The following is a 72,089-nucleotide window of genomic DNA, read 5'->3' on the forward strand; positions in this document are numbered from 1 at the left end:
AGCAGTTTTAATGATGCACTCGCAAGAAATAAGAGTTGAAGCAAAAGAGAGCATCAAAAAGCAAATTCAAAACACATTTAAGTCTAACACACTTCCTATGCATAGGAATCTTGTAAATAAACAAATTCAAGAAGCATAATGCAACAAGCATAGAAAGATAAAACAAGTGCAGCTTCAAGATTTTAAGCATATAGAGAGGTGTTTTAGTACCATGAAAATTTCTACCACCATATTTTCCTCTCTCATAATAATTTTCAGTAGCTTCATGAATAAACTCAACAATATAACTATCACATGCAGCATACTTTTCATGATTCATAAACACATAATTTTTATCAAGTTCAAGAATAGTGGGATTAAAACTTTCAAACCCTCTTTTATCAACAATATAACATGATGATTGATCAATCTCAAAAGATATGGGACTCATAGATAAAGTCAAGAACTCTCCAATCCCATTTTCATTAGTAGTACAATTAATATTATCAAGTAACATAGGACCATCATCAAGAGCTTTATCATAAACATTTGCTACGCAAACCTCTTTTGTACCATGCATTTCGACATCAGACACAAACAAAGCATTATCATAAGATTTATCAAAGTAGCATGGGTTATCATAAATAACAGTAGCATAATTATTCTCACAAGTATTACTCATAGGTACTATTTCAAGAGAATCCACAGGAACATAACATTCAACCTCTTTCGGTAAGCATGGAGGACAATCAAATAGTGTAAGAGATAAAGAGTTACTCTCATTAGAAGGTTGGCATGGGTAGCTAATCCATTCTTCCTCCTTTTGTTCATCACTCTCCTCTTATTTTTCATCCAATGAGCTTTCAGGTTCATCAATTTCCTCCTCTTTTTCATCCAATGAGCTTTCAGGTTCATTAACTTCTTGTTCCACAGGTTCCTGCAAATTGTGAGTACATTATTGTGCATTAATGAGTCTCTCTTTATAATCAACGATATAAGGATTATCAGTGTAACTTTCATTGCAAAAATTAAGGATAGAAGAGACATAATCTTTAAGGTCCTTACAAACAACACAAGTTTCATAATTTTTAACCATGAAGGATTCTATTTCAGAAGCTCCCATAAATAAGACAAATTGTTCTACTTCTTCGAACCCAAAATGAATATAGCTATTCCGATTATAGTTCTTAATTAAAAATTCCTCACTAAAGCCACATTGAAATTTAAGATGTTTAGTGTCCTGTTGAGAGCAACAGTTTATATCATGGCGTTTAAGCAAGATTTTAGCAATTGTATTCAATTTTTCTATCACAGCAGTCATTACTTTACCAGTTCTTGATTCTCTATAATTATTATAATATTCTATAAGCTCCAAGTAGGTTATGGGTTCTCCCATAACAGCAGTTTTTAATTTTTAGGTTTTTCAAATTTTTATGGATTTTTGGGTATATGAGAAAAGTAAAACAAGACAAAAAGAAACTAAGCAAAAGTAAACTAGGCAAAATAATACTAGACAGAAATAAACTAAGCACAAATAAACTAGACAAAAGTAAACTAAGCAAAACAAAATAAAAGAAAATAAAAACAGAGAGAGAGGTAGAGTGTACTCTCCAGGTGAACTTATGAGTAGAGCTATGCCTCCCCGACAACGGCGCCGAAAAACGAGTCTTGATAACCCACAAGTATAGGGGATCGCGGCAGTCTTCGAGGGAAGTAAAACCCAATTTATTGATTCGACACAAGGGGAGGTAAAGAATACTTATAAGCCTTAACAACTGAGTTGTCAATTCAGCTGCACCTAGAAAAGCGCTAGTAACAGGGGTGATGTGAAAGCAGCAGTAATATGAGAGCAATAGTAATAGTAACACAGCAGCGGTAATAGTAACACAGAGGCAATGGCACCAGAAAATAGTTGATACTACTTCCAATGACATATAGAATGATTATATGATGATGAGAGATGGACCGGGGTTCCCAGCGATCTACACTAGTGGTAACTCTCCAATAACAAGTAACAAGTGTTGGGTGAACAAATTACAGTTGGGCAATTGATAGGATTCAAAGCATTAAGACAGAACATCAATTCATTAATCATGTAGGCATGTTTTCCATATATAGTCGTACGTGCTCGCAATGAGAAACTTGCACAACATCTTTTGTCCTACCAGCAGGTGGCAGCACGGGCCTCAAGGGAATCTCATTGGATATTAAGGTACTCCTTTTAATAGAGTACCGAGCAAAGCATTAACACTTGGTGAAAACATGTGATCCTCACATCACCGCCATCCCTCCGGTTGTCCCAATTCTGTCACTTCGGGGCCATTGGTTCCGGACAGCGACATGTGCATACAACTTGTAGATACAATCTAAGCAATAATATAGAGCTTAAATCTAAGATCATGCCACTCGGGCCCTAGTGACAAGCATTAAGCATAACAAGATTCAGCAACAATAACTTCACAAACTTTATAGATAGACTAATCATAATGTATCATCCATCGGATCCCAACAAACACAACACCGATTACATCGAGATGGATCTCAATCATGTAAGGCAGCTCATGAGATCATTGTATTGAAGTACATGGGATAGAGAGTACCAACTAGCTACTGCTAGAACCCGTAGTCCATGGGGGAACTACTCACGGAGCATGATGGAGGCGATGGCGTCGATGGAGATGGCTTCCGGGGGCACTTTCCCGTCCCGGCGAGGTGCCGGAACGGAGACTTCGTCCCCCGAGTGGAGTTTCGCGATGGCGGCGGCGCCCGGAGTCTTTCCGGAGTTTCGTCAATTGGTATCGAGTTTTTAGGTCGAAAGGGCTTATATAGGCGAAGAGGCGGCGCAGGAGGGACGACAGGGTGGCCCCACACCAGGCCGGCGCGGCCAGGGTGTAGCCCGCGCGGCCCACATGTGTGGTGGCCCCTGGCTCTCCTCCGACTCCCCTTCGGTGTTCTGGAGCCTTCCGGGAAAAATAAGATCTTTGGCGTTGATTTCGTCCAATTCCGAGAATATTGCCCGGACAGCCTTTCTGGAACCAAAAACAACAGAAAACAGGAACTGGCACTGTGGCATCTTGTTAATAGGTTAGTTCCAGAAAATGCATGAAATCATCATAAAGTGTAAGCAAAACATGTAAGTATTGTCATAAAACAAGCATGGAACACCAGAAATTATGGATACGTTGGAGACGTATCACTCCCCTGCACCTGCTCATGCTCGCCATTGGCTAAGGAGAGCCCTGCACATCTCAGCAGAGGACATGCCCAATGATGCCAGGACGCGCCAGAGCGTGCACAGACATGCCCCTGGACACGTCAGTGCACGACGTCGCCCCGTCGACTGCGTCCCCCCTTGACCTATGCCTCTGCCCCGAGCATCGCCACGACGCCGGCAACACGCCAGACATGACCACTACCTCTCCCGTGCCCTGTCGTCGTCGTCCTCGTCATCGACGTCCGCCCTGGTACAACACGGCCGCGTGACGATGACGACCTCTCTCGTCCATCTTTTTCTGTGCAATCAAGCGCATCGTGATCGCCGTGACGTAGAGAAGAGAGCGGCGTCCTCGCCCATGCCTTGGAGCCACTGTACCGCCATCATCATGGTCGACCTGCCCGTGCGCCTCGGGACCTCGTCGTCGCTATAAATAGAGTGCTCCCCCGTGTTCAAACCTCACACCATTCGCTTCCTCTCCTCCCACCGACCCTCCTCGAGCATTCCCCAGTCCCAATTTGACACACCGTGCCCCAATTCATCGCCAGAGTGCCGCGGAGCCGCCACCGACGAATACGAAGCTAGGATCCATCCCAGGAGACGCCGCCGGTACCAGGAGCTTCGCCATCGTTGACAACCTCGCTGCACCGTACCACCTCGCCGACGATCGCCGGACCTCCGGTAAGCCGCCGACCCCCTAGGCACGCCGCGGCCAGGGTTGGATCTCGTCGGAGACAAAGATGACTATCCGCCGTTCGATCGCGTTCTAATCCCGCAGCTCTGTTTGAATCATACCGTTTCGGTGATGATTAGTCGCTGACGAGTGGGTCCCCTTGTCAATTCGCCCGCGCGTGCGAGACACGCAGCTGGGCCGGCCCGTTTTCCTTTTCTCTTTGGCCCATCTCGTTTTCCCGCCTAAGCCCAAGGATTTGAATTCCGTTTTTCAGTTTAAATCAAATTTAGATACTGGTACTTTGCTAGAATTTGAATAAAAAAATCCACAAATCCAAATGGAGTGAATCCAATTTTGTGTGAAAGTAGATGGAATGATCTACCCAACCCCACTATTCTCAAACCCTAGTTCATTATAGATCACTTGCAAAACAATTGGCAAGACAGTAACTTTTCCAAATTCAAACAGTTTTATAAAATCAACCATAATGAATTTTGAGGTGATTCCAATTCTCATAATTCACATTTCAAACCCTCTAATAGATGATGCAAAAATATTACATAGTTGTTTCATATGATCATGGGCTAGATTCAAATAATGGCTATATAGGCATTTCTAGCTCATTTATATTATTTCAAATTTAGTATTTGAAATAGGTGTAGCATATTATTTAAATCATCTTCCCAAGTAATGTGATGTGAGGTGCATGACCCTAGTTACATGGCCTCATAGTTGCTTATTTGAGGATATTAAATCTTAGTAATGTTAATGAGAGAAAATTATTTTCCTAACCCTAATTAAGTGAAAACCCTAGTGTTATGTTGAGTGATGATTGTGATGATGCTAGATCATCTTGAGTGAGCCATTAAGGCTAAATAGTCCCCATGAGTATTGGTTGGTGATCGTTACCTTGTATCCGTTTGTAGACGCTAGTACCGAAGGCTACGAGGAGGAGGTCTTCTACGAAGAAGAGGAACACTTTGACCAGTACACCAACCAAGGAAAGCTACCCTAATGCAAGCTCTACTTTGCCAAGTTACTAGTGCAAGATACCATGGCACTAGTATTGGTGTTTAATGTCTTATTCATCCAAGCCCAAGTTTTTACCTTGCTTTACTTTTACTTTGATTTACCAAAGTTTACTTGTTGTATTTAAATTGTGTCTAAGTGGTAGAGTATCACAAGAACTTCACACTTAGCTTAGAGAGCAAAAAGGTAGTTAGCACCCCTCATGATTAGTTGCTAGTGCTAAACTAAAATTGACTACTCTAGATGGGAACTTGTGAATCAAATGACTTTGAAAACCTTGGAATGATGAGTCATTCTATTGAAAGTGTTGAAGGTGAATATGAATTTTGAAAGACATGGTGAATTTTATAAAAACTGATGGTTGGGTTCGGATGCGATACCATTCCAATTTTAGAGTACCCCCACAATACATGATTATGGGTAAGGCTTTAGCTAGTAATTTATGTATCTTAATTAGTATGGGTTCCCTATGAACAAGCGTCATAGAGGTTATGCTGAGTCTGCCTCTGTTGAAAGTGAAATGACGTGAAAAGAGTCGAATGTCCTACCCAAGCCCTGTGAAGTTCCTAGGATGGCAGTTTGACATCCCTAGGAGGCCAAGCTCATAGGGGAGGTGCCTATACTAGAGTATGTAAGTGAAAGGTTAATGGTTGATGATCTGCATACTGAGTTATGATGATTCAGGGCTATCCCTGGCGGATGTAATCAAAAGTTGTGGCACAAGAGTACGACCTCTGCAGAGTGTTAAACTATTCGAATAGCCGCGTCCGCGGTCACGGACAGTTGGATGGACATACTGTTCCGTTGTCAGATGTTTTCTAAAAACGAATGGTGACTTGAAGTATGACTTTGACTTGAATCACAACAGAGTTGTGGGAATGACACTAATGTTCCCACTTGAGTAAGTCTAGGTAAATAAAGAGTTTTGACTAGTAAGTGCTTATGAAATAAAGCTGGCTTTGTGGAAATGAACCTAGAGCTTAGAACCATTCTTAGAGTTGTTAGTACTTATGTTAGTATAGTTTGCGAGTACTTTAAAGTACTCATGACTGTGTCCCTGGCTATTCAAATGGCCAGACTATGAAGAGAAGAACCAGTACCAGGATGGTGGACAGCAGGATGTCTACGATAACTAGGACTACCTCATGACGTCAAGCGTTGCCTGTGGAGCAGATGGACCCCTACTACGTATCTTCCACTGTTGTGTTATGTATTTGATCTTTATATCAAGTGTTGTATTAAGACTGGATCATGTGATCCTTTGATGTAAGACAATTATGATTTGTAATGAATGATGTGCTGTGATATGAACTTATTATGTCTCGCAAAAACAATCTTCCCGGGATTGCGATGTACGGCATAATAGACATCTGGAATTAAAAATCCGGGTGTTGGCAATAGCTCAGAACCAAGGCCTTAGGGGTCCCCTCACTTGCCAGCTGGGAGGCGGGTCTACTTTCTGTTGAGGCGGTGCCTACGCTTCTCGATGAGTTGTTATGTCTAGCGTGCATGCTTCTCTCTTTAATCATATGCTACAAGAAGGTGGACAAATATATTGTTTGTGCAAAGGGTTATATAGTACTAGATGATACCCCGCACGTTGTTGCGGGATTGTTATCTGCTATAAAAGAAAAGAAAATCTGACTTTAATGGAGTTTAAAAATCTTAAAATCCAGTTGTGATGATGTAAGGACGGAAAAAACACCAAGGTAGAGATGAAAATGTGCGTTTAATATTTCGGTCCAAGAGGCATGAATTGACTAAATATTCAACTTAATATAGCGTCAAAAGGGAAATTAGTCGAGAAATGCATATCTATAGCTAGTTAGACAACACCATCATTGTGATGGGAGTATTAGCATCGTCGTATTTTTGTTAACATAAATATTTAAAGGATACGAAGTGGAGAGTGTACGGACAACTTCGTGTATTCAGAACTGTCTCTGGGATTTAGTCATCAAGCATGAAAGGGAGTCAAATAATTGACAATTCACTGAAATCCCCAATCTGGATTCCTACATATTGATCGTTATTCCTGCATGTTATTTATTATTAAAAGATATTATTTCTGAATGAAGTACAAAGATATAAAAGGAAGAGAATGGTTGTTACCTGAATAGGATGTTGACATATAGAACAGTTGTTCTTTTCATTCATGGAAACACAGTAGGAATATTAAAATTACCAAAGGCTGCTTCGGCAACATATATATAGCCATATAGGAATATATACATGTTTAAATTTCTAACAACAGGGAACGAAAGGGAACTCCAAATCAGAGGCATACGAACCACTGCAGATAATAGTACCTCCAGAACGGGCGGAGATAGAGCGGAGACAGAAAATTCGCCAATTACTCAGGTGGAGCAGATTCCCTACGTCCCGTAGGGCCGTAGCAATGAGCAGGATGCATGGTACAGAATTTTATGCAGTGGATCTTCGAAGATTGACCAGTTCAGCTTGTTGAAGTAAAAGTGGAAACCGATTGTAGAATGTGACATCAATATATGATACTTCCATACACAGTGAGAGATACCTGTCATCAATAGAAAAGAAAGGAAAACTTAAATCGAGTCAAGTTGAATGTCATATGATAGATGTGGCAGGATAATTTCAAACAAAATATCTTTTGAAACGCAAGTATTTTGGGAGCAAGGGGGCTTGTGGAGGCTTGAAGCAACAGACGATGGAGATCTAATTTAAGAGGCGCTGGAGGCAGATGGGGCATCGGAAGATGAAAAGATCGAATTTAAGTGGATTGGACGTGCACATCAAGAGGATTAAATGTAAGGTAAGTGGGAAGCCGCGCGGATGATGTTCTTGCCATGCGAGTGTCTCCTCCGATTTGGTGATTATGAAAATATATAAAAATCTTAACTAAATTGTAGGACCTGCTGATGTGGCAAAATGGTGAGGTGGATAGGCTGCATGTTTAGAGAAATAAGTTAGTGGGGATGAACTACTTAGTTATATAGGATTTCACCATCCACATGTTGGTGCACTAGTTGCGGTTGCGTATTTAGAACTCCGCAATGTTTGAGATATCAAGAGTTTTACTTGTTGAACTTAATTATACCAAACATTCATCGTAGCTAATCTACATCGTTCATATATAAGCCATAATACAACCTTGTTTTGTAATTTTAATTAGTGAGGCAACTTAATTATAGTATTTGTGCAATATCATTGTTAATTTCACAGACCTTGAAAGGATAAACATAAAATACTTATGAATGCTAATGTTTTTATTTCATGCAAGTTGCATTAATTCAAACATATACAAATCATAATTTGTACGATTAATCCCCCCCCCCTCTCTTTCCACTACCGGGACCAACCGTTGTTAATTTTTTTGGTACTGGAATATGTAAATATGGTGTGTGTTTATTTATGAAGTAATATTTAGAATGTGATGACTATTAAGCTAGCACAACATAACATGTTAATCTCAAAGTGGAAAAGCGCACACAAAGACAGAACATGTGGAATTTCAAGAGGTGGATCTGAATAATTGATTAGAGTACTTTTACAGTATATAACCTCCAACTATCCATGTATCACTTTTAAGTTCCTTGCTTGCAGTAGAGGTTGATCAATACAAATTAAATTTCCGCAACTGCTGCACATGAAAAAAAGGAAACATTAAATTACGTGTACATTTTTGGTCTATCATTTCTCCATTAATGATGGTAATTACGTCTATATCTATAAGTGGCGGAGAGTGCAAAATATGGGGGGTCCTCCCAAAAAAATTGCGTCAAGGAAAGAATTTATTAAGAAAACTCTTTGTGGGTTTATACTAGGGATAAATTCGGAGTAAGAACTATGGATCCGAGAAAATTAGGCCCTCATATCGAAGAAGCCTTGCCTGAGCAAGAATTGTAATTATTCAACATAATTAACAAGCCTTCCCTGAGCAAGAATTGTGATTCTTCGACAAATTAACTGATCTTCTTTTTGGAAAATTCCATATATTAAGGCCCCGTATATTCGGAAGGACAATAATAAGGACATAAGTAGTTCTGAAGGACATTTTTAGCAGTTGTGAAGTTCATTTGTATTTGAGAAATATTTACTTTATACTCGAGAAAATAGCCCGTAAAACTTCAACAATGTTTGCATGCATCATCTAAAAATATTTAAGAAGCTAGAGAATAGCGTAAATAATTTCTTATTGGTTTCCACGTCATACTTCCCCACAACATTTTTTTCTGGAAAGAAATTTGATTCCAATGCAACTGAATGTTTAGAACTATCAGAAAGTAAATGTAACTGTTGAGCCTTTTTACGTAGAGAAAATGTGTTTCCTTCCACCAGAGAATTCTTCCACTAAAATTAAGGACCCAAGTGATTCATATAAAAATGCACTGTCAGGAGGAATCGCGATCCTACATGATTTCATTTATAGCAAAGTGGATCTCTTTGATTCAAAAAGGATTTTCCTTGAAAATTAGAGAAGACTGGAATTCTTAGAAATTTCCCTAAGTTGGTGGTTTCATTCATAGGACTGAATTCTATAGATTTTTTTTTCTAAGGATTGCTTTGCGTTTTATCTCCTAGGTAGTATTGCATCCATTCTGTCGTCTTTAAAAGAATCCCTTTTTTTTTTTTCCTTTGATACACCCAAACAGACCAAAATCTTGTGGACTCAAATGAGCATGACATTGTATATTCAATTTTCCAGTCCTTATTTTTCAAAATCCTGCCAATCAAATATGCCATAGTCAGAATTACCCTGAAATTCAATGGGGCTTACAAAATCGGACAGATGGAGCACGATTTATTGGGTCATGAGTATTAAATTTTTTCTCACAAAAAAATGACGTGAAATATTTACATACAACTAACGAGAGACCATCACTAAGACTGGTCCTATATCATGTGGCATATCCCGTAGAAAACTGAGGTTGTAGTCTTGTAGACTTGTAGTACTAATTAATTAAGTACCGGAGAAACTGATCATGTGTATGTCATTTTTGTGGAACATCTTACACAGTCGACAACTAGTTCTACACACACACGGCTTGCAGCGCCACTACAGGAATGGCGACATACGCCGACGGCCGTGGCGTACGCCGACGGCCAAATGTCGGGGCCGTCGGCGTATGGCCCGGCACGGCCAGCCAGCCCGTCGACTCTCGGCGTATCGTTGCCGTCGGCGTAGCGAAGTCTACGCCGAGGGCAGCCCTCGGCATATATTTGGCCCTAGGCGTAGACAGGGCTACGCCGACGGCCACCCTCGGCGTAGGCCATTTTTTAAATTTGTCTAATTTCTAAAAATCATAACTAATTCATATGATGTCAGAAAAATGCGTATGAGATATCAAAATGTTCAGAAAAACATCTTCTCTCCGTTTATGTCAAAATCATGCATATTTGAATCATATACAGTACCATTTTAATATAAAAACAATTCAATCACTTTCTTATATGTCCTTAGGTTCCCGTTTTAGCCAGATGGCAATTTAAACGAAGTCAGAAAATCTCGCGGAGCCTCATGGCATCATTTTATGTGTCCTAGTAACCACTCCAAAAGATGGAATTGGGATACAGCAATTATTTTAGAAACCCTTCACGAACAGGACTATCAAGTCCGGAGGTTTATGGCTTTTAGGACAAATGAGTAGGAAACGGCCCGTGACACCGCATAGTTTGTCGGAACGAGGCCATATTTGGCACGTGCGTGGTCCCTGGGATGGGAAGCAAGGCTCCGGGAGCGGATTTCCGATCCGACCCATGGGCGATGGTTTTTTCATTTTCGGGGTGCCAAAACGGGTTTTTTTGTGAAGTAACTACATGAGGCGCATTTTAGTATTGCGGGAGACCTCCGCGTAGTGGTAGGACACCGCCTTCGCACCACATATCACATGCCATATGTGCACGCTAGCAATCTAGGAATCCATGCGGCTTCCTACGGTGTCCCACCGAATCCGCTGGAAACTGATCGGATTTAAACTAGGGCTACACTTTTCGTCGCTCAATAAATTCCGGGAAAAATGTTATTAGTTCTATGACACATCACTTTATGTGCGAACTTTTTTCCGTTTAGCGCGATGGGAAACGGGTGCACCAGCGCGCCCGGTACGGCCATACCGCATCTCCGTGGGGGCCGTTTTGGCCAAATGGAAATTTAAACAAAGTCAGAAAATCCCGCGGAGCCGCATGGCGTCATTTTATGTGTCCTAGTAACCACTCCAAAAGTCGGAATTAGGATACGGAAATTATTTTGGAAAACCCTTCACAAACAGGGCTATCACGTCCGGAGTTCTATGGCTTTTAGGGCAAATGAGTAGGAAACGGCCAGTGACACCGCATAGTTTGTCGGAACGAGGCCATATTTGGCACGTGCGTGGTCCCTGATATGGGAAGCAAGGCCCCGGGAGCGGATTTCCAATCCGACGTGGGGGCGATGGTTTTTTTCATTTTCAGGGTGCCAAAACGGGTTTATTTGTGAAGTAACTACATGGGGCGCATTTTAGTATTGCGCGAGACCTCCGCGTAGTGGTAGGACACCACCTTCTCACCACATATCATATGTCATATGTGCGCGCTAGCTATCTGGGAATCCATGCGGCTTCCTGCGGTGTCCCACCGAATCCGCTGGAAAGTGACCGGATTTGAACTAGGGTTACACTTTTCGTCGCTCAATAAATTCCGGGGAAAATGTTTTTAGGTCTATGGCACATCACTTTATGTGCGAAATTTTTTCCGTTTAGCGCGATGGTAAACGGGTGCACCAGCGCGCCCGGTACGGCCATACCGCATCTTCGTGGGGGCCGTTTTGGCCAAATGGCAATTTAAACGAAGTCCGAAAATCCCGCGCAGCCGCATGGCGTCATTTTATGTGTCCTAGTAACCACTCCAAAAGTCGGAATTAGGATACGGCAATTATTTTGGAAAATCCTTCACAAACAGGGCTATCACGTCCGAAATTCTATGGCTTTTAGGGCAAATGAGTAGGAAACGGCCCGTGACACCGCATAGTTTGTCGGAACGAGGCCATATTTTGCACGTGCGTGGTCCCTGGGATGGGAAGCAAGGCCCCGGGAGCGGATTTCCAATCCGACCCATGGGCGATGGTTTTTTCATTTTTGGGGTGCCAAAACGGGTTTTTTTTTGTGAAGCAGCGCATTTTAGTATTGTGCGAGACCTCCGCGTAGTGGTAGGACACCGCCTCGCACCACATATCACATGTTATATGTACGCGCTAGCTATCTGGGAATCCCTGCGGCTTCCTACGGTGTCCCGCCGAATCCGCTAGAAACTGACCGGATTTGAACTAGGGGTACACTTTCCGCCACTCAATAAATTCCGCAAAAATGTTTTTAGGTCTATAACACATCACTTTATGTGCTAATTTTTGTCTGTTTAGCGTGTTGGCGAACGGTGCACCAGCGCGCCCGATACAGCCATTTCGCATCTCCCGAGGGAGCCGTTTTGGCCACATGGCAAATTGGGCGTCATATTTGGATTCCTCTAATTTTTAGGTTCAAATGATGATATGGATGTTATATTTAGATTCCTCTCATTTTTCTGATCGATTTAGACATATTATTTGTGGAATTTCGATTTTCCGATTTAAAGATATTGATTATTCCATATTAAATATTAAATAGAAAAAGGACCAAAAAATAAAATCATTTTATTGTTATTTGAATTCAATATTATTATTACTTATATATTCATTGTTGTATACTTAAGTAATTGTTTGGGATTCAAAAATAAAGAGGTGTGCATCTCGGTTCAAGGGTTAATAGGGTTGATATGCTATTATTATCAGCAAGAGGTGTCAATTCTTTAATGGAAGCTCATCCGAATGGAACCAAGAAGTTAAGCGTGATGAGCCTGGAGTAGTGTGAGGATGGGTGACCGACTGAGAAGTTTAACCATGATTGTAATTTGACCTAAGATTAAGTGTACTTAGAGTTAAATATGTATTGGGTGAAAGATAAACAAGTAAAAAAAGAAAAAAATAAAAAGAAAAGAAAAAAATGGTGTAAAAGAAATTAAAATTTTAAAAAATTTAAAAGTCTATGCCTAGGGTTCTGCCGTCGGCATATAGAAAAAAATATTTTTTTTTCGAATTTTTTTTTCAAATTTTTTTGGAAAAAGGAAATTTGAATTTTTTAAAAATCTATGCCGAGGGTTTTGCCGTCGGCTACGCCGACAGCGATAGTGGTTTTGCCGAGGGAGTTATACGCCCCGTATATTCGGAAGGACAATAATAAGGACATAAGTAGTTCTGAAGGACATTTTTAGCAGTTGTGAAGTTCATTTGTATTTGAGAAATATTTACTTTATACTCGAGAAAATAGCCCGTAAAACTTCAACAATGTTTGCATGCATCATCTAAAAATATTTAAGAAGCTAGAGAATAGCGTAAATAATTTCTTATTGGTTTCCACGTCATACTTCCCCACAGCATTTTTTTACGGAAAGAAATTTGATTCCAATGCAACTGAATGTTTAGAACTATTAGAAAGTAAATGTAACTGTTGAGCCTTTTTACGTAGAGAAAATGTGTTTCCTTCCACCAGAGAATTTTCTCCCACTAAAATTAAGGACCCAAGTGATTCATATAAAAATGCAGTGTCAGGAGGAATCGCGATCCTACATGATTTCATTTATAGCAAAGTGGATCTCTTTGATTCAAAAAGGATTTTCCTTGAAAATTAGAGAGGACTGGAATTCTTAGAAATTTCCCTAAGTTGGTGGTTTCATTCGTAGGACTGAATTCTATAGATTTTTTTTTCTAAGTATTGCTTTGCGTTTTATCTCCTAGGTAGTATTGCATCCATTCTGTCCTCTTTAAAAGAATCCTTTTTTTTTTCCTTTGATACACCCAAACAGACCAAAAGCTTGTGGACTCAAATGAGCATGACATTGTAATATTCAATTTTCCAGTCCTTGTTTTTCAAAATCCTGCCAATCAAATAGGCCATAGTCAGAGTTACCCTGAAATTCAATGGGGCTTAAAAAATCGGACAGATGGAGCACGATTTATTGGGTCATGAGTATTAAATTTTTTCTCACAAAAAAATGACGTGAAATATTTACATACAACTAACGAGAGACCATCACTAAGACTGGTCCTATATCATGTGGCATATCCCGTAGAAAACTGAGGTTGTAGTCTTGTAGACTTGTAGTACTAATTAATTAAGTACCGGAGAAACTGATCATGTGTATGTCATTTTTGTGGAACATCTTACACAGTCGACAACTAGTTCTACACACACACGGCTTGCAGCGCGCGCAGATGGTCATGTATGTAGAATTATCGGATGTAGCTCATTGGTTTCATCTTCATCACGCGCATGAGAGTTAATCCGGTCCTCAAACAGCATGCATATGCTGACGCAGGGAACCTTAACCATCTGTACCCCCTGCCAGGCTGCCACGTAAGGTTATCGATCCATTGACGTGGCCTGAGCTGATAATTTACATACGGTGAGCTTTCTGGTGCAGCTTCCATATATGCATTCTTATCTCCGAGTCAAGTTACACTGAGATAAAAGCATATATATCTAACAAGAATCTTCGGTCGATATGTCCACCACAATACATGGACTAACCAGCAAGCGGTGCCCGAATGGCGTTCCGCAATACCAGATTCACACCAAAAAGTGGTACAGGTTTGAGTAAAATTAACAAAGGGTTAGTACAAACTCCCATCCCGCATCCCTCCCCGCAAGCCACCCTACTAACCAGCTAGTAAGTAGTAATAATTAGTGGTACAAGGCAATATTCATTTCATATAAAATATGCTCGTTGCATAAATTATTTCATTTCTACGAGACACCGGAGCGTTAAGCCTGAGGTTTGATTCTGGGCTGAGGTATCGCTTCTCTTTTAACCATCCACCCACTTGTTACATGAAATATTTACCACAGATCCATGCCGACAAGCATATGTGTAAAGCTACAAGATATTTGAGGTAAGGTAGCTAGACTGATAACGACTACTACTACCATTTTTTGCATGAATATGCATTGATCAGATCGTGGGGAAATATATACTCCTCGCCACGTAACGCGGTCGGCTAGTTACATGCACGCACAAATCAGCAGTCGATCGAGATATATCTATTCTGCAAGGATCTAGTGATATTTTCAAAGTGCAAGAGTTTTTTTTTTAGTTTGCTTTGTGTTTGAGAATATAAATAATGCGATACACACGTCGACGATACATTATGCTACTTAGTTGTTCCAAATGTATTCTTTTGAACGAATCCAAGCAAAATTTGAGTGGCCCGTATGCTTATTTAAGAGGAAGGGAAGCAAAGAATAATTTTGGTTACCTAATGTCCAATTATTATCTGTGATGATCCAAAGTGGCCGAAAGGCTCCATGTCGAGGGGGCCATTACCAATTGCTTCGATCCCTTCCTTACATTGCTTTCTTAGCAGAATCCGATTAACTTTGATCATTCGTTTGATTGGAAAGTCAGTTTGTTAATTATTCCAAATAGCTTTTTTGCTTGCTGAATTTCTACCACCCTAGATATGTGCTTAATTAGCTGCGTAGCTAGGTAGGAGCTAGTTTGACAATAAGTAGAGGCGGGCATGCATTAACCACTAAATTAATCACCGCGCGTAGTGATATAGGCAAATTAAGTTTCAAACATGTGAAGCACACCATCGATGAACTGTAGCAATTGCGACTAGCGTGAAACAAACGGCCGCGGAAAGGTAGTCGGGAGAGAAAAGTCTCTGTGTGTATAGATATACTTTACGATATGATGTGCACCTGTAGATTTCTAATCATAAGCTTTTGGTTAAAAGACAGTCTAATAGTCATGTGCATTTCGAGCCAGTAGCTAGTTGGTGGAAAAGCCACGCGAATTGAGAATAACAATATCTGGTCAAAAAACATATTGGAAAAAATAGACCAACCAATTCAAACAAGCATAGTTTTGGGGTATACTCTACACATACTCTATGCCCTTGTTTTTGTTTTTAGAATATGTATATGTATATTAACTTGCGGTGTAGAAATAAGACATGATATGATGGGCCCATATTTATAAATCAGAATCCGCTTTTTATTTTTAGAAAATGAGAGTATCAGCATGTGCGTCAATTGATGCACTAAACACATTTATTACAAGTTCCAACCCAGAACCTTATAATTTGAAATATACGGATAAAATCTCAGTTAAAAATATCAAAAATACTTGACACACGCAGCACAAATTCTGTCCCTAGATTGTCATATACATAGTATGGAGAACCCAAACCTACGAGAAAATAGAAAGTGTTCGGGCTAGTGTGGAGGGTGAAGAAAAATGTCCCTAGACCCTAACCCTAAACCCTAAACCCTAACCCTAGCCCTAAAACCCTAACCCTAAACCCTAACCCTAACCCTAACCCTAACGGTGGGTGACCTCCCAGAGCTGTGTTGGATCATACCACATTGCTAATTGACTCTGGCGACCCAACTCGTCTTGGCAACGAAGCACACTTCTTGTTCAAACTATCCTTCTTATATCTGGAAGGGGGGGGGGGGGTTCTATGTAATGGTGGATGTTGAGTGTTGAATAGGATTCGATGACTACTGGAGCCATTATCGTCAAAAGGTGGTAAATAAGATCCGCCATCTAAGACGAAAAATTCCATGGATGGGGTCATCATTTGAGTGGCATTTATAAAAGGAAATAAAAGCTTGTGAACATTATCAATGAAGGCTGGACATAGAAGTCGAGCAGGCCCCTCATAGTGCAACCGAGCGGGATGCCAAGAAACAGGCTGATGGGCATGTTACTACGCTTATAGGAGATGAATAGACTAAGTGGTATCAACAACCTAAGGTTAAGCTTGTACAAGAGGAGAGTAGTAATGCGACATACTTCCATCCCGTAGAAATGAGCAGCACCAGCAGAAGAAAATCCAGTTAGAGCAAGAGGAGGTTAGGCGATTTTAAATGCTTACATTGCAGACTAGTCTAATGAAGTTCTTGCGGGCATCGATCCAAAAATCTTTATCTAATGGTGCAAGAGGATATGTAGGATATATCATATTTATTTCAGGAGATAAAGGGCACGCGTGTTGCCAACTTCACATCAAAGAGATTCTAGAGGCCATTTATTAGATGGGGCACAACAAATCTTTGGGGCCAAATGGGTTTTTGGAGTGGTTTCATTAAAAATAAATCGGAAATTATATAAAAGAACTTGATGCCATTGTTTGTTAAAATGAACTTTGGTGGCATTACTCTTTTACCCAAAAATTGGGATGCAATATGGATACAAAAGTACAATATATAACACTCTATTTTCCTAATCCTGGTGGGTTTTATGATTTTCACTCAGTGGGTACAACTAATTCATTGGGATTCCGTGAGACAGATTCTATAAGGGGTGGCCGTTTTACATGAAACTATACATGAAATTGATAGGAACAAATATGTTGGGGTTATTTTTAAAATTATCTTTGGAAAGGCCTAAGATAATGTGAAATGTTAGTTATTAAAATAATAAGCAGTAAAAACAAAATGATTTTCACAATGGTGGCAAGAATGAACCGTGCAATGTGTAAATGAAGAGCATATTTGGTCATTAATTTCAAAATTTGAAGGGTTTAGGACAAGCACTGCTAGGCCAAAAGAGCTTGGACCAGTTGGTGGTCTCATACTTAATTTTTCGTTGTATTTCTGAGGCACTATGACTCTGTGAGAACTAAAGATCTTATTTCTTCTAAGACTTAGATCTTCTTCTTTGGCAATGCTAAGGCTAACAATCCTTTCTTTTAAAACATGAGACGTCTATATATTTTCTGCACGAAAAAGATTTCATTTGCACATATTAATATAATATAAGTTTCAATGAACAAGACATATAAATTTAGTCAAAAGTCAACATCCTCTAACATTTACGATACTAATTCAATATTAGTATATTCATAATAAAATTTATTTTTATAATATATTTATTTCATGTTGTAGATGTTTATATTTTCTTATTTATATTTGATTAAACTTCCTAGTAAAATTTGAATCTTAACTAAATTTATAAGCCTTAATAAACGGAGCAGAGGTACTACCTCCGATCAGAATTAGTTGAGGGCGGTTGTTACCAGGACGTTGTGTACTTCATAGTTCATACATGAGTCCGCCTCGATTGATAACGAACGGAGGGAGTAGTATTCTCCCATCTACATGCACGCATGTGTAATTGGCACAATGTAGACAGAGGTAGTAGTAGACAGAGACCCCGCTCCTGTCGCCACCCTGAGGCGACCGGCGCGTCCTCCCTCCCCAGCCAACTCCCACCGCCTCCCCATCCTCCCCTACCGCCGCCGCCGGCGCGAGCCGATGGGCAAAGCCTGCGCGGTGCCGGCGGCGGTGGAGTTCCTCTTCTCCGCGTGCTTGGTGGCCCGACGGGGTGGCCCCGTCCTTGCAGCGTTGAAGCGCGGCGGCGCCGGCTCCGGTCGAGGTCGCGAGCGGCCGAGCACGCGATCGCGGTGGCGCCTCTTCACCCTCGTCGCGCCTGGGGCCGTCCTCGTCCCGCGCGTCAGGCGGGCCCGTCGGGGCGGGTCACAGCTTCACGGTAGGGGGGCGCTGCGGCATCGGTTTCCAGCTGACGCTGTGTGGGCTCTGCCCGGCAGCAGCATGGCTGCTGGCGGCGATGGTGCTGCTCTGGCCGCCGCCGGCCATGGGCTTGAGCGCTAGGTTTCCGAACAGATCTGGGTTTATGGGCCCAGATCTGGGTCTGGCAGGGCCCGGCTGGACTTCCCTCCTGCCATGACGGGCGATGAGGCCCTCGGATGTGGGGGTGGCCACATTCGTGGATCTGGCATCATCGAAGCCTATCTGTGGCAGTGTCATCCTAGGTCTTGCGGAGGGCTCTTGACACTCGGACGCTGCACTGGGCGACGTCCTGGCCGGCTTTTTCTGGGATAGGGTTCCTAAGCCGGCGCGTGCTCGCTAGGGTAGGCAGCATGTTCTGTACTACATCTGCTCTTGCAGTTGTGGTCTCTCCCTCCGATCTACTTGGGTTGCGCTACCGCATGTGTTGGCGTGCTGGGGATGGTGCGTCCGTCGTGGTGCCGCCGATCCAACGTCGTGCGACGTTTGGTTCCGGGTCTGGCCGGGCTTGGCCTATCAGCTTTTGTGCCCTTCTTGTGGGTGAATCTAGTTGGGGCTAGGTTTTAGTGTGGCTTGGGTTGGAGGTGCGGTAGCGAGTTCTGTTCTGTCTGCTCTGCGTCCTCGCGACGACGTCCAAATTTTGACCCGGTGGGATCTAGGCGAAAGCTACGCATGGCCTTACCATTGCTGGTGACGGCGTCACCTATCAGGTGTCTTTCCCTTGTTGAAGGCATCCCGATGTTGATCCCCCGTTTCAAGTTGATGGATTTCATCCCTCCGCCTCAACCCGCTAATCTTGGTGGCCCCGCTTTGGGCAAGTTTCTCTTGTAGTGCAGTGTCTTGTGGATCACCCTTTGATCTCTCGTTGGTGTCCCAGCCCTCTCACCTCGTCGGCCTGGCTGCTTATACACGGCTTTGACTCGGTAGCTGATTTCTCGCCTAGTGCCTTGGGGGGCTTTGCTAGGTTGGCGTCTGGTCGTAGTCTTTGCCGATGTGCTTATCCCAATGCAACTGGAAGGTCGTGTGTTTCTGGTCTGGACCTAACCCGAGCTTGGGGGTGGTGGGTTCGGGGTCTGGGTGAAAGCTTTGCAGGACCTCGGTATCTGCCGACGACGATGACGCATTCAGGCGCCATGTACCTTCTTGGAGGCGTCGCCGCAAGACCCCCTCTCCTTTGGATCCTCAAGTTCTGCTAGGCTGCTGGTCCGTCGTCGAGTCTCCCTTGAGATGTTGTGTTGATGCGTAGGAGGTTTGTTGGCGTGGGCTAGGACGTGCTCGCTCCGGTGCAACAGAAGACAAGGCTCGATCCCTCAACCTGGCGTTTGGTGGCGTTCTCTGTGTTGTCTTTTGTTATCAGTTTTCGGTTTGCGTTTCGAGTGTGTGTTGTAACTGTTGGTGTAACTCCTGGCTAGTTGATGACTTCGTTAATTCAAAGCCTGGCTCATTTTAAGCCTTCCGTCTAATTGGCACAATGTATGTACGTACCTAAATGCATGTCCATGCATTTAGGTTCTAAAAAAATGCCCATGCCTTTAAGAGGATCCAATGAGCTCAGCACCACATATATAGAGCAATATATTATTTGTCTAGTCACGTAGCTGTATGTGTTCGGTCGTAATACGTGTGAAGAAATTGCATAAAAGCAACGCGACTTTACATATCGTCTCGTGGCCGGCATGCATCTCCTTATCACAATTCGACACACGAAATGGGTGATGGACTAGTAGTTAATCTAATCCTCCACGAACGAAGTAGAGACCAACCGAATCGTCGGTTCATATTACACCTTTTAATTTCCACGCAACGATCAATCGATCGACCAAATATTCGACCAATAATATTATGCATTTAAAAACTAGAGCTTTCATAATCAGAAGCTAGTTGCGGAAAGGAATAGAGAGGGTCTTCTGTAGCAAATATAATAGCAGGAAAAGAGGAGGGGATGAGGACTGTTACGTGGCAAGGCTCGCTTTACATCCAGGTCAAATATTCGATCGCCGTATGATCATCTCGTAGAAAGGAACGGCAACCGGTAATACATCTATACATTGGATCAATAGAACTTCTAAATATTCGTTTTCCATCCAACCATATCTCCACTTTTACACACCAGCGCCACGCCGTGTAAGCATTCCCGTGCAACTCTATCTCCACTTTCACTCACAATGCATGTAATGATGATATCACAGAGTATTTTCTCAATTCTTAAACCGGGAGAACTTTTTTTATTGAAATCACTAACCAATTCACGACCCATTAGTAGTGTTGCATTCGTTGGAATGAAACCTGCAAAGCTATATCACATGTTCACGTATTTCTGTCACTTGGTCGTTGGGTTATAACTGTGTTATAACCACTTAGTACCCAAGTTGTATGAATTGGTTATCATGTTTCTAAATGTCAGAGAACAAACCTGTGGTTAGGTGGTTAGGAGGGCAGTAACACCCCCAGCCCACAAGAGTTTAAATCGTAGGTTTGACACTTCGGTGTCTCATCAAAGACGGAATATTCTTCAGTGGGAGGCGGATGAAGTTTCTTTGACTGGTTCTCTCGGAGGTGCTCATAGGACTATAGGAGTATGGTGTGCGTGCGTGCATCCATAGGGATGAGTGTATGCGCGTTTGTGTGAGCGTTTACGTCTGTACTGTGTTTCAAAAAAAAAATGTTTCGTCCTTTTTTCAACCTTGCAGGATTTGGTACTACTTCTTATTTTAAATGATGTCATCTCATGGTTGCTAGTAAGTAATGTCTATGCAATATTAACGGTGTATGGTTTATTGTTAATTTAGCAACCATGATGGTATAATCTAGAAAACTCTTACAAAACATATCAACATGAGAACTAGATTTAACGTCATCATCGAAACAAACTTAGTGATAAAAATAAATTGCTAAAGCATTTTGAACTTTCTGATTTAGATATTAATATTGAATATCCTAATATGAGGTGGTAGATTTTTGCATGCTTAAACGGTGGACATGGGAAGACTAATTCCGCATGTATGATGGTTAAAATTTCTGATGAAAGAAAGAGAGCTCTTTCCATGACTATGATTAATCAAGTAATTGATATGCAACAACAAGCAATTAACAACGGCAGATCTCCGATCCAACATGCACCGTTGCATCGATTAGTTTAAACAGGCAAACACCATTAAAATTTTAACATCAAAGCCAAACAAAGTTGACCCAAAAAAAGGAAAAAATTAAAGCAATATGCCTCGTGACAGCGACTCCACTAGATTATCACTAACCCGATGGTAAACAGGCCGAGACAAAGTGGACAAGCCTTCAAGAAGGGATGGCCAGATGTGTGTTGGTGATGATGATTCCAACCATAGACCGATCTCAGGATTTTCAACCCCATAGCCAAGCTTCGAGCCACAACCTTCAACAAGGGTACGACATAGGTGTGCATCGACACTGCGTGATCATGGATCATCTGTTTCCAATAGAGTGCACATATTCGTTGTCAAAGCTACCTCTGCAATTGATACTTGACCAATTAATGACACATCTCTGGTTGGTTACCACCTGAGGAGATACTATAAACCAGGACGTCCCATGTCGAGTCGCTTCTACCCATTGTCGAGCGTGACTTAAAGCATTCTCAGGAGACATCGGGTGTAACAGCTGCCAGCAAAAGGTATGACTTTACGCCCCTAGACGAGTCGTTGTGTGTACCACACTTTCTACTGATATGCATGATTTGGCGCCTCCGCAAAAGTCGTTCTGTGTAGCACCTGACGATCCAGATCAAAGCCAATATAGAGGTGGAGATGGCGTTTATACCGCCACCGACCTTGGGAAGTTCACCGGCATGTTGTCCGCACAACCATGGAGGCTCCTGCCGTCAAATAATTATGGCTTCCTCTCCTATTGGAAAACTCCTACACCGCCATCAGTTGACGTCACAATAAGAAAATCGTGACCAGATCTGTCGCCTCTTCACCGGTTTCTAGCAACCGTGCTGCCACGTAGCAGCCGCTGCTAGCAGCCACCACCATCCCGTTGCAAGACACTTCATTTAGGGAGAGAAGTGCCCCATCACTGCACATGTTTTTGCCCGACAACGATCGCCAGTGGAAGCGAGGAGGAGGAGCCGGCGAGGTTGGATCACCCCCTAGTCGCCTCGTGTGCGACCAATAGGTTGTATTTTACTTGTTAAAAATTCTAAAATTGTTTATGTACATTCAACATCCTAAGATTGTGATTTCAGATATCCTTTTTCATATTCATGTATGAAAGCTGAAAACCTCAATCTATGTCCAGAAATGAATATAAAACACAGACACGAACCAAGGATAAACTTTGAGAATCCATATGTGTAACTGTAAATGGATTATATAATTGCTTTATTATGAATCTACTAGTTGAATGCCCGTGCGTTGCTACGGATCATCAAGTTTTATTTCTCGCAAAACATGTTAATATAATGCACCTGAAAACGTACTGCATATACAACCAATAGTCATATAACCTTCAAAAATATTAAGATTTGACTTTGGGTTGAAGTCTAATTCCTTCAAAGCGTCGTATGTTGCTACGAAATGACAAAAATGGTACTCCGTCCGTTCCTAGGCATACGGTGTACAAGTTTTAGCACGGAAATTAAGAAACACATGTGGAGGGAAACTTACAAAAGGTGTTGGCAGGATTGATCATGGACAATTAACATGAGATAATAGAAGAGTTTTTAAAAGATAAGGAAGCACAACTAAATTCCAAAATAATGTCCAGACAGGTTGCACACTGCAATATACCTTATTTTGTAGACTTTTCTAAAAAAAACTATAAACCTTATATCTCGGAACGGAGGGGGTATAAAAATTAACACTGCTCCACCACCGTATGCCACGGACTTCTCCAACTCTGAGTTTTACGCATATAAGCATTAGACAAAGTACTTATCAAATCAACAAATTTATCTCGCTATATCTCATATCTTCGATGGTAACAAATGGTTGTGTCGTCCCAGCTTGAATAGAAAACATGGGCGGACAACTGATGAAATGAAGCCTATATGGAGATTTTTGATGTAGATACAGAACACTAATTATTGTAAACGTAGCTCCTCCATTGATCCTAAACTTCTTTTTGGAGAAACCAGATTCTGCCAAGTTAAAATATTACACCAACATGGTACAACAGAATAACCAAAATAATCCATATCTTTTTTGGGAGAAAGGATATTCTACTAAGTTAAAATGTTTAAGCCAATATGGTACAACCGAACAACCAAAATAGCCCACATCCAACATCTGAGTCAAATTACACGTGGCATGCATTCATTTCATTGATCACTTATTTGTTTTATCAAAACAGATCGGCAAATCTCGAAGAAGAAAAACAATATGCAAGAGAGATATGCATGATCCGCACACTTGCTACCCTTAGTGGGAGCGGTGATGATCAGACGCATTGCCCGTGTGGATCCACATGTGACAACTATGTTGTGCCTCTCCTGTGAGAACGCACACCAGATTCATTCATATACAGATTTATAGTCCAAAAGAACAAGAATCACAAATTGTCTGCTCCCATGATCCCATCAGCTTTACCTTCCACGCTATGCCATGTTACTATTATCAAACTATCGGTAAAATCTTATGTGGCATTGGCCACATTAAGAAGACCCTTTTGTATTGAGCGTCATGATCAGAAGAACGCCTTTTATGTGTCAATTATGGTTTTTGTGCTTCGAAAATCAGTTCATAATAATCAGAAGAAGCCCTCTGATGATGCTAGCAAGTAATGACCATGCTTGAAAAGTAAATTATTGGCAGATGTATTTTAGTCACTAAACAATAAATATAAAATTATTAATTTCTATCGAGTTAATTAATAAATTCCATGCACCAAATTATTGTAATGCCACATCATTACTTACGATTCTTTGAAATTAGGAAACCTTTTCATGGAAACCCATTATATTTTCTATATCATCATTGCTCTTCCATGGCAAGCCTTTTAGATCCAACATTAATTAAATCATCCATGAAAATATGGTGACCTTCAACTATTATGCATCTCAGCATACGCACAAAGGAAAGAAATTGTTAGATGGACAACTCATTATTAACCTACAATATATCAGGCAAACGGAATGAAATTTGCAATATATGCTACTCCCTCCGATCCATAACAAAGTGTCGAAAACTTAGTATAATAGTCTAGTTTTGACCTGCAGGTAATGATAGTTTTCTGTCTTCCTAAACAAAAAATATTAGACAAAGAAGAGTGCATGTTGCTTGGCAGTAACATAAATCTATCTCTGAAATCGTAAATTATATGGTTTAATCTTGTATGATGTAGTCCACACAAAGAAAGACATGATCAGATTCTTTAGAGCTTGATCTTCATACCTAAATAACATTTTATACAACAAACCATAGTAATGCTGGCAATTTATGCATTACTTAGCTGGTAAATCAAATTTTAGAAGCGAGATCCGAGGCAGAACTAAATAGTAATAACATCTTCAAATGTGAATTTTCCGCTAGCATGTCGCTACACCAAAAGACAAATAAAAGTTTTGGGAGGAGTAACATTTTATACAGCTGCACGCTACCATTAAATTCGGTTGATTAAATTCACAATACATAAAGGTTAAATAACTCATTTTCGTGGCATTTGCAAAAAAATGGTGTACTAATTATGTGTACCCGAGCACCACATCTTAGACTAATCGCATATTGTAAGAACATAGCATATCATCAGAAGTCCACCTTTCACGAAAAGTATCAAACATCTAGTATGCATATGCCTACACATTCTGCCATGCATTAAGCTGTGCCAGTGCATCGGATCAAGCTAGTTTAATTTCACGGATGCATGATGCCGCAGGAGAGCCAACGTACGTCAATGAGGGAGATTCTCAGAACGATGAGTGCCTAGCTTCGTCAGGGTTTACGCGGACACCATTAGGTCGATCACAATATCGACCATGGTGGCGTCCCGAACAACCAGCCATGTGACCCCCTGCAAGTGGAGATGGCATCGCGTGTGTCGCGTGGAAGTGCCTGAATTTTCGTGAGGAGGTGATACTCGAAGCGTGGGAGCAGCAGACGTACCACGTAAAATGAGGCAATGGCCGTGGCCAACACACATCCTTTCCCGAATCCCTCACGAAGCTCGATGCACGCGAGGCTGCCATCCTCGTTCGCCTCACCAAAGCCATCGACGCGCTCTCCGCCGCTGTGGCTAAGGCCGAGTCCGCCGCACGCCGATATCCGCGGGGCGCTCCGGTGGATATACCGGCACATGGATGGCCCGTCGGACCGCACTCTAGTGCTTCGTGGCTGCGCGGCTTAGGGAGCTTGCTGTCGTCCGGCCGGAAGTCGCTCCCGCTATCGCCATTTGGATCGACTCCAGAGATTGCATACGGGAGGGGAGGATAGTGATAAGATCGCTCCCGTCAGATGCCACGCCCCTGGATAGAACCACTGACATACGTCAAGAGATTAACTTAAGGGAAAAAAGGATTGCCTTCGTACAAAAAGATTGCCTTCCTAATTTTTTTTGCTGGGGGAGACCTGCGTTGATAGCAGGAAAATAAGTTGCCTCCTGATATTTTTGTAGGATGCCTTAGCACGGGAAGGGGATTTATTTGTTTCCCAATTTTTCCACCGTTGTTAATGAGGAAAGATCGCGTTTTACTTTTTCTCGCGATATGGGAACGAACGGTATTGATTCTCCTGGCGTTTGATAAACAGTTTTAGGCCGATCAACGGTTAGGATTGCTCCAATGTTTGATGTCAAAGTGCACACCATCCCCAACTGCAATTTAATAGTAAAGATTTTGCATTTTGTTATGTAATCCGCGCATTGTTGAACAAATTTGAAGCTGCACAAATATTTGAAAAAAAACGTCTTGTATTTCTAGACGAAGAGAGCATATGCCATCGTACTCCCTCCGACCTATAAAACTTGTCTTCGATTTGTCTAAATTTAGATGTATCTAGACAATATAGATACTTCTAAATTTTAACAACTCTACGGTAACTCTAGTGAAAGTTACAAAGGGCAAAGTCTTGTATTTGGGGCTTTATGCAAGTCCATGTCAAAAGGGAACTAAGACCATACGCACATAATGCATTATGCACCCTAGCATGCAACCGTGGAGGCGCAAGTGTATAAACATCTTGTCACATGAACCTATGTTCGTGTCGAATTCAGGGTCAGTCCTTGGTTACTCACAAAGATGGAGAGAATCAGGGAATCGATCAAAACTTATCCTAGCAAGGTATACATGCACGTTTTCTTCGATGATAGAGATGGGCAAAAGATGCATATCTAATGAACAGGAGCTTCTCGGCCGATCTTAGTTCCTTTTTAAGATCCAGTTGATCTTATATGTTAGGTCAGTTCTATGTTATCTATTAGCAACTTGCCTTTTTTTAAAAATCTATGATGTATGTTCCCTGGTTTCTAGCAGGCCTTTTTTTTACAAACACTGTGTACAACATATACATAGATACACACCCGCGTCTAGTGAAAGTCGCAGATCACCAAGATTAGTAAAACCGCCATTGGCGTTGATTACTAAAACATATTTTAGTTTGGCTGTGCTATTTTTTTCTTGAGGCTGAACAGTATGTTTCTCCATTGCATATTTTTTTTATTTCATTTTATATACTAGAAGTTTGTACAAGCTACTAGTTGCTTGAGAGTAGCAACTAGAGGGGCCCCAAGCCCAAAAAAAAGATAATATAAAGCTGTCTACCCAAGATGCTATGCCATGATACGATTTCCTGTTAGCTTAGTAAACAAGAAGGGCAATTTCATTATTGAATTTCATTCGACATCTGTACACATTTGGAGGAACGTGCGAGCACAAGTGTCTGCCTGCCGTCAATTCTGGACGCATGGCCCCGCAAGTCAGATCTTAGTGGGACCCTCGTGTGAGATTTTTGGTGGGTCCGGCATGCCAAAGATCTGTGGGGCCCGCATGTTAGAGCCTGGTGGGTCCCAGTGTGCCAGAGCTTGGTGGGCCCAACCTGTCAGAGTATGGACCCAATATGTTAGAACTTGTAGGGCCCGCATGTCAGAGTTTGGTGGGTCCCTAATCCCATTTCCGTCGGGCCCACATGTAGTCGTGGGACCTACTAGATTCACTAGGTGTCCCACCTGTCAGCTACGCGTCGAGGTGTCCTTGGGCCAGATTGGCTGACTAAAGGCCCAAGGCCAATTTATTCAGGTCGAAACAAGACATGCAGAGGAAATTACTGGGCCCAAGGCCAATTTATTCAGGTCGAAACAAGAGCAGAGGAAATTACTGGACCTAAATTACTTGGCCCAATTCCAATTTATTCAGGTTGAAACAAGACACACAGAAGAGCCTAGAATATATTCGAAGCCGAATAATGGGCCCAAGGCCTATTCCTGGAAAGTTATATCCCGGCCCAGATCTATTCAGATAGATTCAGGTTCTTCTCAAAATGACTCGGTAGGCTTTGGTCTTGTCTAAAAAATAAAACAGTGTTCGCGCACTACAAAATATATTCGGCGGGAGGGCTTTCCCCCAAATTTTTGAATTACCAAATTCAGGCGGGCCAGGACCAGGGTTGCATGACCTGCAGCGCCACCCAAAACTAGCTAGCTAGCACGGCAATGCAACGTAGATCCATTCCCACATGTGCCCTGTACAACTTTGTCGTACTCCTCCATGACGTATGTGGGTCTCCCCTCTGTCCCGTATATTGCCGCCGCCGGCACCCGAGCGGATCCATCACCGTCGGCCGCCATTGTTTGCACCTCACCACATTCTCCAGTGTCCAGCCTGCTCCGAATAACCACTTCTTCGGGCCGGCAGGTTGCATCCACATTAAGGCTCTGGCCTCTTTCTCTTTTTTGGATGTGTGCATCCGTACTTCCATTAGGATGTTGCATTGTTGCAGAGGCTGGGTGTAATTGGTATTTTCTGATTTTAATATATTCCTTTTATCGAAAAAATCTATAAAAGTATCATACATATATTACTACATCCGTCCTAAAATAATTGTTTCCGAGTAATGTGCAATTTTAGAACGCTCTGGAAGTATTTTTTGGACAATTTTATGAAATTTGAAGCCTCCGGATATTGTGCAAATCAATGTCACTTGCTGGATAGAACATGGGTGAGGCATGGTTCGTGTTTTTCGAAAGAATACGTGGAAGGTCTGATTGGATTTATGAAATTTGTTCGAGATAGATTCCGTGAGAATGATAAAATACTCTGCCCATGTACGAAGTGTTTGAATCTCAAGTAAAATTCCTGTGCAGTGTCACTTGTTTGTAAAGGGCATGGATCCTACTTACCAGAGGTGGGTATATCACGGAGAGCCCTCTGATGTAGTTGTTATTGTACATGGTAACGAGTTGCTTGAAAATCATGAAGAGGTGAATCATTTAGAGGACTTCGATGCAGGGGTTATAGAACATCCAGTGGTGCCTGATGATGTAAATCATGCACTGAAATTTGATACGGAAAGTATTGAATATCATGTCGAGCTGCCTGACAATAGTTCTGATCATGGATTGGCGAATCATGCAGAGGACTTTGATGCAAATGCAATTGAGCATCCTGCCGAGGTGCCTGTCAACAATGATGCTTATCATGGAGAGGTGAATCATACAGAGGGATTTGCTACTAATGTCATTGAACATCCCCACGACATGCCCGACAAGGATGTTGATAGTGGAGGGGAGAATCATGCAGAGGAATTTCTTGCAGATGTTATGGAACATACTACCAAGGTGCCTGTCAATGATGCTGATCGGTGTGATGCGTTTTTTGCAGACCTACAAACTGCAACTGTCTATCAAGGACATAATCTATAATGCATTAACGCTTACCTAGCTCTGAGTAATCATTCATGGCGTATAGCAAGAGGATATGTTGCTCTTGTTCAATGTGACAAGAATGGTGTTTCAAATCATCCAAAAGACCAAATTGTAGCAATAATCGAGTTAGCTCTACATTTACCGGAAGAAGAGGCGATGTTCCAAGCTCCTCTCCAATATAGGTGGAAGTTCCTAGCCGAGAAGCGGTTGTATGCTATATAGCATGGTGTGAGGAAAAGTATCGACCTTTTTGGGCATGGTGTTAGTTGTACTTCTGGATACGATTATGGATATTTTAAAGGTGAAATTAAAGAAATAGTGTGGTTTGTGTTGAACAGTTGTGATGAAGTTGAGCAATACAGAGAGTATGTTATTCACATCTATTACTTGTGTACCTTTGAACATTCTTATCTACCTATTGACTTATTTTCAAATTTTGGTAGAATGTTCAGACAAGAGTTGGAGCAAGGAGGGGTGCCAGAGATTCAAAAAATGATGGCTACATGGCTTGCATCATGGTTCAGATGATATGTTAGTTTTCATTCTCATGATGTAAGAACTCTTGGAACAGAGGTTTTATCAGCAGATGGTGATATATTTCTTTATTTGTGTTTTTCCAGATACTGAAGATTAAGAATGGCAATCAGGCAGATTATGATCTCTTCGCATTGGCATGTGGTCCTGATCACAGAATCGCGAAATACTCAGCATGTATGATTTTTGGTGTGCGATTGTTTGGTCGATCCCTATGGGATTGTAAGTTTTTTAACTCGTTATGCATTAGTCTGCTCATCCCTCAACTGCATAATGTATCCTAATTTCCTTAGTTTGTGGTTTATGCTGCAGTATTTCTGCTTGATCTCTTCTTTTTGTTCATGACACACGTACATACCATGATCTGAGTTTCATGTTTGTGTTAATTATCTTAGCTGCGGCAGAAAAACAACAACAAACACCGGTGACACCTGTCGGAAATCATGCTGGTAATAAACATCCCATATTCAGTGCTGAGAATATGAACGGATTAATTATGCAGAAGTATAATACATACGCATGTAAATTTCTCCCATCAGCAATGCAGAAAAATAAGCCATCTAAGGGCAAAGAAAACAAGCATTCAAAAAATGACAGAAAGAAGAAATTTCCATCTACGCATTTTTCTGAAGATTTGGATCTTGGCGGCAGTCATTGCCCCTTTTTCCGCTTCAGCAACGCAAGCAGGTTCTAGTTACTATATACTGTCCTTTTTTGTTAGAGATATAAATGTTTTCGATTTGTGATTACAAACTAATTGTCATCATGCTCCCTCAATTGATCTATGTTGTGTTGTTCAACTTACCAGGCTAGCACGACTACTGACAATGTGGTTTCTAGTATCTTGATAAGCCTCGTTGACATAGGTATGCCTAACAAGCATGCCGAATAAAGTACCCTGATTATATAAAGAGGACATGAAGCCCAAGGACCCGAAGCTTTGGAGGCCCAGAATCCCAGAGATCTTCAGATAAGGAAAGTAGAGTTGTATTAGGAATCTTGTATCAACATAGGAAAGGTCCAATGCACCTCGGATAGTTTGTAACTTGTACGATACGAAACGCCTCGGCTCCACCTCCTGTATAAAGGGGAGCTGAGGGAGAAACAAGGGATCAAATCTTTCACCACCAGAACCACCATAACCTTGAGTCGAGTACCTTTGTCGGCTGAACCTTCGAGATCTACTTGCCCTCTACTTCTTACGAAACCCTAAGTCTACAATCTATAGGCATTGACAAGTTAATCCCTTGTCAATTGGCACCGTCTGTGGGAACTGGAGGCTGCAAGGTCGTGATCTCGATGGCATCGTCAACAGCAAGCAACACGATTGACGGAGGTAAACAAGTCCAACCTGATCTCGCCGATTTTGTTCCTCACCCTCCCGCCCGTTTGCATGCATACGTTGATCTGGAGGAGTCGACGGAGATGACGTTCGGGACCTTCCGCTTCCTTGTCAGAAAAGAAGGATCGCATCATCTCGTGTCACCGACTTTGTCGGGACCATCGATAGTCGAGCCCAATTCTTCGGGATCGTCAACATCATCTGACGAGTCAGGCGACGAAGAAGTTGCGCCGCCACGCTTCACCAAGCCCGCCAACGGCGGGGTGCTCGCCGATTTGTTCGGTGACATGACTTTCGGGTCATTCGCAGAATCTGATCTGGATAGCGACTCGGAAAGCTGCAACAACTTCGGCTTCACCAACTTTGACTTCACCATCAACAACAACTCTATTGCTAGCTCGGAGGTCTTCGTCGATCTTTACGCAGTGTCACCGATCCTGAGGTTGATGAAAACTCAATGGCAATATATCACCTGATCTGTGTAATCACAAGATCGGGCCGTGAGGCTGACGAAGAATCTGAGGCTTTCGATGATTTGGGCAACCCTTACATTGGTCCCGCAGATCTTACTCGAGGAACTGGAAACAAGTACATCAGGACTACGCTGCAAGAAAAGGTACAGCTGCCGCAGGAAGCGTGGGACAGAGTTGCAAGGGCCATGAGCGGCGCGGAACCGATGACCACACAAGCTACACCACAAGCACTACAAACATACCAGTATAAAATCCCTTGCTCCAGACGCGAGTTGGAGAAGATGCAGCAAAGACTCGATGAAAGGAAAGCTGCAGCTGATGCATCAAGCGAACGCAGGGCCAACCTGAGTCGACACTCGAGAACCTCAGGAGATAGCCACATGGACACCCGCGCAAGAGAAAGATCTAGGTTGGCAGCTATTCCCGAACAATAAAGGGAGAACTTGATTCCAAACCTCGACATGTCCTTCATGTCAATAGACACGAGGGGGCACATCGTACCAAAAACACCAGAGGCAGGATATATGGTGACACATACATTCTTGACGGCGTCCAAAACACCTCAAGGAGATCCCATGTCATCACTATACCAGATGGCCATGGCAGGAGTCAGAGTTATGGGTGCAGCGATAGCAGGAAGAGAAATCGCACCACAACCCAAAAGTGCTCCACGCCGAAATAGTCCAAGGCAAAATAGTCCTCGACGCACTATGGTAGCAGCGCGAGACACTCCAAGAGAAGGTACGCAAGAAATACAGTGCCTCAGGCTCGAGTCGATAGAGCACGTGAGGAAAGGAGTCGTGAAACTAGAGCACACGAACATCGGCATACACCGGAATATAGCGATGAGGACCTGTGCGGACTCCCTTGCTTTACCCGAAGGGTTCACAAAACTCGAGTGCCCTCCAGTTTCAAGTTACCCGACAACTATAAAAAGTTTGATGGGCTGCAAGATCCAGAAGATTGGCTAGTTGATTATCTGGGGATAGTAAAGTTGATGAGCGGAACAAGAGCAACAGCTATGCAAAGTATCCAAGTCCACCTCAGTGGAGCCGCAAGATCCTGGTTGAAAAAATTGCCAGGAGGATCCATAGATAGCTAGGAAACTTTCGAAGACCTATTCGTGAAGAATTTTAGAACTACCTGCAAAAAAACTAGCATCAATAGAGCAGCTAAGGACTTGCAGGCAAAAGCCGGATGAATTGATGAGAACGTACATTCAGCGCTAGAGCATCATCAAAAATTCGGCTGAGCATGTGTCCGATGAAAGAGAAATAGACGTGTTTGTTGCAGGGATCCGAAGAAGAGACCTGGTCAAAGAAGTGGGAAGATCCAACCTAAGGACAATAGCAAAACTTATGGAAATAGTGAATCGGTGGGCTAATGGAGAAGAGGTTGTTCACAATAAACGGGAGAGGTCACCCGAAGAAGATCGCAATAGAAACAACAACCAGAATAGGCGACGTTTTCGCAACTTCGCAGAATATGACGGTCCCGACCAAGTATCGGCTGGCTTCCGAGGAAATAGTGGAGGAAACCATCGTGATGATTATCACAGGAACAATGATCAACGAAATGATCACAGAGATGCACCAAGCTCTAGCAGGCAAAGCAATAGACCAAGGTTCCCAAGGCCTTACAATGTGTCACCCGAGGATTTGCTGGACGGGCCGTGCCAGATGCATTTTTACGTCGACAGTGATGGAAAGAGAAAGTTGGGTCACCTCCAGAAGGAGTGCCGAACTTTCCAAGCTCTACAAAGAGGGACAGAGAGAGCACGCGCCGAAGCAGTAAGCAGAGGATATGTGCAAGGACCTCGGAGCAAAGTACATGTACCTCTGCCGCCATGTTGGGGGGATGACCCCCGGTATGCCAAAGGCATGCCAAACCGGATGGTTTGGGCCATCAAGATACCGGTTTAATGTTTATACCGGAGCACAAAGATAAGAGTTTGGCTAAGTAAAGCTAAGCCGGTATCCCCAAGAGGGGTATACCGGAACCGGATAAAGAAGATACCGGGCTACCGGAAAGAAGAGCATGTCGGCAAGACTGGTCAAAGATTCTCTTCAGAGCTAGAAGACAAGGATGAGCTAAGCAAAGTGACTTTAATCGGAGCCCTGGCGCCAAAGAGAGAGGTGACGCTGAAAGAAGCCGGAGGACGTCAGCGTCCCTGATTAAAGAAGACCCCGGCGTCATCCATGATTAAAGTAGCTTTGTAAAGTAGTTTGTCCAGTCAAAGATGCCATTAGGGTTTCTTGTTCTGTAAGCCACCCTCTCCCCTATATAAGGAGAGGGGGCACCGTCCATCATGGACACGCTCATGTACGCCCAGGAGATCGATCCCTAGAGAAATCATGTATCCAGAAACCTGTAACCATGTTGAGATCAATGAAGCTAGCGATCTAGAGCAGAGTTCTTCCTCTTGTCTTTCTTCTTGCATACCTGCCTTTGGTCGTGTTCTTGAGGAAAGCATCCGGAAGCTCATCCCATCTAGTCGCAAACCCTCCCCCGAATCCTCTAGCGCCCATTCGGCCCCAACTTAAGCCATCCCATGGCATCTGCTCGTTCGCCACGACGACAGTTGGCGCCCACCGTGGGGCATGAAGTGGCGATTGCTGGAGTTCACATTCGGGCGGGCATCCTCGACGTCGCCGGCCAGCGTACGGTGTCCGCGCTGGTGCAGCGCATCTACGCCATGGACTTCATCAACGACAACGCGGGCTGCTTCGCCAACGGCGGCATCTTCCCCAAGAACGGCCGCATCATCGAGTTCGGCAGCCACCGCGTCTACTTCGGCCCCGTTCCTGTGCGCCAGCGCCCCTCGCCGGTGCTGGTAGCGCCGGATCCGCCAAGGTGGCTACATGCTGGCCGCGCTCCTGGCAGCGTGGAGGTGATGATGGCAGGCGCGGTCGACGCCGGCAAAGAAGTTGTGGAAGAAGGTGCTGGGCGTGCGGTTTCGACCCGTGCGGCCAAGCCACCGGCGGAGCGCGGCGCGAGCGCTGCGGGAGCATCATCCGCACCACCGGAAACACCGCTCCAAGCGGCGATGAACGTCCTCGCCACCCCCATCGCGCAGAACATCGACCCGGCAGCGGCTCGGGCGGAGGCTGGAGGCGCAGCGCCGGAAGATACTCGAGAGCGGCAAGGACGTCGTCAGGGCGCAGCGCGAGCTGAACCTAACCGTACGTGAGTATAACGCTGCCCATGGCTTTGCTTCTGTTAGCGCTCATGCTGCTAGGATACCGGAGAACCGGCTTAAGGCTCGCAATCTAGACCAAGATCTGCGTAAGGAAATTCATGCCGGCAAAAGCACTTCTGCATCTGTGAGCATAGTAGAAAAGCCTAAGTACGAGTAGTCCGGATAAAACAATAAAAGCTGCTAAAGCTCGCTGTGCAAGCTGTGTGAATCGCTTCCGGGGACGCTCCGGCAAAACAACAAGAGCGTGTCAGGGAACTTCTTGAAACTATCGAGCAGCAGAACGCTGAGCAGCTTGATAAGCTGAACAAGGCTGTGGCTTCAAAATCCGCGCGTTCGACAAGGAATGCCGGTAGCAAGTCCCATGGGCAGGCTTCGTCCCCCCATCCGGACAGAAGAAGAGAAAAAGAGATAAATGCGCAGCAGATGACTGTGTATGATCCGGTTCTTGTCGGAAAACAACAAGCTGGGCAACATGATGCCGGTAGAAAAAGCCAAGGGGCAAACAGAGGCTACGCCAAAGAAGGCTATGCCGGAAACAATCATGGCGGTAGACATGAAACCGGGCAAAATTATCAAGCTGCAAGGGCGGCGTATGATGAGGAGGAAATGGATCCCCCAAGGTACCGGCAGGCAAGGGCCGCGGTACCGGAATGTTATGATGAGGCTGATTCCACAAGACCGGCAGCATACCGGAACCCGTTGGTAGAACGCTTAGGAGAAAGATACCTGCCAGAACGGGATGCGAGGCACCGTCTGGATAGAGTATACTTGTCAGAAATGATCGAGGCAGAAGGACCTCCGGGCCCAAAATGTTTAGGCCCTAGGATCATGAAAGAGGGGCCACCGGTTCGCAACTTCCAGTTGCCCCGTGACACAAAAACATACGATGGCACCACGAAGACGGAAAACTGGCTCGCGGATTACGTGACCGCGGTATACGTCGCCGGCGGCGGAGGAAGCGTAGCAGGAGGAGGAAACCGGCGTTGGGCCGTGAGAATCATACCGTCATTCTTGGTAGGACCGGCAAGAATTTGGCTGAACAACTTGCCGGCAGGAAGCATAAATGGTTGGTTGGACTTTGAGGAAGCTTTCGTGAGCAACTTCAGCAGCACCTATCAAAGGCCAAACAGGCCGCAGCAGCTCGCTCTGTGCATACAGCGCCAGAATGAAACAGACCGGGCCTACCTGGCCCGGTGGAACACCACAAGGAACTCATGCGAAGGGGTGATAGAGGCGCAGGCCATCGCCTGGTTCAGCAGTGGGTGCAGAAGAGGTTCGCCGTTGTGGCAAAAGCTGCAGCGGAACATGCCGACAACGTTGGCAGAGATGATACGCGTGGCGGATAGCTATGCGTTGGGAGACCCAACGCAGCCGGCGGTGCAACTTGAGCCGGAACAGTCAAACCCGCCTCAGCAGCGCCAAGAGCAACACCGGGATAACCGGAACAACAAAAGAAGGGAAGATTTTCCGGATCGAAGGTACGGTCCGCAGCAAGTTGCTGCTGTGCAAGAAAATTCTGAGGCCAGTGGAAGTTAGAGGCAAAGAACCGGATCGCAGCCATGGGCGGGTCCAAAGAAACAGTGGGTCGAAAAGAAACCCTGGGGCCAGAAAAAGAACTGGCAAGAACCCGTGAAGTACACCATGGAAGCTGCCATGGACCAACCTTGCCGGTGGCACACACCGAATCCGGCACACCCATCAAACCATCTGACGAAGGATTGTACCTGGACCAAGTACTTGATGCAAAAGGGAACGGTAAAAGATGCACAACCACCGCAAGACATGCCGCTGCAACAGCTACCACCACCACCACCGCTTACCGGGGCAAATGCCTTACCGGTACAGCCAAACCGGCAGCAGTACCAGCAAGTTAACCAGGTGGGAGAAGGCAATGGCCAACCACCTCCACCGGCACCTTTGGGCCGGAATGTTTACCATGACCCAGATATGTGCTGCGTTGTGTTCGTAACTGAGCCAACCGACAGATAGAGCCTACATCGCCGTTCTATGGAAGTGAACGCGGTGATGCCGGCAGTGCCAAAATACATGTTGTGGTCTGATCAAGAGATCTCGTGGTCGTTCAAGGATCACCCCAAGATCATGCCTAACCCGGGTGGCTATGCTCTCGTCTTGGACCCAATCATGCAAGGGCCAAACGCTCGAGTCAAGTTCAGCAAGGTGCTGATAGACAATGGGAGCAGCATAAACATCATGTACCGGCACACCATGAACATGCTGGGCATAACAGAAAACATGCTACAGCCAACTCGTACGACTTTCCATGGAATCGTTCCGGGCCTGTCCTGTGCACCGGTTGGAAAGGTCCGGGTGGATGTGTCGTTTGGAGGACGTGACAACTGTCGGGTTGAAAACCTTGAGTTTGAGGTGGTGGACTTAGACAGTCCTTATCATGCATTGCTGGGGAGACCGGCGTTGGCTGCTTTCATGGCCTCAACTCACACGGCGTATCTCAAGATGAAGATGCCGGCACCTCGTGGACCCTTAACTGTGGTGGGAAACTACAAAGTATCACTGGAAACAGCTTCCGCCGGGTCAAACCTGGCAGAGTCGCTGGTGATCGCAGAGGAAAAGAGGAGGATGCAAACTGCGGTTGCGCTGGCTCAATCTTCACAGCTAAGCTTAGCGGCAATGAGTGCAAACTTGGGCACACCGGCATTCAAGCCGACAAAAGAAACAAAGGACATTGTGTTGGACCCGGTTTACCCTGAGCGCACCGTTCGTATCGGTGCCGGCATGAATGAGGCATAGGAAAGCGCGCTCGTCAGCTTCCTCCGTGAGAATCGGAATATCTTTGCCTGGTCTACTGATGACTTGGTAGGTGTTCCGAGGGAGCTGGCTGAGCACTCATTAAATGTCCGGAAAGATGCAAAGCCGGTAAGGCAGCCGCTGCGCCGGTTTGCTGAAGACAGGAGAAAGATCATTGGAGAAGAGGTGACCAAGTTACTAGTTGCCGGTTTCATCGTGGAAGTACTGCACACTGAGTGGCTAGCCAATCCGGTGCTGGTCGAGAAGAAGAAAGAAGAGAACATGGAAGCAAAAGCTCCAAAGGTGTGGCGCATGTGCATCGACTACACCAACTTGAACAAAGCTTGCCCGAAAGACCCTTTCCCTTTACCTCGGATCGATCAAGTGATTGATTCCACTGCAGGGTGTGAGCTGTTGTCTTTCTTGGATGCTTATTCCGGTTTCCACCAAATCCCCTTGAAAAAGGAAGATCAAATAAAAACTGCGTTCATTACCCCGCACGGGGCTTATTGCTATGTCACTATGCCTTTTGGTTTGCGCAACGCTGGTGCAACGTACCAGCGCTGTATGCAAAAATGCTTGTTTGATCAAATCGGAAAAAACGTGCAAGTCTATGTGGACGATGTCGTGGTAAAAACCAAGGTAAAAGAAACCTTAATCGATGACCTCCGGCAAACATTTGATAACTTGAGAAGATTCCGGATGAAGCTCAATCCGGCAAAATGTACCTTTGGTGTCCCTGCCGGCAAGCTGCTTGGCTTTCTCGTATCAAGCCGGGGCATTGATGTCAATCCGGTAAAAATCCGGGCAATTGAAAGAATGACTATACCGCGCGATCTTAAGGACGTGCAAAAGTTCACCGGTAGCTTGGCATCGCTAAGCCGGTTCATAAGCAGGTTGGGAGAAAAATCTCTTCCACTCTATGCTCTCATGAAGAAATCTGATACGTTCGTGTGGACCCCTCAGGCAGACGCGGCGTTCAGAGAGCTAAAAACAATGCTGGCTACGGCACCTATACTGGCTTCACCTCTAGAGAGAGAGCCTATGTTGCTGTATGTAGCAGTAACAAACCGGGTTGTGAGTGTAGTGGTTGTGGTTGAAAGAGAAGAGGAAGGAAAAACCGTCCAGAGGCCGGTATACTACCTGAGCGAGGTGCTCTCCCTCTCAAAACAAAACTACCCTCACTTCCAGAAAATGACTTATGGCGTGTACATGGCTGCCACAAAGCTTAAGCATTACTTTGAGGAGCACCCCATGAAAGTGGTGAGTGAGGCACCCATTTCCGATATCATGTGCAACAAAGATGCTAGCGGAAGGATTGCAAAGTGGGCAATTCAGATATCACCATATGTACCGGTGTACGAAAGGAGAGATGCCATAAAATCGCAAGCTTTGGCGGATTTCCTTGTTGATTGGGCAGAAATGCAATATAAGCCGCCGGATCAAAGAATAGAGTACTGGAAGATGCATTTTGACGGATCCAAACTTAAAGAGGGTGCAGGTGCCGGTGTGGTGCTTACTTCACCCAAGGGAGATCATCTTCGGTATGTTTTGCAAGTGCATTTCAGGGCATCAAACAATGTCGCTGAGTACGAAGCTCTGATTCATGGGCTTAAAGTCGCAAAAGAAATCGGTGTGCACCGGATCATTTGCTATGGGGATTCAGATCTCGTGGTGCAACAGAGTTCCGGAGATTGGGACGCAAAAGATGCAAACATGGCCTCGTACCGGTTTCACGTGCAAAAGATTGCCGGCTTCTTTGAGGGCTGTGAGTTTCATCATGTGCCACGAACGGAAAATGAAGCCGCGGATGCTTTGTCCAAGTTGGGCTCATCTAGGCAAGAAATTCCGCCCGGAATAGCCTTGGAACACTTAAGGGTACCATCGATCAAACCGAGCCCGGAGTCGGAATCAATTTTTGTACCGGAGTCACACATAGTACCCATGGACATCGATGAAGGGAACCCGGGGACTGCTCCGGTAAACTCGGGGACTGCACCGGCAAGCTCGGGGGCCGTTGCAGCTATACCGAAAGAGACAATGCTGGTGGATAACATGGAGATAGACGCACCGGTGTTTCTAGTTCGGGGAGCACCATCGTGGGCTAAACCTATTAGGGAATTTCTGATCAACGGCACCTTGCCGGTTGACGAAAATGAATCCAGAAGGATCCAGAGGAGGTCCAAAGCATACACCATCATCAATGGCGAGGTGTACAAGAGAAGTGTTACCGACGTCCTTCAAAGGTGTGTGGAACCGGAAGAAGGAAAAGAAATGCTTGAGGAGATTCACCAAGGAGAATGTGGGCACCACACTTCATCAAGGGCGCTGGTAGCAAAAGTATTCCGGCATGGGTTCTACTGGCCTACTGCTTTGGAAAACGGCGAGGATTTGGTAAGAAAATGCAATGGGTGCCAGAGGTACGCCAAGCAAAATCATACCCCAGCGTCCGGTTTAAAGACAATACCGCTAACATGGCCATTTGCTGTTTGGTGCTTTGATATGGTTGGCCCATTCAAAATTGCAAGGAGCAGCATGACTCACATCTTGGTTATGGTGGATAAATTCACCAAGTGGCTAGAAGTGAAACCTATCGCAAAGTGTGATGGGCGCACAGCGGTGAAGTTCTTAAAAGATGTCATTTTGCGGTATGGCTACCCGCATAGCATCATCACAGACAATGGAACCAACTTTGCTCAAGGTGAGTTCAAAAGATTTTGCGAGGATAACAATATCCGGCTGGATTTGTGCTCAGTGGCACACCCACAAGGCAATGGCCAAGTGGAGAGAACGAATGCTTTGGTACTTTCCGGTATCAAACCAAGACTAATCGAAGCGGTGGAAAAGTCACCTGGGTGTTGGCTCGATGAGCTACCATCAGTGCTATGGAGTATAAGAACAACTCCAAACCGGTCCACCGGATACACTCCATTCTTCATGGTTTACGGAGCAGAAGCAGTCATACCAACCGACATCATCCATGACTCACCAAGAGTGCAGCTCTATACCGAGCAAGAGGTCAAAGAGGCCAGAGAAAACGATGTGGACTTGCTAGAAGAAGCAAGAGAATTGGCATTGGCAAGAACAGCCATTTACCAGCAAAACCTCAGACGCTATCATAGCCGGAAGGTTAACCCGAGAGTATTCCGGGAAGGAGATCTGGTGCTACGCTTGGTGCAGCGCACTGAAGGCCGGCATAAGCTTTCACCCCCATGGGAAGGTCCCTTCGTGGTGAGCAAGGCTCTCCACAATGATGCTTATTACTTGATCGACGCACAGGAATGGAAAAAAGGAAAGGCGGACAGGTCCGGAGAGGAAAGCAAACGTCCATGGAACGTAGCTCTGTTGCGTCCTTTCTACTCTTGAAGTTGTGGAGTAAGAAGTTCCTTTTTGTACCTTATATGCTATGAATAAAAAGATGTCGGAACCTCGAATGAATCTCGGGGACTACCCCTAAAGTTGCATGCAATATGTTTATTTTTTCAGTTCACCGGTTGCTTAGTGAACATTTTTTCTTTCCAGTTTAGTAGCGTGCTAAACCTACCGGAGTCTTCGACTCTGCTGTTGTCCGCAAACCGGCTTCATGGCAAGCAAGATAAACCGGTAGCAATTAAGCACGCGAACTGCGAAAAGAGAGAGTGGGTACAAACAATCCGGAAAAGCTTAACTAACCCCGGTTAAACCGGTTTTTTGTAAAAATTTTGAGTTATTTCTAAGTTCAAGAAAATGCTTGTTTGGCAAAAGAACCTTGTGCTCATACGCCAAAGAACGCCCAGAGAAGGCAGGCAGAGCCAAGGTTAAAGAGCCAAGTGTGCATCAAACTGGATGCGGAAACAATTCCGAAATGTTTGCAGTGCAGGATAAAATCAAAACGATAAGCAAATATGCTAAGGCAAACATAAGATAATTAACTACCGGTATAACACACCGGCATGAACTGTTGTGCCACAACCAAAAGGGAGATTAAAGTTTTACATCACGAACCCCGGCATACCGGGGTAGAATTTAACGGACAGTGTTTTGAGTCAAGCAGGACCAACAGGCATTTCATAGGCAAACAGTTAACAGCAGATAATCAAGCAGCAGGGGCTTCAGGAGGAGCTTCGCCAGCGCCAGGACCATCCAGAGGCTCGTCATCAGCTCCGGCCTCCTCATCAGCTTCACCTTCCTCCTCGTCGCTGAGATAATCCTTGACGTCTGGAGGAGGAGGGATGAAGGTGCGCATGTCAGCGTACTCCGCGATGTGGTACGCCCGATCCTGCCGCTTAGCGGTGAGGACTGGGTCCAGATCGGTTTCAGCTCCTTCGCGTACTCCGAGGAGGGCGTCCAGGTCCAGCTCCGGGTACCAGGAGCAGGCAACGCGAAGCGCGGAGTCTGCTCCGGCACGGGCAGCAGAGCACTGCCACTCCCGGATCCTTCTACCGGCACCCTTCAGGCGGTCGCTGATAAGGGAGAAGGTGTATGGCACCACTTCTCCAGGCCAGAGAGTGCGGAAGAGCTGCGTGGCCACATCAGGGATGTCGGAAAGGTTCCGATCTATGGCACGCATGTGCGAGACCCGCGCGTTCAGCGCAACCAGGTGGTCATAAGGATCCCAGGGCGCACCCAGGTTCTCATATGCCTGTGCCACCCGGCGCTCTTTAACCCTCTTCATGGCAAACGCCATGGAGTCCGGGAAGAGCCCTATAAGGTGAAGGAAAGAAGTTAAGCAAATGCTACCGGAAGAGATAAGCTTATAAGCAGAAACCGGAAATGAAAGAAGAGAAACTTACGAAAGGCATGCGCATCAGTTTGCGTGACCAGAAGGTCGTATTCCTTCTGCTCCGCCTCCAGCCGCGCGGCCTTGTCCTCAGCAGCTTTCCGCACTTTGGCGGCCTCCTCCAGCTCGGCCTGCAACACCACATTGGCATTGCCGGCATCCTCCAGCGCCTCGTGCAGCTTGGCCTCCGCAACGGATTCGGTAGCCTTTAGCGCCTTGGCATGGTCAAGGCCAAGCTGGATAAGCTGGCCCTTGAGCTCCATATAGCTGGTTCTCTGGGCGCTCAGCTCCTCTTGATGCTGCCGGATGAGCTGGTCCTTCTCCTCTGGAACCCGGAAAGAAAATGTTAGCAAAAGTTGAACTGGTAAAATGAAGAAGGAACAAGCCAACCGGAAAACAGGAAGCCATACTTTGGGCGGTGGCGAGCTGCGTCTTAAGGGCCTCAATAGAAGCTTCCGGGATAGCTGTTGAAACAGAAAGTCGTAAGTACTCAGAGAAAGAAAAGTTACCGGTAAGAAGATGCCGGAGGCACAGGAGCTTACCTTGGCACTTGTTGTGTGCCTCAGCGAGGTCCCGGTGCTCCCAGAGAAGCTCCTCAAAGAGGATCTTCTGAGCGTCAGTCGTGGTCTGTTCAAGAAAAAGATGTTAGCTAAGTTTCGCGCTAAGAGCAAAGTTCTTAACCCGAAACTCAGGGACTGGCTATGCCGGTTTCGCGCCTTTCTAACTAAGTTTCGCGCTAAGAGCAAAGTTCTTAACCCGAAACTCGGGGACTGGTTATGCCAGTTTCGCGCGTTTCTAACTAAGTTTCGCGCTAAGAGTAAAGTTCTTAACCCAAAACTCGGGGACTGGCTATGCCGGTTTCGCGCGTTTTTACTTAAGTTTCGCGCTAAGAGCTACGCTCTCAACACGAAACTCGGGGACTGGGAGAATAGACAAGATTCAGGAAAAAAGAGAAACCGGCAAAAGTTTAAAAGATGAAGAAAACATAGGCAAGGTCCGGAAGGAAACAAACCGGCAAAGATTGAAAAGAGTTGATGGAACTTACCATCAAGTTATTCGTGGCATCGTACCACGCGCTGTCCAGCTCTTTGACGGCCCGACGCAGCCGCATGAAATGCTCCTCAGAGGACCGGTCACCGGCAGGGTCAGGCGCCGGTAGCCTATCCTTGCCTAGGCCGCGGGTCGCCGGAGACATGTCCGCGGCGTTCCACTTCTGGGCGTAAGGCAACAAGTGCCCCAGCTCCCGGCCTTCGAGCTGGAACTCGGTGATCCGGCCAAGGAGGCCGGTGGCCTTCTCGCCGGCAGCGCTAGCGGCGCGGGCGACGTGCAGCACCAAGGGCTGCTGACCGCCGGAGGCGACGTTGGAGGCCGTGGCCTTCCCCTTGGCGAGCGTCAAGGTCTTGGGCGCAGGCGGCGTTGGAGTGGCACCGGCTGGCTCGGTGTGGGGAGCTTCCGGTGGTGGCGTTGGCGCGGTCCCGGGAGCAGGGGGAGCATCAGGCGCATCAGCCGGGTTGGAGGAAGCCGGCGCGGAAGTTTTCGGCGCAGCTCTGGAAGGGGAAGACGTCGTGGCCTTCTTCTTCTTCTTTTCTGGGACGGGAGGAACCAGAGGTTCCGCCCGCCCGGCAGCTTCTTCTCCGGCGCCGATGTTGCTGGCGCCGGTCTCTTGGTTCTCAGGAGGGGAGACAAGGTCCTCCTCCGCGCGGTGATCTGGCGGTGTAGGGGCCGCGCGCCCCGAACTTGTAGTGCCTCCCAGAGGGGAGGCAGAGATGTTGCCGGCACCAGATGGTGCCGGGCTTGAGTGAGGAGGAGGAGTCGAGGTCCTTGCGGATCCGGCAGAGCCCTCAGGCCTTGGGCCAAGCTTGAGCGCAGGGCTGAACGAAAGAAGAAGAAAGGGTTGGAAAAAAGCAACCGGAAAAGAACTTAGTAAAAATGAAACAAGCAAACAAGCGGGAGCTTACCCAGAGGAAGTCGGCATTTGTTTGCGCTTGTAGCGCCTCACGCCTGCTTCCTTCCCCGCCAAAGGCTCCGTCCGGAAGCGCTTGGATGCAGGGGCCTGGCTCGAGCTGGCGTCAGAGGCCGGAGCCTTGTTCTTCTGGCCCTGGGCCATGAGCTTCTCCACGAACTCGTCACCGGCCTCGGCCTACAGCGGGGGAACGTGCTCGTGGACCTGTGGGTTGATTTTGGCTGAGGGAACATTCACAGAGGAATAATATCAGGAAAATATAAGAGATCAAAAAGAATAGCTACCTCAAGCAAGGTCAGATCGTCAGACGAACCGGCTGGCTCCGGTGGATTCTTGCCGAGGCGCGAGGCTGGGGTCCGACCCATCTTCAGGTCTTGCCAACGAATGTAGGGGTCCGGGTCGAACTTGTCCAGGCCACGCTTTCGGCAAGGGCCTCGCCGGTCTGCGTCAATCCGGGGAAAGCGCTCCTTGGCCTAAAAACAAAAGAAAAGAAGATTAATCACGGTATAAAAGTTACCGGTGAACTGACCCGAGTTGCGTAATTTCTTACTTCTGGAGTCGGAGGGTTAGTGGAGCTAAGAGGCCGGAGGCCCCATTCCCAATCATCCGGCATGGCAGTCTGGCAGATCTGCCTAGCCTTGCGGACGATGTCCTTCTTGCTGAGAGGAAGGCCGGTGATCTTGGTAGGATCACCGGGGCCATACATCTCGCTCATCTTGTGCTGCCGGCGCTTAAGAGGAAGCACCCGGTGCGAGATGAAGGCGCGGATAATATCGTCGGAGCAGATGTTAGTCCCATTCATCAGCTGCGACATGAAGCGTTCCACCCGGTTGGTTTCGATATGATCTGTCTTCGGGTGGTAGCTCCAGTTGATCTTCCTGGGCGGCGCCGGATTAAAAGGCGGCAGATCGATGAGATCTGCGACGCCGGTGTTCTTCACATAGAAGAAGGTCCCTTGCCATAACCGGCATGACTCGAGACCGGAAAATTTGAAGAAAGGGCTCCCTTGGCGGGAGCCGATGATACAAGACCCGCACTGCACGGGGGGTTTGGGTTTAGGAATTTCCTTGCCCTGAACGGAATTGATCCGTAGAGCAAAGAAATGGGCAAACGTCTCGCGAATGGGACGAATGCCGATGTAAGCCTCCATAAAGGTGGCGTAGCAAGAAAGGTAAAAAATGGCATTGCCGGGAAGATGATGAGGTTGAAGCTGGTAAAAAATCAAGGAATTCCCGGAAGAAAGGAGAGGCGGGAAGGCCGAAGCCGCGCTCAAAGTGAGCGAGGAAAACAACGCGTTCACCGGGTTCGAGCACCGGTTGAATCTCATCGCCAGGGAGCCGGCAGGATACTCCCTCCGGAATCCTCCTGGACCGGTAAAGCCAGTCTATTTCGTACTGGTGACGTTGGAGCCCATCCAGGCTCCGCGCGTGGCACCGGAAGGATCTACGACGGAAGCTTGGCTAGAGCTACCGGTTTCCTGGTCGCTACCGGTATCGACGTCCATCTGGACGAGGTCAGCAGTCAAACCGTCGGAGGAATGGCTACGCCGGCTACCAGAGGAAGAGGCCGAAGAAGAGGCGGAGGAAGAAGCAGAGGAGGAGGCGGAGGAAGACTCCTCGCTAGACATGAGTTTAGATGCGGAAAAACAAGAATCCCACGATTTGCCCCCGCGCGAAGATCTGCGAGTAAGAGAAAAAGCAAAAGAAAAGGGGAAATAAATATACTACCGACCCAAGATCTGGAAAGCAAGCAAAGAGGGGTAAAGGTAGATTGAACCTAACCTGAGGCGCTGCAGTCGCGGAGGAAGAAGTTCGCCGGAGGAAAGGAGAGCTTGCGGCTGCAGAAGAGGTCCGTCGACGGCGAGGTGGAGAAGAGCGCGAGGTAGCGCCAATACTACAGTCGCGAGGGAAGCGCCACGGAGATTCTCCGCGCGGCGAAGTCCGGCGAACTCTGGCGGAGCGGCAGCAAGGGCTCACCGAGCGCAGAGGTGCGAGCGGCGAGCGAAGCGGCGGAGGCGCAGAAAGCAAATGGCACTGTGCGCGAGGGAGCGGAGAATGCGAGAAGAGGAAGAAGAAGGGGCGGTTTCGCCTTATAAAGGAAGAGAGAGAGGTGGGCCGAAAACCACCGGGCCGCGGCGGTTCGCTCCGCGGGCCGCGACGGTTCGCTCCACGGGCCGCCACGTGGCGCAGCGATACACGCATAAAAATGAAAAGCCACAGGAAGGTGCACACGGATCCGGAACGGTGACTGGGATCCGCTGTGGAGCAGTTAATACGCGCGCGGAAGTCGAAGGAAGTGACCCACGACAACGGCGCGTCGATCCACGATGCGCATGTCACTGACAGGCGCGGGGCCCGAGAAATTCTCGACTTCGCCGAGGAGGTAATTAATGACCAAGATGCCGGAAGACAAGATACCGGAGAAACCGGTATCCTAAGACGTAAGAACCTGGCATGGTCTGTCGGATAGAATCCTCCAGACTATACCAGCTTCGGGGACTAATGTTGGGGGGATGACCCCCGGTATGCCAAAGGCATGCCAAACCGGATGGTTTGGGCCATCAAGATACCGGTTTAATGTTTATACCGGAGCACAAAGATAAGAGTTTGGCTAAGTAAAGCTAAGCCGGTATCCCCAAGAGGGGTATACCGGAACCGGATAAAGAGGATACCGGGCTACCGGAAAGAAGAGCATGTCGGCAAGACTGGTCAAAGATTCTCTTCAGAGCTAGAAGACAAGGATGAGCTAAGCAAAGTGACTTTAATCGGAGCCCTGGCGCCAAAGAGAGAGGTGACGCTGAAAGAAGCCGAAGGACGTCAGCGTCCCTGACTAAAGAAGACCCCGGCGTCATCCATGATTAAAGTAGCTTTGTAAAGTAGTTTGTCCAGTCAAAGATGCCATTAGGGTTTCTTGTTCTGTAAGCCACCCTCTCCCCTATATAAGGAGAGGGGGCACCGTCCTTCATGGACACGCTCATGTACGCCCAGGAGATCGATCCCTAGAGAAATCCTGTATCCAGAAACCTGTAACCATGTTGAGATCAATGAAGCTAGCGATCTAGAGCAGAGTTCTTCCTCTTGTCTTTCTTCTTGCATACCTGCCTTTGGTCGTGTTCTTGAGGAAAGCATCCGGAAGCTCATCCCATCTAGTCGCAAACCTTCCCCCGAATCCTCTAGCGCCCATTCGGCCCCAACTTAAGCCATCCCATGGCATCTGCTCGTTTGCCACGATGACATGCCACCACCCGCAATTACTAGTGCAAACCAGCATCAATTGCAAATTGCGGGAGCTCCAAGCAACAATGGTGATTTCACGAGTACGAGGGGAGCAGTATTGATGATACAGAAAGGCCGACCTTCGAATAGGTCACAAAAGCTAATTTCTTGACAGGTGTACATGACAATAACGGCACCTCCACCAACTACTGAGTTCCTCAATTGGTCGGGACAACCAATAGGATTCACACAAGAGGATCACCCACCTCAAGTTCCACGGCCAGGACAGTCAGCTATGATACTGCCTGCGGTCATTGAGGGATACGATGTCTCCCGCATATTCATAGATGGAGTAAGCAGTCTAAATGTCATATACGCGGACACATTGCGGAAAATAAACATCTCTCTGGAAAACTTGGCACCAACGGACACGCATTTTCATGGTATTGAACCCGAGAAGCCAAATTATCCTTTGGGAAAGATCTTACTCGACGTACAATTTGGAACAAGAGAAAACTTCAGAAAGGAGAGGCTGGAATTTGAAGTCATTGACGGGCTGTCGCAATATCACGCTCTCTTGGGATGACCCGCATATGCTAGGTTTATGGATGTGTCGCACTACACTTATTTGTTATGGAGGATCCCTGGACCTAAGGGCCCAATAACAGTTAAAGGAAGTTTTGCCTTGGTGGATAAATGCGACAAGGACTTTCACAAGCTTTCTGAAACATTCGGAATGCAAGCTGAATATGATGCATCCAAGCTCACCACCAACTACGACGTTTTACCTAACGGAGGCAGATCCTTGCAGGAGCAATCTTTCGACACCTCCAATAACTCCAAGGAAGTACAGATCCACCCGACAGATCCAAAAAAAGACGACATCCATCGCAACCAACTTGGATAGCGCATAGGAAAGCGCGCTCGTCGAGTTCCTCTGTGAGCGTTGGGAAATCTTCGCATGATGCCCAGCTGACATGCCAGTAGTACCCAGGGAACTTGCCGAGCACCCCCTTAATTTAGATCCAAGAGCTAGACAATTAGAGAACCTTTGCGGCGTTTCTCCGAGCCAAACCACAAAGCTATGCTATCTGAGATCCGTCGACTCAAAGAAGCGGGTTTCATCAAAGAATTACACACTGAGGCCACGTGGGTTGCTAACCTAGTGCTGGTCCCGAAGAAAAACACCGAGGTCCTTCGCATGTGCGTCGATTTAACGTGTCTCAACAAACATTGTCCAAAGGATCACTTTCCCCTCCCAAGGATCGATCAAACTATCAACTCCACAGCAGGTTGCAAACGTCTTTCCTTCCTGGACGCGTATTCTGGTTACAATCAGATCCGCCTAAAAGAAGAAGATGAAGTCAAAACAGCTTTTATAACCCACTTATGGCATGTTCTGCTACAGAACAATGCCCTTCGGGTTGAAAAACACGGGAGCCACATACCAGAGGTGTCACATCCCAAAATTTTCCAAATTTTGAAATGTGAAATAAAAATAAAATCTAAGCTTGTTTGTTTGTCTTGGTTGAAAAATTGACAAGGAACTAAAACTTTCTAAAATGTTTTTTTCAAAAATGAAATTTTCAAATTCATTTCATTCATGTGCATCATGACATTTTTGCATTTAAGAGAAATTCAAATTCGTTTCAAAAAAAAAAACCCAAACCTTAATATGGCGCTACTAGCCACATAGGCATTTATACCAACTTTGGTTTCAAAAGTAATTTATTTTGCTTCAAAAATGGTTCCATAGTGAAGCTCTTTTCACAAGGAATCCATCGATATCTCATTTGCATTTTTTCCGATTATTTCTGAGTGCTCAAATGCATATTCAATTAAAAGAGAGAAATAGAAAAGAAAAAATAAAAAAAAAATAAAAAGGTGGCCGACCCGACCGGCCCAGCCAGGCTAGACCCCGCCCGCGTCCCCTTCCCCTCTTTCCCCCTGGGCCGACCAGGCCAAGCACGGCCCAGCTGGCCAAGCCCAGCCGCACGCCAGCCGCGCGCCTCCACCCGCGGCCCTCCCCACGAAGCGCACGCAGCGCAGAACCACCCCAGGCCGCTCCCCACGTCGGCCACCACTCGCCCCTTTAAAGGCCCCGGCCTCCTCTTCCTTTTCCCCTTTCCCCCCCGCACCCGAACCCGCCTCCAGGCTGAGCAATTGCTCGCCGGAATTCGCCCTCGCTGCGCCGCCTCCAGCCGGCCATTTCCGCCGGCCGGGACCTCCCCAAGCCGCGCCGCGGCCACCATCTGCACCGCGGCGACGCCCCGCACGTCATCCGCCCCTTCATCGCCGCCTAGAACCGCTGCAGCGCCGCCGATCATCGCCGCCGGCCACGTCAGCCGCCACCTCGCTGCCACGCGTACGCCACGTGAGCGCCCCTTTCTTTCTCTTTTTCTTCTTTCCATTTCCAGCAAACAATCTGAGCCGTAGACGTTATGTTGATCCAATGGATCAGAGAGCGTGATCAGCATGAAGGGGTACGCACCAATAGGATTGCGCCATGTGTCAGGGACACCCCCTAAATTTCGTTTTAACAGCAATTCAATAGTCCTCGCATTGCAAAATTAATAACCAGAGCTCCACTTGTCCAAAAATTACAAACTTTATACCTATGGAATCCTAAAAATATAAGGAACACTATGAACCAATAAAATGTGGACTTACAGAAGTTTGAGAGCCATCCATATTTAAATGCCTAATCGGACTACTTCACCCATAAAATGAGATCTACATACCCTTTTCGGGTGATTCCTTTTGCATATGATTGAAAATGTTATACTCTGTCCAGTAGTACCAAAACCAACATTTGTCTACTGTACCAAAACACTTTTTTCAATCAATGGTAGTTTCCCTTCGCTAGTGCGACATAGATGGTTCGCAATAATTCAACCGACCATAGCATCATGCATATAGTGACAACCAGAGATCATTAAATGGAGTGCACTTGTGTAAATATCATATGCATCTCATGTCTATGCTTGTGCATTTGTGTTGTGCATTGTATTTATTGTGCTATGTATGAATGCTTGTAGATTGCGACTGTGACAGCTGCAACCGTTGTGACTGCAAAGATTGCAACTCTTCCCTCTAAAAAAGGCAAGTGACACACACCAAAAGTCCCAGTTTTAATTCTTGCAACGTAGTGTTTTTATAGTAGACATGTCTAGGGTGTATGCTTTTTGCCTGCTAGTAAATCCTAGTAGTTTAGCTACACCATTCCTAGACTCCCTTAGCCGCCATTCAATTTAGTTGTTACCTGCTATGCCATGGAAAAAGGTTTTGATAGAGGTTAAGGAAAAACAACTAAGTTTAATGAATTACATGGGTGAATGGTGGAGTTATGGAGAGGGTGGCTGTATCAGGGGCAAGACCCTGGTGCTAGTGCACACTTGCGGAAAGTCACCCAGGCTTAAAGAGATTGTAGACAAACCTTGCTCATTAGCTTTTCATACAACCACATGCTACTATGGCTCTGGCTTGACAAAGTATGTTGTATGAACCCGGATCCTAGGGGCTAGGTGGTGGTAGAGGGATACTGTAGGTGGAACGGGGCCCTTAGGGAATGGTTCGGGTGATTACACACAGAAGGTCTCAGCCACGGTCTGCACCTGTCCTTTGAGAAAAATTTGCATCGAGGTAGAAGGATTGACCTAGCCATGTGGGTAAAGGTGTACAACCTCTCGAGAGTGTAAAATCTAAGTACTTAGCCGTGTCCCCGGTTATGGACAACTTGAGCGAACTGACAAGTCCTTGTTCGAAGATCTCCTCATCTCAATTTCTTAAATAAAATTTGATGGGTGAACAAGGGTAGGAAGGTACATTGGGGTTTTACCAATGTTACTGTTAATTGGTACATTGGGGATTTACCAATGTTACTGTTAATTAGATTGAAAGAAAATGTTTAGATAAATGATAGGGAAAAATTGGCTTTATGCAAAAAGAACCTGAGCTCTACCTGTGATACGTCTCCAACGTATCGATAATTTCTTATGTTCCATGCTTGTTTTATGACAATACCTACATGTTTTGTTCACACTTTATGATGATTTTATGCGTTTTCCGGAACTAACCTATTGACGAGATGCCGAAGTGCCAGTTCCTGTTTTCTGCTGTTTTTGGTTTCAGAAATTCTAGTAAGGAAATATTCTCGGAATTGGACGAAATCAATGCCCAAGATCTTAAAATCCCACGAAGCTTCCAGAACACCCGAGAGCCGCCAGAGGGGGGCCACAGGCCCACCAGACAGTAGGCCGGCGCGGCCAGAGGGGGGTCGTGCCCCCCTATTGTGTCGCCGCCTCGTCGACCTTCCGACTACGCCTCTTCGCCTATATAAAGGTCCCTGACCTAAATCTTCGAGATGAAAAAAGCCACGGTACGAGAAACCTTCCAGAGCCGCCGCCATCGCGAAGCCAAGATCTGGGGGACAAGACTCTCTGTTCTGGCACGCCGCCGGGACGGGGAAGTGCCCCCGGAAGGCTTCCCCATCGACACCGCTGCCATCTCCACCGCCATCTTCCTCACCGCTGCTGTCTCCCATGAGGAGGGAGTAGTTCTCCATCGAGGCTAAGGGCTGTACCGGTAGCTATGTGGTTCATCTCTCTCCTATGTACTTCAATACAATGATCTCATGAGCTGCCTTACATGATTGAGATTCATATGATGATGCTTGTAATCTAGATGTCATTATGCTAGTCAAGTGGATTTTACTTATGTGATCTCCGGAGACTCCTTGTCCCACGTGTGTAAAGGTGACGAGTGTGTACACCGTGTGGGTCTCTTAGGCTATATTTCACGGAATACGTATTCATCGTTATGAATAGCATAGTGAAGTGCTTATTTATATCCCTTTATGATTGCAATGTGCTTTGTATCACTATTTATCTATGTGCTACTCTAGTGATGTTATTAAAGTAGTCTATTCCTCCTGCACGGTGTAATGGTGACAGTGTGTGCATCGTGTAGTACTTGGCGTAGGTTATGATTGTAATCTCTTGTAGATTATGAAGTTAATTATTGCTATGATAGTATTGATGTGATCTATGCCTCCTTCATAGTGTGATGGTGACAGTGTGAATGCTATGTTAGTACTTGGTGTAATTGTGTTGATCTATCATGCACTCTAAGGTTATTTAAACATGAATATCGAATATTGTGGAGCTTGTTAACTCCGGTATTGAGGGTTCGTGTAATCCTACACAATTAGTGGTGTTCATCATCCAACAAGAGAGTGTAGAGTAGAGCATTTATCTATTTATTCTGTTATGTGATCAATGTTGAGAGTGTCCACTAGTGAAAGTATAATCCCTAGGCCTTGTTCCCAAATACTGCAATCATCGCTGCTTGTTTACTGTTCCACTGCATTTGTACTGCCTGCAATATTACCACCATCAACCACACACCAGTTGTAGCATCAAGCTATTTTCTGGTGCCGTTACTACTGCTCATATATATTCATACCACCTGTATTTCACTATCTCTTCGCCGAACTAGTGCACCTATACATCTGACAAGTGTATTAGGTGTGTTGGGGACACAAGAGACTTCTTGCTTTGTGGTTGCAGGGTTGCTTGAGAGGGATATCTTTTACCTTTCCTCCCTGAGTTCGATAAACCTTGGGTGATCCACTTAAGGGAAACTTGCTGCTGTTCTACAAACCTCTGCTCTTGGAGGCCCAACATTGTCTACAAGAATAGAAGCACCCGTAGACATCAAGCACTTTTCTGGCACCGTTGCCGGGGAGGAAAGGTAAAAGGTACTCACACTCCGGATCTCGGCTACTAAGCTATTTTCCGGTACCGTTGTAAGTACTCGAAGCTATTTCCTTTAGATCCTGCAATTGCATCTTTTTGTTTCTTGTTTTACACTAGTAAGGCATAATGGAAGGCAACATGGAGCTTTTTATTCTTTTTCCTGAGTTAAGACATGGATGGTTTGATGCGAAAATTAAAAAACCCATGGAACATATTAGTATGAACACTTTGAATACCATTGTTGCTAATGATATGGAAAATTCTAAGCTTGGGGAAGCTGGTTTGATGAGCATGATCTTTTTAGTCCACCAAGCATTAAGGAGAAAATTTTCTTTGATGATACTTTGCCTCCTATTTATGATGATTATAATGATAGTAGTCTTTTGTTGCCACCTGTTATGGAGGATAAATTTGATTATGATTACAATATGCCTCCTATATTTGATGATGAGAATAATAATGATAGCTACTTTGTTGAATTTGCTCCCACTACAACTAATAAAATTGATTATGCTTATGTGGAGAGTAATAATTTTATGCATGAGACTCATGATAAGAATGTTTCATTTGATAGTTATATTGTTGAGTTTGCTCATGATGCTGCTGGATATTATTATGAGAGAGGAAAATATGGTTGTAGAAGTTTTCATGTCACTAAAACACCTCTCTGTGTGCTGAAATTTTTGAAGCTACACTTGTTCTATCTTCCTATGCTTGTTACTTTGCTATTCATGAACTTGTTTATTTACAAGATTCCTCTTCATAGGAAGCATGTTAGGATTAAATTTGTTTTGAATTTGCCTCTTGATGCTCTCTTTTGCTTCAAATACTATTTCTTGCAAGTGCATCATTAAAACTGCTGAGCCCATCTTAATGGCTATAAAGAAAGAACTTCTTGGGAGATAACCCATGTGTTTATTTTACTACTGCACTTTTATTTTATATTTGAGTCTTGGAAGTTGTTACTACTGTAGCAACCTCTCCTTATCTTAGTTTTATTGCATTGTTGTGCCAAGTAAAGTCTTTGATAGCAAGGTTCATACTAGATTTGGATTACTGCACAGAAACAGATTTCTGTCTATCACGAATTTGAGTAGTATTCTCTGTAGGTAACTCAGAAAAATCTGCCAATTTACGTGAGTAATCCTCAGATATGTACGCAACTTTCATTCAATTTGAGCATTTTCATTTGAGCAAGTCTGGTGCCTCTATAAAATTCATCTTTACGGACTGTTCTGTTTTGACAGATTCTGCCTTTTATTTCGCATTGCTTCTTTTGCTATGTTGGATGGATTTTTTTGTTCCATTGACTTCCAGTAGCTTTGAGCAATGTCCAGAAGTGTTAAGAATGATTGTGTCACCTCTGAACATGTGAGTTTTTGATTATGCACTAACCCTCTAATGAGTTTGTTTCGAGTTTGGTGTGAAGGAAGTTTTCAAGGGTCAAGAGAGGAGGATGATACAATATGATCAAGAAGAGTGAAAGCTCTAAGCTTGGGGATGCCCCGGTGGTTCATCCCTGCATATTTCAAGAAGACTCAAGCATCTAAGCTTGGGGATTCCCAAGGCATCCCCTTCTTCATCGACAAAATTATCAGGTCACTTCTCTTGAAACTATATTTTTATTCGGTCACATCTTATGTACTTTACTTGGAGCGTCTGTATGTTTTTGTTTTTGTTTTTGTTTAGATAAATTCTTGTGCGGGAGAGAGACACGCTCCGCTGGTTCATATGAACACATGTGTTCTTAGCTTTTAATGTTCATGGCAAAGGTTGAAACTGCTTCGTTAATTGTTATATGGTTGGAAACAGAAAATGCTGCATGTAGTAAATGGTATGATGTCTTGAATAACTTGATACTTGGCAATTGTTGTGCTTATGTTTAAGCTCTTGCATCATATACTTTGCACCTATTAATGAAGAACTACATAGAGCTGGTTAAAATTTGGTTTGCATGATTGGTCTCTCTAAGGTCTAGATATTTTCTGGTAAAGGTGTTTGAACAACAAGGAAGACGGTGTAGAGTCTTATAATGCTTGCAATATGTCTTTTATGTGAGTTTTGCTGTATCGGTTCATACTTGTGTTTGTTTCAAATAGCCTTGCTAGCCTAAGCCTTGTATTGAGAGGGAATACTTCTCGTGCATCCAAATCCTTGAGCCAAACACTATGCCACTTGTGTCCACCATACCTACCTACTACATGGTATTTCTCCGCCATTCCAAAGTAAATTGCTTGAGTGCTACCTTTAAATTTCCATTCTTTGTCTTTGCAATATATAGCTCATGGGACAAAATAGCCTAAAAACTATTGTGGTATTGAATATGTACTTATGTATTTTATCTCTTATAAGTTGCTTGTTGAGCGATAACCATGTTCCTGGGGATGCCATCAACTATTCTTTGTTGAATATCATGTGAGTTGCTATGCATGTCCGTCTTGTCTGAAGTAAGGGCGATTTACCATGAGTTGAATGGTTTGAGCATGCATACTGTTAGAGAAGAACATTGGGCCGCTAACTAAAGCCATGATCCATGGTGGAAGTTTCAGTTTTGGACAAATATCCTCAATCTCATATGAGAATATTAATTGTTGCTGAATGCTTATGCATTAAAGAGGAGTCCATTATCTGTTGTCTATGTTGTCCCGGTATGGATGTCTAAGTTGAGAATAATCAAAAGCGAGAAATTCAATGCGAGCTTTCTCCTTAGACCTTTGTACAGGCGGCATAGAGGTACCCCTTTGTGACACTTGGTTAAGACATATGTATTGCGGTGATAATCCAGGTAATCCGAGCTAATTAGGACAAGGTGCGGGCACTATTAGTATACTATGCATGAGGCTTGCAACTTGTAGGATATAATTTACATGATGCATATGCTTTATTACTACCGTTGACAAAATTGTTTCTTGTTTTCAAAATCAAAGCTCTAGCACAAATATAGCAATCAATGCTTCCCTCTGCGAAGGGCCTTTCTTCTACTTCTATGTTGAGTCAGTTTACCCATTTCTCTCTATCTTAGAAGCCAACACTTGTGTTAACTGTGCATTGATTCCTACATACTTGCTTATTGCACTTGTTATATTACTTTATGTTGACAACTATCCATGAGATATACATGTTGCAAGTTGAAAGCAACCGCTGAAACTTAATCTTCCTTTGTGTTGCTTCAATACCTCTACTATGAATTTATTGCTTTATGAGTTAACTCTTATGCAAGACTTATTGATGCTTGTCTTGAAAGTACTATTCATGAAAAGTCTTTGCTATATGATTCAGTTGTTTACTCATTGTCTTTACCATTGCTTTGAATCGCTGCATTCATCTCATATGCTTTACAATAGTATGATTAAGATCATGTTGGTAGCATGTCACTTCAGAAATTATCTTTGTTATCGTTTACCTACTCGGGGACGAGTAGGAACTAAGCTTGGGGATGCTGATACGTCTCCAACGTATCGATAATTTCTTATGTTCCATGCTTGTTTTATGACAATACCTACATGTTTTGTTCACACTTTATGATGATTTTATGCGTTTTCCGAACTAACCTATTGACGAGATGCCGAAGTGCCGGTTCTCGTTTTCTGCTGTTTTTGGTTTCAGAAATCCTAGTAAGGAAATATTCTCGGAATTGGACGAAATCAACGCCCAAGATCTTAACATCCCACGAAGCTTCCAGAACACCCGAGAGCCGCCAGAGGGGGGCCACAGGCCCACCAGACAGTAGGCCGGCGCGGCCAGAGGGGGGCCACGCCCCCCTATTGTGTCGCCGCCTCGTCGACCTTCCGACTCCGCCTCTTCGCCTATATAAAGGTCCCTGACCTAAATCTTCGAGACGAAAAAAGCCACGGTACGAGAAACCTTCCAGAGCCGCCGCCATCGCGAAGCCAAGATCTGGGGGACAGGACTCTCTGTTCCGGCATGCCGCCGGGACGGGGAAGTGCCCCCGGAAGGCTTCCCCATCGACACCGCTGCCATCTCCACCGCCATCTTCCTCACCGCTGCTGTCTCACATGAGGAGGGAGTAGTTCTCCATCGAGGCTAAGGGCTGTACCGGTAGCTATGTGGTTCATCTCACTCCTATGTACTTCAATACAATGATCTCATGAGCTTCCTTACATGATTGAGATTCATATGATGATGCTTGTAATCTAGATGTCATTATGCTAGTCAAGTGGATTTTACTTATGTGATCTCCGGAGACTCTTTGTCCCACGTGTGTAAAGGTGACAGTGTGTGCACCGTGTGGGTCTCTTAGGCTATATTTCACAGAATACTTATTCACTGTTATGAATAGCATAGTGAAGTGCTTATTTATATCCCTTTATGATTGCAATGTGCTTTGTATCACTATTTATCTATGTGCTACTCTAGTGATGTTATTAAAGTAGTCTATTCCTCCTGCACGGTGTAATGGTGACAGTGTGTGCATCGTGTAGTACTTGGCGTAGGTTATGATTGTAATCTCTTGTAGATTATGAAGTTAATTATTGCTATGATAGTATTGATGTGATCTATGCCTCCTTCATAGTGTGATGGTGACGAGTGTGAATGCTATGTTAGTACTTGGTGTAATTGTGTTGATCTATCATGCACTCTAAGGTTATTTAAACATGAATATCGAATATTGTGGAGCTTGTTAACTCCGGCATTGAGGGTTCGTGTAATCCTACACAATTAGTGGTGTTCATCATCCAACAAGAGAGTGTAGAGTAGAGCATTTATCTATTTATTCTGTTATGTGATCAATGTTAAGAGTGTCCACTAGTGAAAGTATAATCCCTAGGCCTTGTTCCCAAATACTGCAATCATCGCTGCTTGTTTACTGTTCCACTGCATCTGTACTGCCTGCAATATTACCACCATCAACCACACGCCAGTTGTAGCATCAAGCTATTTTCTGGTGCCGTTACTACTGCTCATATATATTCATACCACATGTATTTCACTATCTCTTCGCCGAACTAGTGCACCTATACATCTGACAAGTGTATTAGGTGTGTTGGGGACACAAGAGACTTCTTTCTTTGTGGTTGCGGGGTTGCTTGAGAGGGATATCTTTGACCTCTTCCTCCCCGAGTTCGATAAACCTTGGGTGATCCACTTAAGGGAAACTTGCTGCTGTTCTACAAACCTCTGCTCTTGGAGGCCCAACACTGTCTACAAGAATAGAAGCACCCGTAGACATCAACCTGCCAAATGTGCACGTAGGTGTAGGATGCCTTTTGAGTCCACAAAAGTGTCCTTGCCAATACAATTTCAAATGTATTGATTCCTTCAGGCTGCAACGTTTGATGTTGCAGGTATCCCTAGCTGCTGAAGAAGATGTTAGGATCACGAGTCTTTGCCCAACATGTCTGCCTGTGGCATCCGTGTGAAGGAAGGGGACTCCATGCTATTTGCTTTCCGTCTGATGTTGAACTCTGATTTATGCTTATGCTAGCCCTTTAGCTATGCAAGTTGTATCGAACTATTTTATTTTCGCTGGATCTTAGGTTGTAATGAAGACCTTTGCTACTTGGTATTTCATCTTAAACTGTGTGTGCTAGCAGTTCGATCCAGGGACTATCAATAATGCACAGGGACTTGCACTTTTTAAAGTGAGGTCACTACAAGAGGATGATGTAGAGTCTGGCCACGCAAATCGGCAAGAACGTCCAAGTGTACATAGATGGTGTAGTCATTATAACAAAGCTAGGGGCATCCCTCATTGATGATCCGCGGGAAACTTTTGACAACCTCGAGAAGTTCCGCTCAAGCTGAACCCGACGAAATGCTCATTTGCCGTTCCTGAGGGAGAACTCCTCGGATACTTGCTGTCAGCTAGAGAAATCGAGGCCAACCTAGAGAAAATACAAGCTACCCTGACGATGAGAAAACCAACCAAGCTCAAGGAAATACAGCAGCTAACAGGGTGAGTCGCATCGTTGAGCAGATTCGTCGCAAGGTTAGGAGAGAAAGCATTGCCCTTCTACTCGCTCGTCAAGCAAGGAGAAAAGTTCGAGTGGAACGAGGAAGCAGACAAAGCCTTTGAGCACACAATTTTGACACCACCAGTATTGGTGGAAACACGACAAAAAGAATCTTTGCTGTTATATATCGCGACCACGCCTCAGATGCTCAGCACAGTTCTCATAGTAGAGCAGGAAGAAGAGGTAAAAATCCATGGAGTCCAACGAGCAATATATTTCCTCAACAAAGTCCTATCACCATCCAAGCAGCGCTACCCGCATTATCCGAAATTGGCATACGGAGTCTTTATGTCAGCACGGAAGCTAAGACACTATTTTTCGGCACACCCTATAATAGTGGTCAACGAGGCGCCCCTCTCGAACATCTTGAACAATCCAGAAGCTACAGGACGTGTCTCCCTTTGAGGAATCGAGCTTTCCCCTCAGGACATCACATATGCAAAAAGAAAGGCAATCAAGTCGCAAATTTAGCCAGACTTTATTGTAGTGGATGGAACTCCAAAACACGGGACCTCCAGATCTATCGAGTACCTGGCATATGAACTTCGACGGGTCCAAGAGATTAGAAGGAGCTGGAGCAGGCGTGGTACTTGTTTCACCGCAGGGTGACAAGATGAAGTATATATTGCGGATGACCTTCCACAACGCATCAAACAATGAAGCAGAATATGAAGCCCTTATTCACGGGATAAAGATGGCAAAAGCATGCAGCGCTACTCGCCTAAAAATCTTTGGCGACTCTCAGTTGGTTGCCCAACAGGTGATGAACAAGTGCGATGCATTCAATGACAGCATGATAGCACACAAGGAGGTGTACAATGAACTCGAGAAAACCTTCGATGGTTGCGAAGTCAATCAAGTTAGCAGACTCAGCAATGATGAAGCCGACGTTTTGGCAAACATCGGCTCGTAGTGTTTGCCCATACTACCTGGAGTTTTTTGGGAAGAAATTAGTGGAAGGTCAACCAAGTAAAAGAAAGCAACATCGCCAAAGCAGCCGAAGAAAAGGACAAATCCAAGAAAGACTCGAGGGCTCCAGCAGTCCCAGAAACACATATGTCAGATGATGAGGAGAAACCAAAGGAGGTTATGATGATTCAAGTCCCCTGGATGCAAGTATACTTATCATATATCACAAGGAAAGAAATACCCGAAGATCCAGTAGAAGCACGAAGAGTTATCCGGCGGTCTAAGGCGTTTAAAATGGTCAAGGGAGAGCTATACAAACGAAGTATATCGGGTGTGTTACAGAGATGTGTCACACCCGAGGAAGGACGAGTCATATTGAAGGACATACACGAAGGGATATGTGGCCACCATGCAAGTAGTCGAGCAAATTGCAGCCAAAGCTTTCAGAGCTAGATTTTACTGGTTAACAACCATAGAGGATGAGAAGGAAATCGTACGTACCTGTGAAGCTTATCAACGATTCGCGTCTAAACCTCACTCTCCAGCAGCAGAATTAATGCCAACACCCTTGTCATGGCCTTTTGCATAATGGGGGCTCGATATGGTCAGAAAACTACACAAGTCCTGGCCAGGAGGACATGTATATCTGCTCCTAACAGTCGATAGATTCACCAAATGGATTGAAGCGGTACTAGTAACTTCGGCAGATGCAACATCAGCAGTAAACTTCATCAAGGGAATAGTTTTTCGGTTCGGTGTCCCTAACAGCATAGTCACGGACAACGGCAGCAACTTCACCTCCCGATAATTTAAGGTCTAGTGTGAGGGTGTAGGCATCAAGCTACAGTTTACCTTTGTTGCCCACCAGCAAACCAATGGCCTGGTCAAAAAAGCAAACGGCCGGCATCAAGAAACGTCTGTTGACACCACTCAAAAAAACGAGGCATACTTGGGTCGACGAGCTACCCAACATATTGTGGAGCTTACGAACAACTCCCAATGTAGCAACTCAAGAAACTCCGTTCTTCTTAGTCCATGGTGCTGAAGTAGTGCTCCCGATAGAAATAGAACATAACTCTCCCATAGTCGTGGAATATGACGAAGAGGTTTCGCAAAAGGCGCTCGAAGACAATGTCGACGCAATTGATGAAGCAAGAGATGTGGTGCTCTCGAGAGTAAGCGCATTTGAAGTTGGAGACCTGGTTTTTCGGCTCAAGCAAGATGGTCATGAGAAACTGGAGTCGCCATGGGTGGGGCCATACATCGTTACCAAAGTTATTCTAGGAGGAGCATATCGATTGAAGGACAAGAAGACATGCAAAGATGAAGGGAACCCGTGGAACGTTGCGCAGCTGCGAGATTTTACGCTTAGAAGGAAGCCAATATAGTAGCAACTATGTAAACATACATTCTATCTGAACAGCTCACGTGTTTTCAGACGCACTTTTTTCCATCCAGGGCATCGAGTGGGGCTGGAAGGTTTTTAATGAGCATGGTTGAAATAAAAAAATAGTGATGACATATGTTTCACTCTTTACAAGCAACGCACGGGGGCTCGAACCTGCAACTTTACAACATAGTCGATTTCGACACACTTGGCAAGATACACACTTTGGTCTTACAAAAACATCGCGAAAAAATAAGTATAATTATGGTACTCGAGACACTCGAGGGCTAAACAGAAAGTTACAATACAAATAAAGGAAATTGCTTTGATTCTGTGGATATCTCGCAATATTCTTACAGCAAGGTATGACAATATAGCACACGAAAAAATCGTCCACATAAGGGCTCGACATGTGACAGAACACAGACACAACATTGCGTCTTGGCTCAAAACCTCACGCGATGAAGCAATATAAAAAACTCTTATATCCACCTATCTATATTTTCTCTTGCAGCACGTATATTTTGCGCCGAGTCATCATATCGGTAGTCCTTGAAGAAATTGGTGTCCACCTAGAGGAGTTCATCAATCATCTTCTCGGCGATAGGAGACACGACCGCATTGTGTCGATCAATATTTACCCTCCTCTTCGACATCTTCAGAAGAAAACTTTTGAAAACTTTATCAAGATCCAACTTCGAATGGCAAATTTTCAGACAGATCAAAGCAAACTTGGCACCGGCCACCATCTGAGCCTTCACGAAGTCGTGGATATTGCGCACTTCCTTAAACTTGCCCATAAGTTCAGTAAGATTCTCAGGTTGAGGATTACGAGGAAACATGGCATTGTAAACCATGGCCAAGGTACTGTTGCAGAAGTCGAGAAATTCTCGAGTCTGGGTAGCTCGGTCCTAAAACTGGACAATACGGCGACAACGAGCCTCGTCTTCCCAGAAATCAATGTCATTGGCCCTAGCAAGACGTGTAAAGCTCTCAACCCGTGCATTTACCCTTTGTTCTTTGGCAGCAGTATCCAGAAACGCACCTACAAGAAACAAAGGAAGAAAGCAATATAGCAAAGGGATAAACATAGAGGAACAATGAGGAAAAAATCGAGGCAGGAGTAACATACCAGCCATATCTTGACTCGCATTAGTCATGAGGTCGAGCATATAATTCTCACGCTGAGCAGATTGAGCGGCATTGGCAGTTACAGTTTCTTTCAATTCAAGAGACTCTTGTCCCTTACAAAGAGTTGCTTGCTCCCGATCTGAGGATTTCAGTGATTGTTCCAAAGCAATCTTGGTTTGTTGTTTCATCGACTGAAGTTGCTGTCGCAAATTGGATATTTCCTTTTCGACCGAGACAGGACACGACGAAATATCCAAGGAAGCACTTCCAGGTATTTCGCAGAGTGTGAGGCAGCAGGGGAGGTGTCGGAGTATCCAGTCCCGGTATAGTTGTCAAAAATCAACTAGAAGACAGAAAATTATCGACATCAATCATTCGGCAAGGCACATTCTTCATTCATAGTCATGTCACGTTACATAAAAGAGTGTTTATAAAATACGGCTCATAAGGTGCCTACATAAATAATCGGGAGTAGCAAAAGGCGGCAGTATCTACAGAAAGGAAAACAAAAAGTACAAGTTGGTCTACTTGACCTCCGTTTGAGCAGTGCTGACAGAGGCTAAGAGACCTCAGGTCAAGGAAGGCGATAAGTTTCTTCGAGTAAAGCTTGGCGTCATTCACCAAAGCCTACCACTTCTCGTTATTCAAATCCTTGACAGCAGTAGCCTTCGCCCAGTCGACTTTTTGACCACTGGCTGGTACGAGAGCGATGGTCCCTTCGACCCCAATCTTCAAGCTTGCTTGGCGATGTGCCAAAGTTGGATCATCCTTTGCAAGGAAGTGCTGGACGAGCTGGGCGAATATTTCGGGTTGACCGGTCTTCGGGAAGAAGTGGGGGAAGATGCACTTAAACGCATTCCACGCAGATGACAGACACTCACACGCCAAATTGCAGTTCAACTCAAGAATGATGAGAGTGTCTAGGACATGATCTTGATCCAACACCTCGTTCTTGGTGATCTTCCCTGCTGAAGAAAGGAAGAACTCTATCAACATCAAGAATAATTTTAGCACGACAATGAAAGTTGAATGACAAAGGGAGAGATAGTATTACTCGAAAATCTTCTGGATTGCGTCTCAAGGCACGTAATTATGTCGTTATCACGCTATATGAGCTTGGCCTCTCTGTCGCTCAAGGCATCTTCAGCTGCTTGAAGTCTCCGGCGAAGATCTTCGACACCAGCAGCATCTTTCTCAGCCTTTTCACGAGCTTCCTTGCTATCTCTGAGCTTTTCCTCCAAATCATCGGCGCGTTCTTCGGCACGATGCAAAGCCTCTGAAATAAAGGACGAGTGAAGATATGAAACAAGAAAGGAATGTATAAAGTGTTAAGTGCAGTTCTTACCTATAAAAGATTCGGCCTCGCCGTGGAACCTGATAAAACGGGAGCCTAAGTTAACCATCTCCTTCATCAAGGGCTGCAAAAAAGTCAACAAAGAAAGAAATTTAGTACCAAGAAGTAGAAAATTGTTCGAGTAAACAAAAAGGCGACAAACAGGAAGAAATAACTCACATCATTAAGGAGAGGAGTCACCAGACTCCCGGTGACAGTTTCTTGCTTGCCAGTAGCTCTCGTTTTAGACCTCTTCTTGTTCGGTGCTCGGGGGCTGGGTGCTGGAGTCGATGCTTCCGGGTCGACGTGTGCTGGAGGTGAAGCTTCTGGCGCGACACGATGATCCTCAGAAAGGACCAACGTGTGGGAGGTGCTCGTGTTGACTGGCCCATGAGCTTCGGGTTCTAGCTCTTCTTCGTCGTCCCTGTCAATATAGCAGCAATATAAATACGTGGAAAGCAAAATAAAAAGATAGGAAAAATCAAAGAGAGACCAACTTACGAGCTAACGGTGCCAGTAGCAGCGTAGGGTTCAAAGATTTCTTGTTCTTCGGGAGAAGATTTTTTGGCAGCTGGTACAGAAAGCTTGGACGCGCCAAAATCTTCTTCGTCAACGTTTCTCTTCCTCTTGTTCTTATCCGGAGAAGCGGCAAGAGGAGTAGAGACCGAGTGAGCGGAGTCAGAATATTGCACTGACTCCGAGTCTTTGGCAGAGAAACCCGCACTTTTCTCCAATTCTGCGGGTTCGCTCTCAGAAACAGAAATTTCTTGCGAGTCGTCGGTAACGACGGATCGCTCATCTACATATCCACCTTCAGGAAGTGAAGGAAGGGAGGAAATAGTCTGGTGGTCCTACATAAGGAAAAAATGAGAGAGCAAGACAAAATCATCAAGACTCGAAAGAAAAATAGTTGCAGACAAAAAGCAAGAGTAAACTCAAAAGAAAATACTTACATCTGGGAGTGCATGGTCACCACTGAAAGGTTCCACGCGACAGGAAGAAGGAACTTCATTGTTTTTGCTCAAAGAGGTGAAGCGGCGGACAAGCTTCTCCAAATCTTTCAAGGAAAGATCGTCGAAAACTCGGTCAGCATCTTCAGCACCCGAATACATCCAAGGGGTATTCTTGCGAGCCTGAAGAGGCTGCACTCGAATCCGCAGAAAGTATGCAATAATTTGCACACCTGATAGTTCTACCCCTTCGGTGTTTTGGAGCTCTTGGATGCGAGCAATCAGCGACTCAGTGGCTGCCCTTTCTTCGGGTGTGGCCTCCGCATCCCAAGACTTGGCCTCTGAATATCTTCTGAAGAATCAAAGGGAGCAAGGCCATATTCTTGGGTAGACGAAGATTTGTCCTTGACGTAAAGCCACTTCTTGCGCCAGCCTTGGATGGAGTCAGCAAACTTCTAGTCAAAGTATCCGACTTCTGGCCAGACACAAATGCAAACACCACCAACGTTGTAGATGGTGTTCTTCGAGTTGTTGCAGCGGAGGTAAAAGATGCGCTTCCACAGGCCCCAGTGAGGGTGGATGCCCAGGAAGCATTCGCAGAGGGTCACAAAGATAGAGATGTGGAGGAGAGAGTTAGGGGTCACCTGGTGAAGCTGAATCCCATAGATGAAGAGGAGACCGCGGAGGAATTCGTGCATAGGAATGGACAAACCGCGGATGAGGAAGTCAACGATGTTACCCGGAAACCTGAGGGAGGATGAGGGGAACTTTCATCCCCTGGCATCCTCATCGCCTCCTTGTTGAGTAGCCCATCTTCTTGAGCAACCGATAGGCTTGCGCAGAGATCTTGGATCTCTCCCATCCAGAAATCTTGTTCTTCTCAATGCGTTCGCTGGTGCCAGGGGCGCGGTTCTTGCAGAGCTTGGTCCGTGAAGCCATGGTGGACATGCGGTGGAGCAAAGAGAGGAAGCAGAGGACAAGCGCAGGAGATGCTCGAGGAGGAAGAAGAACAGATGCAAGAGAGAGAATGTGCGGCGCGGCAAAGGGGAAAAAAGTGCGGTGTAGGGTAAAATTTATAGGTGGAAGATGATGAACCTCATGAAGGGATTCGTAGCATAGAAAACAAAAAATTTCCTACCGCAAGAACGAAACACAAGCCAAGATCTAATCTAGAAGACGGTAGCAACGAGGGGATCATGAGACTAACCATTGAAGATTTCCAAAGCCTACGTGATTAGATCTCGTTGTTGCAGAAGATGATCACTTGCCGCTTTCAAAAGCGCGTAGAAGATCTTGACGGTGCCACAATCGGGCAGCACCTCCGTACTCGGTCACACGTACGGTGTTGATGAAGACGACGTCCTCCTCCCCGTTCCAGCGGGCAGCGGAAGTAGTAGATCCTCCTCGGAATCCCGGTAGCACGACGGCGTGGTGGCGGTGGTGGTGGAGATCTCCGGCAGGGCTTCGCCTATGCATTGCGGGAGAGATATGTGGAGGAGGGGCGCTAGGGTTTGGGGAGAGAGGGGGTCTAGGGCGCCGGCCACTTGGGGGCTGTGGCCTAGGAGGCTTTGGTGTGGCCGGCCCCTCCCCTTGGCTCCTCATTATATAGGTGGAAGCCCCCAAGAGTTGTAGTCCAAGTCTTCGAATAAGACCCCAACAACAAAACTTGCCATAGGTGGGAAACCTACTCAAGGAGGGAGTCCTACTCAAGGTGGGACTCCCGCCTTTCCTTGAGGTGGGGTGGCCGGCCACCTTAGGTGGAGTCCACCTGGGACTCCTCCCCCTTAGGGTTGGCCGGCCATGCTAGTGGAGTCCCTCCGGGACTCCGCCTTCCATAGTGATTTCTTCCGGACTTTTCTAGAACCTTCTAGAACCTAACATAAATGCACCGGATCATTTTCAAACTTGCAAAATGACTTCCTATATATGAATCTTATTCTACGGACCATTCCGGAACTCCTCGTGATGTCCTGGATCCCATCCGAGACTCCGAACAAAACTTCAAACTCCATTCCATATTCCATATCTACTCAAACGACATCAAACCTTAAGTGTGTCACCCTACGGTTCGCGAACTATGCAGACATGGTTGAGACTTCTCTCCGACCAATAACCAATAGCGGGATCACGGAGATCCATAATGGCTCCCACATATTCAACGATGACTTAGTGATCGAATGAACCATCTACATACGATACTGATTCCCTTTGTCACGCGATATTTTACTTGTCCGAGGTTTGATCATCGGTATCTCTATACCTCGTTCAACCTCGTCTCTTGACAAGTACTCTTTACTCGTACCGTGGTATGTGGTCTCTTATGAACCATTCATATGTTTGCAAACTAATTAGACGACATTCCACCGAGAGGGCCCAGAGTATATCTATCCGTCATCGGGATGGACAAATCCCATTATTGATCCATATGCCTCAACTCATACTTTCCAGATACCTAATACCACCTTTATAACCACCCATTTACGCAGTGGCGTTTGATGTAATCAAAGTACCCTTCCAGCATAAGTGATTTATATGATCTCATGGTCGAAAGGACTAGGTAACTATGTATCGAAAGCTTATAGCAAATGAACTTAATGACGTGATCTTATGCTATGCTTAATTGGGTGTGTCCATTACATCATTCACATAATGACATAACCTTGTTATTAATAACATCCAATGTTCATGATCACGAAACTATGGTCATCTATTAATCAACAAGCTAGTTATACAAGAGGCTTACTAGGGACTCCTTGTTGTTTACATAACACACATGTATCAATGTTTCGGTTAATACAATTATAACATGGTATATAAACATTTATCATAAACACACACATATATAATAACCACTTTATTATTGCCTCTTGGGCATATCTCCAACACCTCAACCGTTGGATGAAAAGGAGAGAATCCTGAGCCTTACGCGTGCTAGTGTGGTAAATGGTTTTTACACTTTATTTTTGCCGGGAGGAAGTTACTACGCGTGTGTCGGGAATATCGAAGGACGTGCGCACCCCGCTTGCATGACGTGGAGGACGTGTAGTAGTTTTGGACCCACAAAACAGTGGTTTACCAGCAGTCGTGTCTTCCCAAGGTGGCTACACATGACTCTCATCAGCAACAACGTCATAGAATTGAAAAAACTTCGAGAGCTGGAGTAATACATAGTTGGAAGAAAAATTTGGGAGCTTATTTCCAGATGCAAGCACCTACTCATATGCTCGGGGGCTACTATTATCAGAAGTATTGCATATACTTCTGATAATATGACGTGATGAAGGTAAAAATACAGAGTTGATAAAATAACAGAAGTTGAGCCTACAACCAAGTGCAAACACTCGGCTGTAGCCTCGGGGGCTACTCCCATCGGGAGTGCTGGTCGTGCACCCGATGAAATATAGAGAAGAAGAGAAGGAAAAATAGTAAATCAATATAGAGTTGCAGTCGAAGGACCTTTTTCGTACATCTTTGAGTTACATATAACTCGCCATGTACTCCCATCGGGAGGTCAATATATTGTTTAACGACAACTCGAGAAAATAAAGAATTCCAGCAGCGGAAAAAGGCACTCGACAATATATTCTCAGAGCGCGTACGCCGCGGTAAAAACTCTGAATGTCGTAATTTGAAAAAGAGTGCGAGGGTAAGACCCCAGGATCCATCATGCATGGCATGGCATCGATCGCACCCGAATGCGCTCTCCCACTTTTTCCGCATCAATATATGTGAAGAAAAATCTGGATGGATGCGTTAGGTACTCGATAAAATAAAGCTGGGATTCGATTCACGATAAGTACTTAAGCGGCGCGTGACGAATTACGCCAGTATCCCGAGTTCGAGTCCAGGGACTCAAGCTTGAAGTAGGTTTATGCGGGTTTTCCATAAGAGCAATTAACGGGTACCTGATCTGCTAGATTAACCAGGCTCATTCACCATTATCCCTGTACAAAATAGACATTAAGCAAAATATTTGTTATGATAAACATGTGATTCGGTTTTACGATGGAGATTTTACTCGACTCTGTGATTCAAGCAAAATCTCTTGGGCTACTGACATAGGTATGCCTAACAGGCATGCCGAATAAAGTACCCTGATTATATAAAGAGGACATGAAGCCCATGGACCCAAAGCTTTGGAGGCCCAGAAGCCCAGAGATCTTCGGATAAGGAAAGTAGAGTTGTATTAGGAATCTTGTATCAACATTGGAAAGGCCCAATGCGCCTCGGATAGTTTGTAACCTGTACGATACGAAATGCCTCGACTCCACCTCCTATATAAAGGGGAGCCGAGGGAGAAACAAGGGATCAAATCTTTCACCACCAGAACCACCATAACCTTGAGTCGAGTACCTTTGTGAACCTTTGAGATATACTTGACCTCTACTTCTTACGAAACCCTAAGTCTACAATCTGTAGGCATTGACAAGTTAATCCCTTGTCACGCGTCAACACAACAACCAGTCGTCAGATCAGCCTCTGAAACCACCAACCATCCCAACAACTAAGGTGCTTGTTCCTCCATCCTGTCATATCTTAGTATATACAGATGTATATACTGTTTGATTGCAAGTGCATATTGTTATCATGCTCGATCGATTGATGTATTTCCTGCTGCTTGATACGTTTTCGATGTATCTATAATTTTTGATGCCATGCTAGTTTTGCACCAATTCTTATATTTTTTATTACACTTCGTTGCACTTTTATACATTTTCCGGCACTAACCTATTAACAAGATGCCACAGTGGCAGTTCCCTGTTTTCTACTATTTTGTATTTCAGATAAGTTGTACAGGAAATATTCTCGGAATTGGACGAAACAAAAGCCGAAGTCAATATTTCCCCGTAATGAAGACAGAGTCCAGAGGGGGTCGAAGAGGAGCCACAGGGCGGCCACACCACACCTTGGCGCGACCAATCTTGGGCCCAAGCCAAGGGGTGGTGTGGGCCCCCCCAGGGCTTCACCGACCTCGCCCTTCCACCTATTTATTCACGATCTCGGGAAAAACCTAAACACCCGAGCCTCCATCCACGAAAAGTTCATTCATGGCCGCCATTGCAGACCCTAGCTTGGGAGGGTTCTGAAGCTCTTCCGGGCACCCTACCGGAGGGGGAGATCATCGCCGGAGGCATCTACATCGCCATTCCCACCTCGGAAGTGATGTGTGAGTAGTTCATCCCTGGACTATGGGTCTGTAGCAGTAGCTAGATGGTTGTCTTCTCCAATTTGTGCCTCATGTTTAGATCTTGTGAGCTTCCCTACATGATCAAGATCATCCTTATGTAATGCTACATGTTGTGTTTGTTGGGATCCGATGAATATTGAATACTATGTTGAGATCGATTATTCTTTTCATATGTTATTTGTGATCTTGCATGCTCTCCGTTGCTTGTTGATACTCTGGCCAAGTAGATGCTTGTGACTCCAAGAGGGGCTATTTATGCTCGATAGTAGGTTCATGCCTCTAGTTTTCTGGAAGAGTTACAATAACTTCTAAGATTGCAGAGTGATGTTGCTACTAGGGAAAAACAAGAATGTTTTATCCAAGGGACGATAACCGGAAGGTGGATTATTATTCATAGACGTAGTTGGATTACGGTCTATGTATTATGTTGTAATGCCCAAACGAATCTCATAGTAATAATCTTGTCATGTATGGTCGGTATTCTGTCAATTGCCCAGCTGTAATTTGTTCACCCAGCATGTTATTTATCTTTATGGAGAGACACCTCTAGTGAACTGTGGACCCCGATCCTTTTCCTTTACACTAATAAATTCAACCACTTCAATCTTGTTATGTTTACTTTCTGCAAGCACTGTTCTCTTTAATTACTACAAACATCTCTTTCCACTCGATACATTTAATCCTTTGTGTTCAGCAAAACCGGTGGATTGACAACCTCATCGTAAGTTGGGGCAAAGTATTTTGGTTGTGTTGTGTGCCGGTTCCATGTTGTCGCTGACGTTGGTAGTGCACCCTACCAATAGTCAGCTAGCAACACCTTCAGAAGTCACGCCTTTCTCCCACTGGTCGATTAAACCTTGGTTTCTTACTGAGGGAAAACTTGTTGCTATGCTCATCATACCTTCCTCTTGGGGTTCCCCAACGGTGTGAAATATGCGCTCATCATTGAGCTTGTGCATCGGCACGGCAATGAAAAGCATGCCATTGGAGCTCACCATGCCAACTATAGATCACTCTTGTCATTTGCATTGCATCTGCGGAACTGGCTCTTCCTGGAAACCTTCCCGGATGGGCCCATAGGGGAGGCACGGGACATTGTCGTCCGGGTGCATCTTCGGGACGCTAATGAAGGGTTCATGGAAGCCCGCCGTCAGTTCACCGAGCCTAGGGTTCACGCCGGGTGACAAGGTATTAACTTGTCAATGCCTACAGGTTGTAGACTAGGGTTTAGTTGGAAGTAGAGGACAAGTAGATCTCGAAGGTTTCAGCCGAAAAGTACTCGACGATTATGAAATTAGGGTTTGAGAAACAATGATTCGATGCTTTCTTCGTCCCTCTACTCCCCCTTATATAGGAGGCGGAGCCGAGGGATTCGTGTTGTACAAGTTACAGAGTCCGGGAAGGTTTCTAACTCATCCCACAAGATTACAAATAACACTTCCTATTACAACTCTAGCTTTCCTTAATAATATCTTGGGCTTCCGAATCTTCTTATTCTTCGGGTAGTGGGCCTTCAGTAAACCCCGGGTACTATCTTCGGCAGGCCCATTTGGGATGCCTATGTCACCGGGCGTCATGCCAACCTAAGGCACGGTGTCCCAAGCAGTGAATGCATGTGTTCTTCATGCAGCTGGAGAGCCAGGACCTCTGTGACCTCACCGTGCCGCCCTACATGGAGAAGCTCCTTATCAAGAAGTACAAGATCAAAAACAATGGCCTGTCGGTGAAGGTTCCTTGTACATGGGCGAGCACTGCAAGCACAAGGTGCACCTCCAGTGGAAAGCCGATCGCATCGGCTTCATCAAGTCATGGAGCAAGTTCGTCGGTAAGGCTGAGCTTAAGGTCAATGACACGCTCGTCTTCACCCGACGACGGCTTCCAGGTCAACGCGTACAGAAGGAGAGTTC

This window comes from Lolium rigidum, chromosome 1 (genome assembly GCF_022539505.1).
Source record: "Lolium rigidum isolate FL_2022 chromosome 1, APGP_CSIRO_Lrig_0.1, whole genome shotgun sequence".
Classification (NCBI taxonomy): domain Eukaryota; kingdom Viridiplantae; phylum Streptophyta; class Magnoliopsida; order Poales; family Poaceae; genus Lolium; species Lolium rigidum.